The following is a 72,089-nucleotide window of genomic DNA, read 5'->3' on the forward strand; positions in this document are numbered from 1 at the left end:
AATCCTGGAGTTCAAAAGTACAGTAAAAGGAATGGAAATTTTACCAGAGGAATTCAAAGGCAGATGTGAGCCTGTAGAAGATTCAGTAAACCTGAAGATAGTTTAAATTAAAATTATTAAGTCTAAGGAGCAGAAAGGGAAAAAAGGGTTAAAGACAAGTGGAAAGAGTCCAAAGGAACTGTGAAAAATCATCAAGCTGACAAATGTACACATTGTGGTACTTGTAACAAAGATAGATAGAAAGATTATTCAAAGAACAATGGCCAAATATTTTTAATTTTGATGAAGAACATGAATATCTAAAAAGCTCACTGAAACCCAAGTGAGATGAACTCAAAGAGACACACACTGAGACACATTATAATCAAACTATTGAAAGACAAAGGCAAAGTGAGAATCTTAAAGGAAACAAGAGAGAATCAACTCATCACATACAAGGAATCTTCAATAACATTATCATCATATTTCTTAACAGAAACTTTGGAGGTTGTAAGTCAGTGGGCTGATATAGTCAAAGTGGTGAAAGAAAGAAACTCTCAACCTAGAATCTTATATTCAACAAAAGTATCCTTCAAAGTGAGGGAGGAATTGAGATATTTTCAGATAGACAAAAGTTTGTAATTATTGGACTGGCCCCACAAGAAATACTAAAGGGAATTGTGAAGGTTTAAATGAAAGAACACTGTGCTGCAACACTAAGCCCTATGAAGAACATAGTCTCAGCAAAAGTAAATACATGGATAATTACATAAGCTACTGTCATTGTAGCCTCAGTTTCTAACTCCACATTTTGTTTCCTGCATGATTTAAGAAACATACATTTACCAACACGGTTGTTCAAATAAAAGTTACTATTGTATCTTTGGTTTGTAACTTAACATTTGTTTTCTACATAATTCAAGAGTCTAATCCATTAAAAACAATTATTAGTTTTTGCCTTAGGGCACACATATATAAAAATTTAATTTTGTGACATTAATACCTGAATGTGCATGGGGACAAAGTTATTTAGAAGCAGAGTTTTTGTATTTTGTTGAATTTAAGATACGATAAATTCAAATTAGAATATTATTACTTCAGGATGTTAAATGTAATCCACATGGTAAATGCAAAGAGAATAGCTATAACGTAGACACACACACACACACACACACACACACAACCACACACATGAGAGAGAGAATGAAATTGAATTTAGATGTTTTCATGCAAAAAGTCAACTCAACACAAAAAAGACAATAATGCAGGAAATAAGGGACAAAAAGCTATGACATGGAGAAAACAAATAACAAAATGACAGAAGTAAGTATTCTTATCTTTAATCATTTTAAATTTGTCTTATCAGTAAATCATTTAAATGTAAATAGACTAAAATCTCCAGTCAAAATACAGAGATTGGCAGAGTAAATAATTTATAAATATTAGCCAACTATATATTGTGTACATATAGACTCACTTTAAATCTGAAGACCCAAATAGATTAAAAATGAAATAATAAAGAAATATATTTTATGTAAATGGTAACTGAAGAACAATGGATGTCTAAACTAATATCAGACCAAATTGGCATTCAATCAAAAAAGATTACAATAATAAAGGACATTACATATAATAAAATATAATATTCAATTCAATGATAAGATATACAATTATAGATACTTACACATATCCTAACAGACCATTACATATGAAACAGAAACCAACAATATTGAAGGGAGAAATAGCTCTATAATAATAGTTTGAGACTTTAATATGTCATTCCCAGTAATAAGTAGAACAACCAAATTGAAGATAAGTAAGAATTTAGAGAATTTGAACAATACAATGAGCCAACTAGATTTTACAGAAATATGCAGAATAGTTTACCCAACAAGAACAGCATATACATTCTTCTTAAGTGCACATATGAGGCATTCTCTGAGATATGTCACATGTCAGGACACAAGTGAAGTATCAAGATATTTTAAAATATAAATATTATAGAAAGTATCTTCTTCAAATATAGTGAGAACAAGTTAGAAATCCATAACAAAAAGATAACTTGCAAATTTTTGTAAATTAAGTGAATTATTATTAAACAAACAATGAATCAAAAAGAAATCACAAGAGAAATTAAAAAATACTTGAGCAGAAATAAAAACAAAACACAACACACCAAAACATAGGGGAGATAGTAGAAATGGTACTAATGGAGAAATTTATATAAATTCATTATAAAATAAAAAATCTCTAATCAACAACTATATTTTATAACTTAAAGAATAAGAAAAACAAAAAGGAACGAAACCCCAAGTTAGCCGAAAATAAATAATAAAAAATAGAGTAGAGATAAATGAATTAAAGAATTAAAAATACAGAAAAACATTTAAATCATAAGTTAGTCAATTTGTTATGTAGATCAACCAAGAAAATGAAGAGAGAACATTAAAATTATTAAACTCAGAAATAAAAGTGGGGATGTTACTACTAAAATTTAAAGAGATACTACAAGAATACTATGAACAATTATACACAAACTCATTGAGTAACCTAGATGAAATGAACAAATTTCTAGAGACACTAACTTTACCAAGACTGAATCACAAAGAGAAAATAAACCTGAATAGGATGCTAACTAGTAAGGTGATCGAATCAGTAATCCAAAATTTACCAAAAAAGAAAATCATACACTTGATGAGTTCATATACTGGTAAATTTTAACGAAACACTTAAAGAACTAACACCAATCTTTCTCAAAGTTTTCAAAAAAATTAAAGAGAAAGGAATACTTTGCAACTTGTCCTATGAGGCCAGCTTCGCCCTGATACCAAAGTTGACAAGGCACTGAAAGAAAAGGTAACTAAAGACCTATATCCCTTATGAACATTGATGTAAAAATTTCAACAAAATACTGGTGAACTTAATTCAGCAACATACCAAATATATTATGCACAATGACCAAGTGGGTTTTATTACTGGAATATAAGAATGGTTCAACATATGAAAACAAATCAATGTAATATGCCACATTAACAGAATGAAGGACATAAAGCGTGATCATCTCAGTTGATTCAGAAAAAAAAGTTTGACAAAATTCAACACTCTTTCATGATAAAAATATTCGGTAAGCTAGGAATCCAGAGAAACTACTTCAACATAATACAATCCATTGTATTAGTCCATTCTCACACTTCTATGAAGAAATACCTGAGACTGGGTAATTTATAAAGGAAAGCGATTTAATTGACTCCCAGTTCTGCATTGCTAGGGAGGCCTCAGGAAACTTACAATCATGGCTGAAGCCAAAGAAGAAGCAGGCACCTTCTTCACAGGGCAGCAGGAAAGAGAAGTGTCACTTTAACAAGGAAGAGTCCCTTGTAAAACCATCAGATCTGATGAGAACTCACACTATCATGAGAACAGCATGGGGGAAACCACCCCCATAATCCAATTACCTCCACCTAATCCCACCCTTGACACTTGGGGATTACGGGGATTAAAACTCAAGATGAGATTTTGGATGGGGACACAGCCAAACCGTATTAGCCATGTATTAAAAACCCACACCAACTATCTTACTCAGTGGTGAAAGATTGAAAACTTTTCCCATAAGATCAGAAACAAGGCAAATGTTTTTGGATGCCTTTTATTATTTTTTATCTCTGTTTGCAGATGACATGATCTTATATAGAAAACCCTAAAGATTTTACAAAAATTAAAAACAAAAAATTGTTTGAAGTAATAAATTCATCAGCATAGCAAGATACAAAATCAACACACCCAAATCAGTTGCATTTCTATTCACTAACAATAAACAATCTGAAAAGGAAATTAAGAAAATAATTTTATCTGTGATAGCATCAAAAGAATAAAACATGTGGAAATTAACGTAACCAAAGAGATAAAATACATTTACAATAAAAGATTATAAAATATTGCTGAAGAAGACATAAATACATGTAAAGAAATCATATGTTTATCAATTGGAAGACTTAACATTGTTAAGATATCAATATTACCCAAAGCAATCTACAAATTCCACAAAATCTCTAGCAAAATTTCAATGACCTTTTTGCAGAAATAGAAAAATTCATCATAAAATTTATATAGAGCTTCAAGGGACCCTTAATAGTTAAAACAATCTTGAAAAAGAAAAACAAAGCTGGAGGACTCCAACTTAATGATTTTAAAACTTACCACAAAGCTACAGTAATCAAAACAGTATGTTATTGGCATATTTCCAAACACATAGTCTAAAGAAGCATCATAGATAACCCAGAAATAAGCTCTTCCATATATGGTAAATTGAGTTTTGACAGGGGTGCCAACATAAGCAATGAGGGAAGGATAGTCTTTTAAACAAACGGCTCTGGGAAAACTGGATATCTACAGGTAAACGAATGGATTTAGAGACTTACCTAACACCATGTACAATAGTTAGTACAATATTTATCCAAGACCTACACATAGGTGCATAAAAACTATAAAACTCTATGAAACAAATAGAGCAAAATTTCATCACATTGGTTTCCTGGATATGGTTCCAAAGACACAGGCAACTAAAGAAAGAAAGACAGATTGTACTTCCTGAAAAATAAAATATCTTCTTGTATCAAAAGACAGTACCAACAAATTAAAAAAAAAAACCATAGAATGGGAGAATATATTTACAAATCATATATCTAATAAGGAAATAGTGTCTGGAAATATGTATAAAATTCTGGTAACTCTGTAACAACAACAAAAACAACAACATAAACTCAGATTTAAAAATGGACAAAGTTCTTGAATAGACATTTCTCCAAAAAACATATGCATAGATAATAAGCACATGAAAAGATGCTCAATATAACTAATAATTATAAAAATGTAAATCAAAACCGCAGTGAGATACCACCACATACCCATTAAGATGACTATTCTAAAGTCACAAAACAGGAAAATAACTACTCATGATGAGAACACAGAGAAATGGGAACCCTGTGTACTGCTTGTAGGAATGTAAAATGATGCAGTCAGTATGGAAAATATATGTTGGTTTTTCAAAAAATTAAATATAAAATTATCATATGATATACTTTTTGATATGTGCCCAAAAGAACTGAAAGCAAGATATTAAAAATATATTTGCATAACCATGGTGTTCACAGGAGTATTATTTACGTTGTTTAAAGCATGGAAGTAACCAATGTGTCCATTGACCTTACAATGTGGTATATACATAAGATGGAATATTATTCAGTCTTAGAAATGAAGAGAATTCTGATATATGCTACATTGATAAACTCTGGGGGATTATACTAAGTGGAATAAGCCACTCATAAAAAGACAAGCACGTAATTTCATGTATCTGAGGTACCTGAAATAGTCAAATTTATAAACACAGAAAATAGAATGAAGGTTGTTCAGAAATAAGGTGGAAGGAGGAATGCAGACTTATTGTTTAATGGACATAGAATTTCAGTGTATTTTACCACAATTTAATAGTATGCTTTGTTAGAAAGAAGTAGGTTTTAGGTTGGGCACAGTGGTTCACACCTGTAATCCTAGCTCTTTGGGAGGCCGAGGTGGGCAGATCACGGGGTCAGGAGATTGAGACCACAGTGAAACCCCGTCTCTACTAAAAATACAAAAAATTAGCCGGGAGCGGTGGTGGGGTCCTGTACTCCCAGCTACTCGGGAGGCTGAGGTACCAGAATGGCATGAACCCAGGAACCCGAGAACCCGGGAGGCGGAGCTTGCAGTTAACCGAGATCGCGCCACTGCACTCCAGCCTGGACGACACAGCAAGACTGGCTCTCAAAAAACAAAAACAAAACAAAAAAAGAAGTAGGTTTCCTAGACTCATAATATTGTGTCACTTTTGTTTTTGTTGTTACTAAGCACTTTTAATATTTCTTTTTTAGATGTACCCCATGTCTTTTGCAGTAAGCCATTTCAAAAATAGAGTCAATTTTCAGAAAGAAGGAATTAAACTTTTATCCTTAACCATCGTAAAAGTCTATGAAAAGACGTGATTTTATTGCAGTGCAAAATAATTTTGAGCTTGTAGTGACAAAGAAGGATTCTATTAATTTTGCTTGTTCAATCATGAGTTCTTTTGGAACCATGGATTGATCTAAAGGACTACTATTTATGGTTATTCCTTTATAAAGGTCTTTCAAATATTCAAATTTCTATGTGAAAAGCGTGAGTGAATAAGTAAAAAAATGAAGTGCCTGGAGGTGTGTTCGCCTCTGGGCAGACACAATGTATTTAAGAAGAAAAAATGGTACACATTCTTACTCAAAATTACCACATTTCTTACTCAAAATAGTCTACAATTTTTGTCCTAATGCATTTTTTGTACCAATTCAACTTTTGAAAATGGTCTCAAATGTTACACATTAATAAGTTCTTGCACATGAAAATATTGGCAGAGTTTATTTTATATGGATAGAAAATTATTTGACTTTGTTAAAATACTCAAAATTGAGAAATTGAGGTAAAATGTGATGTAATTAAGTTAAAATTTTCTGTGTATAAATCCAACTGACTTGTATTCTTCCTTCTTCCTTAAAATAATTAGTTTTTATATAGATGTATTTGAAAGAAGTGTTTTTACTTTTTAATGATAATTAAATAGATTCTTTAAAGAAAAATCTACAATGTTTGTTCTAAAATACTACACAATGAAGGTGACACATGTTCAAGCCATGATTAAGGCTTTGTTCATATTATGTCTCTATTTTTTGGCACTGTCCAAGAGTGACATGATTGTGGAGGACAGCTTAAATAAAAGTGAAAGTAATAACATTTTTAAAAGCACTGCAATTTTACTCCCAGTGGGAACTGCCACAATGGCTATATAATTTTCATCTTTTGAAAATAACAGGATTCAAAGCAATAGCTGATTAAAGTTATATAAGCAACCCATTTTATTATAGACTTTTGATGAATTAGTTTTATTAACAATGGACACAGTTAATGCAGATACCTTAGCAAAGAGTTTTATCAGGGTTTAAAATTACTATCATTTATCTAAAAAGTAAAGCATGCAAAATAATTTTCATTCTGTATGTGGCAACACTTGCAAGGAAGCTCAGAACTATTATAAATCATATGGGAAAAACAACCTTTACTTTTTGAGTAATTAAATAATTACTCAATTTTTAATTAATGGGTGCATTTTATCTATTTAGATTATAATGGCAAACTATTTAAGATTATTTTGGTTGCAAATTATAAAAAAAGTCAATCAAACTGGCTTAGGTCAAAGAATACAATTTATCGGTTTATGTCATTGTAAGGTCCAGAGGTGAACAGCATTCAGGTAAAGTTTGATCAAATGACCAAAATGACTTTTCTCAAGGCTTAAGGTCTTCTCATTTCTGTCTCTTTGTTGACTTCATTCACTCTGTTGAGTAAAACTGGCTAGAGCAAACATTTTTGTACTTCTCCTTACATTAGAGTAAAATAGCTTTCACTTGGTGGCATCAATGGTCTAGGCCTGAGTCATTTTTATGGCCAGCCGCCCCTGAAGAAAGAGGTATGATTCTTCCTCTAGAGCAGTGGTTCTAGACTGGGGACAATTTTGGCAACGTCTCCTACACATGTGATATTTGTCACAACTGAGACTCGAAGAAGCTACTTGAATGAGTAGTTTATTCAAATCCTCTGCTCATTTTAAACATTGGATTATTTGTCTGTTAATTGGATTGTTCGTGTTGAGTTGCAGGTATCCTTTACTAGGATATTTTGGATACAGGAACTTTATATGATTTGCAAATATTTTATCACATTTTATGGGTTATCTTTTGATACAGAAATTTTTAAATTTTGATAAATAACTTACCTATTTGTTCTTACTTAATCTAAGGTCACGAGGATTTACAGCTATGCTTCCTCCTAAGTGTTTTATAATTCTAGAGGATCCATTTAGATTATCAACCCGTTTTGAGTTAGTTTTTGATGGATACACTACAAGCCCTGATTTCACTACCACACAATATGTAACAAAATTTACCTGTATTCTACAAATTTATACAAATGAAGTTTAAAGGGTATGACATAAAAAATGTGGAGAAGGAATACAAATTTATGCTTTGGCATATGAATATTCAATAGTCTAATTACCATTTGCTGACATGACTAATTCCCTTTTTAATTTTCTTAATTCTCCTGTTGAGCTAAAGATTCATGGGTTTATATGACTGTACTCTCCACTCTATTCATTAATCTATATATCTAGCTTTATGTCAGTACCACACTGCTTTAATTACTGTACCTTTGTAGTATTATGTTTTGTAATTAAAAATTGTGAGTCGGCTTTGTTCTTTTGTTTGGAATGTTTGGACTTCTTGCATTTATATAGGAATTTTAAGATCATTGTATCTATCTCTGCAAACAGGTAGTTAGAATGTTGATACTGATTAAATTCATTAAATAAATTTAGGGAATACCGATATTTTAATAATACTAAATCTTCTAATCGATAAATATAGAAATCTTTCCATTTATTAATCCTTCTTAAATTCTATTAGCACTACCTGATAGTTTTCAGCATACCATGCTTGCACTTCCTTGGTTAAATTTATTACTAAATATTGTATTCTTTTTGCTACTACTGTAAATGAAATCTTTTTGTTAATTTCAACTTTGGCTTGTTCATTTTTAGTGTATAGCTATAGAATGGATTTTGATGTGTTGACCTTGTATCTCACAACTCTGCTGATTTATTTTTTTAACATGTGGATTTGTTAGAATTTTCTATGTGTATAATTATGTTAGTTACAAATAGAGATGGATTTATTTCTTCCTTTCCAATTTAGATTCCTTTTCTCATTTTCCTGATTTAATTACTTCTGGTTACAATTTCTGATACAATGTTGAATAGAAGTTGCTGGAGCAAACATTCTTGTACTGTTCCTGATCTTAGCAGGGAAGCTTTGAGTCTTTCACAATTAAGTATGATGGAGTCTTTTACAATTAGGTATCATACCATTATCAAGTTGAGGAAATTTCCTGCTATTCATAGTGTGTTGAGTGTATTTATCATGAAAAGGTATCAAAATCATTTATTTCTGCATTTATTGAGTTGATCATGTATATGTGTGTGTTTCCTTTATTCTAGTGATATGGAATATTACAGTGATCAATTTTCCAATTTTGAATTTCTGTGAAAAATTTCACTTGGCCATGGTGTATAATCCTTTCATATATTGCTGAATTAGGTATTCTATTGAAGATTCTGTTCTATTCTATTAGGGATCATTGCATCTATATTTATATGGGATATCAGATTGTATTTTTCTTTTCTTGTGATGTCTTTGCCTGGCTTTGGTATCAGAATGATGTGGATCTCACAGATTGAGTTAGCAAGTATGCCCTTCTCTTACATCTTATTTTTTGACGAGTTTGTACATGATTGGTGTGAGTTTCTCCTTAACATTTGGTGGAATTGACCACTGAAACCTTTTGCTTCTAGGCATTGTTTTGTTATTGTTTTTGTTAAAAGTTTTTGGAATACTGACTCATTCTTTTGCTTGTTATAAATCTATTCTGATTTTCTGTTTTTCAGTCAGTTTCAGATGAGTGTGTGTTTATAGGAATTTTTCCTGTACTGGAACTAATGAGGTTGGCTGTTACTTTTAAGACTACCACTGAGCTGGGGAGTGAGGAGTGGGACAATGGAAAATTGAAACACCATAAAGTTTATTATTTTTTCTGTATTTCAGTAATTTGTATTAAGGGTTTTCCATTTGCTTTTACTAAATTCCAGAGTTTCAAAGAGTCAATTCTGATGGCTTTGCCAGAATTTTAGTTGCTGTTTTGTAAGGGTAGATTTTGAAATTCCATACCTCAAAATATTTACTGATGGCACTCTGTAATATTTTATTAAATCTATACTTTATTTCATTTGATTTATATGTTTTATTTTTAATTTTTTTGAGACAGGGTCTCATTCTGTCAACTAGGCTGGTATGCCGTGGTGTAATCTCTGCTCACTGCAACCTCGACCTCCTGGGCTCAAGCAATCCTCCAACTTCAGCTTCCCAAGTAGCTGGGACTACAGGCACACACCACCACATCTGGCTAATTTTTATAGTTTTTGTAGAGACAGGATTTTCCATGTTGCCCAGGCCGGTCTTGAACTGAGATCCAGCAATCCTCCCACCTCGGCCTCCCAACATGCTGTGGTTACAGGTGTGAGTCACTGCATTTCATCTCAATGACCTTTAAAACATGCCAAATCTCCTTTTTTATCAGCCAAAATTACTTTTTACTTCTTCCACAAATTTCTTTTAACATATTTATGGCATACCTTTAAAATTGGCCCTATTTTAATTATATCTACAATATAAACTGAGTAATTAAGGTAAGTTTAATCTCACTTTGAGTTACAGAAAGGAAAATAACAGAAACCATGACAGAGATAAAAAGAGAGTTTTTGGAAATATTTTAAATTTGTGGACATGAGAGACCTGATTTAATCAATGGAAAAAGCCACAAAACCACAGTGTAGATTTGCTTGCAATTTTTTTGCATGTATGTTTCAATAGCTATGTGACTTAAATTAAAATCTGGTTTTATCCTAAGATTTATTTTATATAATTGCTTTTTTCCCACATCATCCACAACGACTTACGGAGTACTTTGTGTATCATTTCACTTCTTTTATCCTTCTGGACGTTCTTACCAAATGTAAATGAAACATAGTAGGAACTAAGAGGTAGGTGTATATTAGAAAATTGTAAGATTTACTTCTCCTTTCTTTTGGAATAACAATTCTAAACTGTGTTTTATTGGGAGGTGAGGGAGAGGATGGTTAATCACAAATTGAAACAGTATAGGTATTTCTCATTCATTTTAAATAATTTGATAGGATATAATTTTTTGAATGTATTAGAGTGTATGCAACAATCTCGTGTGGATGAATATTTGCGTTATTTCCAATATTTCACTTTTACAAATAACTTTGTATATGGGTTGTTCATATTTTTGGCATCATATTTTCATGATAAAGTCCTAGAACTGGGAGTTTCATTTGCCATTCCCACTAGCAATTTTGAGAACACCCATTTTTCTAGCATTTCTTTAAAGAGCATGCTGACAAGCTTTTAGATTTGGCCAATCTTAAATGTAAAGAATCATATCTCTGTAAAGATTGAATTGCATCTCAACATATTTTCATATCTTTTAGTGTACTTTTAACATTGTCAGTCTCTGAATATTTTATTGTTTTGGACAATATTCTTCCAAGGGCCTTTTTAAATTTTAACTGTTGTTAGTTATTTATCTAAGATAAAAGTTACAGATCTCTTCTTCCAGTTTGTTATTGTCTTTTGATTTTTGCCTCTGATGTTTCTGTCATGTAAAACATTTTTCTTTTGCTTTTATGTAGCCACATTATCAGTATTTTATTTTATTTTTTAAATTTTTTGAGACAAATTTAGAAAACCTGGCCCCAGTGCCAGGTAACAAATAAATTTACTCACGTTTACTTCTCATGCTTGTGCAATTTTAGTTGTACGTTTACATTACTGAAAGAATTGGGGATTATTCTGTTACATGATATACATTATATATTCAATTTTTCTTTTTCTAAGTGACTGTACAGTTACCCAATACCATTTATTAAAAGGTTTATATATTTTGAAGGATTTTGAAGTGCAAATCTTACCAGATATTAAGTTTTAAACTATTCTTTAATTTTTTTCTGAGTGTTTTACTCCATTTCATTGGTTTGGTCATGTGGTTCTGTACTCCTTCAATTTTAGAGGATTTACGGAGTGTATAAATATCTGGTAAAACTAATCTCCCCATCATTACTTTATTTTTCATGACCTGTCTGCCAAATACTAATCTTTGAATTACAGCAGGTAGTAAAAATAGCAAAATTTCTGTGATTTGAAATTTACCACAATAAGCATTTACTACAGAGTTTACACATGACTTTATTGTTCTGCCACTGGAACTACCACACACATAGCGAATTACTAATTATTATCACAGCACATTGGTTAAGACCACAGCATCCATAGTCACATTCCCTGTCGTATCCAAGCTCCAACTATTACCAGCAGTGAAATTATGGGTAGGTTACACTATCTTAGCCTCAGTTCCACTTCTGTTAAAAGAGAAAAACAGTAAAACTACAACCTAATGCTGGAGTGAATGTTAAAATAGAAAATGTATGGTAATAGTTAGTAGAGTCACTGGTAAATTAAAAACTCTCAATAAAATTAATAACTTGTGGACTTGGCATGTAACATTTTTCTCTTTAAAATGCTGTGAGAATATAATTTACTTTTATAATAGTTTATTTGTATACACCAAATCTCCAAAAATTATTGACAAAATTCTCCAAAATTAAGGACTCTCAAATCATCTTATCTAATAATATATTTACAGAAAAGAAAACTGAAGTCTGGAGAGATGTGTGATTTGCCAAGCTCCTACAGAAAAGTAACGACAGCATCAGAGAGAAAATCTAGTTTTTTTTCAGTTTTCTCTTCTTCCTTTCATAAGTTGTGAGAAGGACCAGATGGTACATAAATTATTTTTTCAATGCCATAATTTAATTAAAATGCAGCTATGTTTGTCTTCTCATAAAGAAACTGACCTTTGTAATACTTCAGTTTTTAAACTCTTATTTTCACATTCCCCTATGGTGGTTTTTTTCCCACTTTATTCTACTTCATGATTAATATGAAGCTGGAGGGTTTAGCTAAAATGGATAGAATTTATCCACTCAAACTGTATCACCAATAATGAAACCTGGATCCTTTCCTAGCATTTATTGAAGTTTCAGCTTTACACTAACAGTTTAAACACTCTTCAGCCGAACACCTGCTAGTTCAATACAGTTTATCTTGATGTTGGCTGATGAAGTATAAAAAATTTCATTACATCACATATTCTAGCCTATCTTTGTTCTGTCCAGAACATCTGGAGTGATAAACTTTGAACACCAAAAGCCAGATTAGCTTAATAAAATGAGCTGTGTCATTGTTCCTGCAATAGACACTGGTCCATGTAAAGGTGGATATATACCATGACACATTTCATAGTACATGGAGTGTGTGGTTTTACATACAATAAGTGTTTACCTCTAAATACAAATCAGTGTCTCCCTGGACAGTTAAGAATCATCAGTGGAGGATTCCTTTCTCATTGACATTTTGTATAGATTCTCAAGTAGTGAAAGTAGAAGGGAAACCTGAAATTGGTACCCAACCTCAAGTCTCTTTCATCATGAGTATAAAAATCAATTGTTAAAGGGGTTTCTGTATTAGACTGTTCTTGCATTGCTATAAAAAATGCCTGAGTCTAGGTTATTTATAAAGAAAAGAAGTTTAATTGGCTCACAGTTCTGAAGGCTATACAATCTGCATAGAAACTTCTGCTTCTGGAGAGGCCTCAGAAGACTTACAGTCATGGTATAAGGTGAAGGGGAAACAAACACATCTTACATGGCTGAAGTGGGAGGAAGGGTTGTTGTGCAGGGAGGTGTTACACACTTTTAAACAACTAGATCTTGTGAGAACTCTGTTGCAAAACAGCACCAAAGGGATGCTGCTAAACCATGTATGAAGGATCCACCCTCATGATCCAATCACCTCCTACCAGGCCCCATCTCCAACAATGGTGATTGCAATTGAACATGAGATTTGAGCGGGGACACAAATCCCAACGATATCAGATTCTTAGCCCATTTTCTGTTGCTTATAGCAGAATAACTGACACTGGGCAATTTATAAAGAAACAAAATTTGTTTCATACAGAATGAGACTGGAAAGTCCAAGGTTGAGGGTTGCATGTCTAGTGAGAGCCTTCTTGCTCATAGGGACCCTCTGTAGTGTCCAGAGGCAGCACAGGGCATGACATGGTGAGGAGGCTGATGTGAGCCAGGTCTTGCTTCTCACACAGCCACAAATCCCATTCCTATAATAACTCATTAATACATTAACCCATTAATCCATTCATGAGGGCAGAGCCCGCATGATTCAATCATCTCTTAAAGCACCTTCTGTCAATACTGCCACATTGGGGATTGAAATTCACCACGAGGTTTTGAAGAAGGCAAATATTCAAATCATAGCAAAATGTGAGTCACTGGAAGATAAAATTAGAAGGTAAATAGTATTTGGGAGGTTTTTCATATTAAACATCCATCCTTCAGTAACACCTTACCTTGATTGTGACATACAGATTAGATCAGATAAAATGCATGGCTAAGACATTGCTAGTGATTTCACTGAAAAAGAGAAGGATAAGCAGCTGTACTTGCTTAAAATACAGATTCCCAGGCTCTCTCTAATCATTTTTAATTATTAGGTTGTGGAAGTATCTTGGGAATTCAAATTTTTATAACCACTGTTAAGTGAATCTAACACATTTGGTCCAAGCAGCGCACTCTCGGTGGGCGGGTCAGTGGGTGGCATTTTATAAACATCATGGTGGTGAAAGACTGGATACAGTATATGGCCACAGAACTATGCAGCGACTTCATGGTTTGCTCAGGATCCACCAAGAATTATTTTAGCAGGGAAGTGACACCCTTCCTATAAGGCTGTGATTACCAACCCCAACTGAATATGAAAATGATCTATAAGAATTAATATAAAACAATCATTTTTTAGCACTGTTAGAAAACAAAATCCTACTAGGGTGCACCCCTGGAGATTCTGTTGTAGTGGGCTCTGATGAACATCTACACTTGAAAAGGGACCAAAGGTCAGAACAATTCTGGGACTTTCTGTTTCCTTTTAAAAACATAAATTACTTTAAGTCTCCATCCAATTTAATATATGGAAAAATATAATCGAATGAAACAACTATTAGTCAAAGTGATCTTCTTGACAAATATAATACTAAAGTCCTTATTACTGGTTTGGATTTAGGACAAATCAGAAGAGAAAAAATTTTACTGTAAAATTTACTTTATTTGAATATTGGGTAGTGGTAATAATGTCAATGTTATAATAACTCTCAATGGAGATTTAATGATATGGGTTATCTCATTTTTCTAGTACAGTTACTCTCTTGTTGTACAGTTACAACAAAATCTGTGTTGCTGGAAGCAGCTTAATGGCAAGAAGCCTTTTTTATTTTATTTTATTTTATATTATTTTATTTCTTGGAGATAGAGTCTGTCACCCAGGCTGGAGTGCAGTGACACAATCTCTGCTCACCGCAACCTCCGCCTCCCGGGTTCAACCATTCTCCTGCCTCAGCCTCCCGAGTAGCTGGGATTACAGGCACCCGCCACCATGCCTGGCTAATTTTTGTATTTTTAGAGAGACGAGGTTTCACCATGTTGGCCAGACTGGTCTCGAACTCCTGACCTCAGGTGATCCACCTGCGTTGGCCACCCAAAGTGCTGGGATTATAGGCATAAGCCACTGTGCCCAGCCCATGACAAGAAGCCTTTCAATTCACTGTTTAGCCATAAAGTCAGTGCTAAACAATGTGTGAGGCTTTTACTCTAAGTAGCACATGGAAGAAAATTTGATATTGGCAATTTTTTGTATATATCCTATCTTGTATATAACCTATATTATCATATATTTTCAAAATCCTTTAACATACATTGATCATACCATTTCTTTACAGAGCTAGGTCTGACTTTACCAAAAAAATTGTTTAAAGCTTAATCATGAGAAGATGTAAATAGAAAAAACAGTGACAGAAAACAGTCTTATAATGTATGCAATGCTTCCTATCAAGTGAGATAAGTGAATTTTAGTTGAAACTTTGTTTTTCTCCTTTCATCTTTGTATTATTTCTGTGTTGTTTCATAACACATGACCATAAAATGCAAGGGCTTAAGATAAAAACAATTTATGATTTTTCATGACTTGATTGGTCTTTTTCATGGCTGACTGGCCTCAGCTGGGCAATTCTTATGTTGATCTCTCTTGTGTTCACTTGTGCAGTTGCAGATGGGAGCAGCTGGCCTTGATGATTTCATGATGACCTTATTTATATCCCTACATGCCTGGCATTGATGCTGTCTATCGGCTGGGGCTTCTTAATTTCTTTCTTGTAGCTTGTCATCCTCCAGGGGTCTAGACAAACATTCTGACAGATGCAATCTGGGTTCCAAGTGAGGAAAAGTAAGGCCACCCATTCTCTTAAGACCTGGTTTATGGAACTCACACTTCATTGCTTCTGCCATATTCTGATGGTCAAAGCAAATTATAAAGCCAGTTCAGATTCAACTGGAGAGAAAATAATATCCAAGTTTTGATTGAAGAATAGGCAAACAAGTACAAAAATGAAAAGAATTTTTCTTTCTAGTTATGGTATATATATTTACTACCCATTCAAGAACTCTAAAAAATAAGTAATTTTAGCTTTAACATAATTAGTGGGAACAACAATAACAGCACAACATTCAAACTCTCTAAATTAATATCCACCTATCTATCCATCTATTTTTGTTTCTATCCACGGTGGTGATTCTCTGAAGAGAATTACACAAACACAAGATGTATATCATCTTTACCTACACTTTTCCCATTTCTTTTTACTTTGCTGTGTTATTTGTGGGAAAGTAGTAAACACTGTATTCTGGAAAGTGCTTTTTTCGATATAATATTTGCATTCAGGGAATGTAAAGAACTCCTGTACTCGGAATAGAAGCTAACGTGATGGCTGGGTTGGAGCTTCCTTGCTGCTTTCAACTCCTGTGCACAACAAAGAAGTCTCTGCTTGAATAACTTTAAACTACTTAGCATGAGCTAATAGCAACCCTTGCAAGTGATATTAATGGCATAACATGGAATAAAGTAACTCAAAGGGGAATATGTTCTTGGAATACAGAATTACATAGAAAATGTCAAAGGAAGAAAAAACAAAATTAGTTTTGTAATATGGCTTAGGTTATCCTTTTAAAATCTTTTTGAAAATAATTCCTTTTGTGTTTAACAATTCCTAGTATTGTTAAAAATCATCACAAAGAGAACATCTATATCTTCTTTCATGATTAAAGACAAACATTCTGACCTCAGGTATGTATTTTTAGTAGGTGTTCAGTGACTATCAGTTTAATCAGCCTTGATTGTGCTCAATGACTTTCAAGATTTATCTGTTAAAAGTAAACATTTCTTTAATATTTGCTGAAAAGATCTATGTGCTAGATACTATGCAAAATTCTGCACATTCAATAATGGCATATTTAAAGTTAAGAAACTTAGAATCAAGTTTCCCAGGAGAAAAGTTAATTGATCATTATAATTGAGTGCATAATTACATTATATAATAGAAGAAAGCAAGCTAGAAAAAAAATCCTAAGATGTAGTAGTAGGGCCAACTACTTAACTTTGTTGTAATTATAGCAAATGTATTAGTGAAATGAATTGTACCATTCTCATAATGAGTAGAAGGGAGGAATTAAGAATACTCATTATAAAGCTTTGTACTACGTAACTACATGTGGAGTGGTATAGTATTATTTTGAGGTAGATTTAGTTTAAAAAAAATACATATATATATTTATGGCATGTTTTAGGAAAAGCACTATTTTATAATTTTATGTGAAAAAACCATGAAATTCAATCATATAAAATTTAAACTAGAGAATGCAGAAAAGAGGGTAGGGTAACAAATGCAATAAATAGAAAAGAGCTACATACTTAGGAGATATTTATCTAACTATATCAATAATCACTTCAAATATGAAATGTCTAAGTAAAACAAAAGACATTTTTCAGAGAGAACAATATAAAAAACAAAAATTGCCTAGAGGCTGCCTATAAGAAATCAACTTTAAATATAAAGATTCAGATAAGTTAAAAATAAAAGATGGAGAAGTATGTGTGATGATAATACCAATCAAAATAAATCTGAATTTTTGATATTAATTTCAGAGAAATCTGACTTCAGACCAAGAAAAATTATTAGGGATAAAAAGGAATATTAGTGAAGTCAGCTCAAACATCACTATCAAACAAATTCATCTAATTGACTATTACAAAATATTCCATTAAACAACAGCGGAGAAAATATTCTTCTCTAGTTCATATGGAACATTCTTTAAAGTAAATCACATTCTGGGCCATTAACGAATCTTAGAAAATTTAAGGAAAGCAAAATATCAATAAGCTAAGTTTCCACCATAAGAAACTAAAGAAAGAGGAGCAATTGAAAAAGCCTAAAGAAAAGTGAAGAAGAGAAATAATTTTAAAAATTAGGTGGAATCAGTTATATAGAGAAAATCAACAAAAGCAAAAGTGGGTTCTTTGAAAACATCAATAAACCTGAGAAGCAACTGGGTTAAAATAAAAAGACAGAAGACACAAATAGCCAATATTAGAAATGAAATCAAGGTTATCATTAGTGATCTATTGTACATTAAAAGTATAATAAACAAATACTGTGAATAACTTTATGCCCAACGTTTTGATAGCTCCAATAAGATAGCTTAATTTCTTTTAAGATACCAACTGTCTAAACAAAAGGCAATAAATATTTAAGAAAGAAATGATGCCAGTTCTCCACCATCTTTTCTAGGAAATGGAAGCAGAGAGAACGCTTTCTAACACATACTAGAAATTTAATCATTATCCTCATACCAAAACCACATAAAAACTTGAGAAAACTATAGATCAATAGATCTCATAAATATAGACACAAAAACTCTCCAAAATATTAGCAAATCAAGCTCAAACAATGTAAAAAAAACCAAAAGACTCATGTGGCCAAGTGGCGTTATTCCAAGTATGCAAGTTTAAGTTAACATTTGAAAATCAATGTAATCTACCATATCAACTGCCTAAGAAGAAAAGTATATACTTATATCAATTGATGCAGAAAAGGCATTTGTAAAGATACAGTACTCCTTCCTGATAAAAAGCTCTCAGGAAAGTAGGAAGAGAGAAAAACTTCCAAATATCATAATGTTCCCACATTTATGCACCATCAAAAAAGGTGGATTCATGGAAATAGAGTAAAATGGTGGTTACCAGAGGCTGGGGGTACTGAGGGTGGAGTGGAAAGAGAGAGAGTCACTCAAAGGACACAAAGTTTCAGTTAGACAGGAGGAATAAGTTTAAAAGATCTATTGTACATCATGGTCACTATACTGAATACAATATATTGTATACTTCAAAATTGCTAAGAGGCGATTTTAGGCGTTCTCAACACAAAAACAGTAAGTATGTGAAATAATGTATGTTGATTTACCTATTGCACAATGTTTACATATATCAAAATGTCATGTTGTATGATATAAATACATACAATTTTTACTTGTTAATTAAAAAATAAAAGTCACAAAAATTGTAACTGTGCCTAACATCATACACAATGTTGAGAGACTGGATGTTTTACCTCTAAGATTGAGAACGTGGCAAAAATAACCTTTTTAACACTTTTATTTAACATCATATTGGAAGGTCTAGCTGGTACAATAAGACAAGAAAACAAAAGATATACAGATTGAAAAGGAAGAAATAAAATGTTTTTGATCACTGAATATATGGCAGTCTATGAAAAAATTCCAAAAATTCAACATAAAAATCTCTGCAAATAATAGCTAAGTATGACAATATAGGAGAATGCAAATTTAATATACAAAAGTAAATTACTTTCCTATATATAAGAAATTGGAATTTGAAATTTTAAAAAGAAATACATTAAGAACAATAAAAGATAATATACCTAGGTATAAATCTAAAGAGTTATTTAAAGAGTTTGTATGCAGAAAAGTACAAAACTGTGATGAAAGAAATCAAAGAAGATCCAAATAAATGGAGAGATATTCTGTATTCATAAATTGGAAAAGTTAATATTGTGAAGATGTTAACTCTTCCAGTTTGATCTAAAGATTCAGTGCACTTCCTGTCAGAATCCCAGCAAGCTACTTTGTAGATATCCACAAAGAGATAAAGTTTATACGGAAATACAAAACAAAAACAAAAACAAAACAAAACCAAAAATGAAAAAGCCAACATGATATTGAATACATACAACAAAGTGAGAAGACCTTACTGAACTATAAGATTTACTATATTTCAATTTGTCGGTGGAACAGAACAGAAATCCCAGAAGTAGACCCCCACACAAATATTATGAACTGATCTTTGATCTTTGACAAAGAAGCAAGCCAAATGGTGCTGGAAAAATTGGATATCTGTAAGAAAAAAAAATCCATAAGAAAAAAAAAAGAATCTAGACACAGCTTTCATATTTCACAAAAATGAACTCAAAAGAAACCAGAGGAAAAAATGTAAAATGCAAAACTGTAACATTTCTAGAAGATAATATAGGGGAAAATCTAGGCAATTCTGAGTTTGGCAATGAATTTTTTATATATAGCATGAAAAGCATAATCTATGAAAGAAATATTGACATATTGGATTTCATTATAATTAAAAGTTTTACTATGTGAAAGCCTGTTACCAAATGTAAAGCAAAGGACAAAATAGGACAAAATTTGCAAAATACATGTCTAATAAATGCTTAGTATTCAAAATATGCAAACAGCTCCTAAATGTCATCAATGAGAGAAAAAACAATGTAATTTTAAGGAAAATGATCTGAACACTCAGTTCACCAAAGAATATTATACTAATGAAAAAAGTGATAGAAGAAAAGATGATCAATACATGATTTCATTATGGAGTATCAAATCAAAACAGCAATGAAATAGCATGACTAGAATACATTAAAAACAAACAAACAAACAAACAAAAAAAAACACTGACGTTAACAATTTCTGACAAAGATGAAGAACAGGAACATTTATTAATTTCTCGTAAAAATACAAAATTACACACTGATTTTGGAAGACCATAGCAGTCTCTAACAAAGGTAAATACAGTCTTACCATATGATCCAACAATTGGATTCCTAAGTATTTACCAACTAATTTAGAAATTTATGTTCACACGAAAACTTACATATGAATGTTTATAACAACTTCATTCATTCATAATCACCCAAAATAGAAGCAACTAAGTCGTGCTTCCTTAAGTGATTGCATAATCAACTGGTATTTTTACACAACAGAATATTATTCAGCTATTTTTAAAAGTGAACTATTAAGTCACAAAAAGACATGGATGAATCTTAAATTCATATTGTTTTGGGTAAGAAGTCATATTGAAAAGTTTGCATAATATATGGTTCCAATTATAAGACATTCTGGAAGAGACATACTATATCTATAGTCAGAATATCAGTGGTTGCCAGAGGTTCCTGGTGATAGAGTAGTATTTAATGAATAAAGCACAAGGGATTTTTTTCAGGATGGTGAAACTATTAAATATGATACTGTAGTTGTAGATATATAACACTATACATTTATCAAAATGCATAGAATTTTACAACACATGGAGTAAACTTAAATCTGTGTAATTAAAAAAAAATCATTTAGGAGGTTGGCAGAGTGTCCTGGGATAGAATACAGAATGTGATAAAACAGTCTACAAATGTATACAGTTAACAAATGTATAAAACAAATTAACTGACAGTTGTGGGTGGTTCAAAATTTGCTGACTTAAGTAATTCTGAAAATGATTAGAACTAGAAATAAAAGTAAAGGCAAAAGAGATTGCTCATAAAGATTACATTCTAGTTCATAAAATTAGTTCCCATGAGTATTGATTGAGTTAACAATTCTGACGTTGTTATGCACATATACCAAAAATTAACAAGTAAGTAAATGCATGGTAGATGGTGGGAACCAGGTTTCTTGCTGCTGTATTGGAAGGTTACAGACAAGCAAGAGAAGGAGACTAGAATGATCTATGTGATAATGCATTACAGTTGGAAGCATCAGTATAGACTCATGTTTAGCTTAATATATACACAGATATTTACACAGAGACAAATTTATAAATATGTGCATATACACAGGTTAGCATACACATATTTTTTCTTACTCTCAGATGAGAAGGCCTAGAAACAAGGATATCCAAGTAACAATAAGCTCATTTAGAATGTAGATGTTGGTTTTTGATACCATTAGCCTTAAAAGAAACAAATTCTCTCATTCTTCTCTAGAAGAGATGACTAATTCTGGGACAGGAGAGTAAATATACAAGATGAGCCTGTAGCATCTTGTAGTGCCATAGGTAAGAAAGTCCTAGAAACTCACATGTACAGGAATAGAATTAGATGATCGAATAAAGAAAGAAATGGAGAAAAGACAACTCTTTCGTGCAAAAGAATTCGAAATAACTTGTGTAGACACTTTGCCCTCAAGAAAAGTGAGCGTAACTCTTTACTCCTTAAATATGTGTCACACATAGTGACTTCCTTCCAATGAGGACAATATGGAAAGGATGATGAAAGTCATTCTTTCATCGTCCTTTCCATATTGTCCTCATTGGAAGGAAGTCACTACCTCTTTCAGATGATCAAATTCAACATTAACAGCTAAAAATCCATGTTAATAGTATGTACCCTTTGCCTGATGTGATAAAATGGCGTTTGAGTTTTGTGTTCTTCCTCCCCAAAATCCATATCCACAGTCTAATTATGGGCAAACATCAGGTGTATCTCACTGGAGAACTATTCTGTAAAACTCCTGACCAGTACTCCTGAAAACCGTCAAGGTTTTAAAACACGAGGATTGTCTAAGAGACTGTCATGGCCAAAAGGAACCGAAGGAGACATGTCGATTAAATGAAATGTGGTTTCCTAAGTGAGATCTTGGAATAGAAAAAGGACATGAGGTAAAAATGAAATAAATCTGAATAAAGTATAAGCTTAATGACAATATGTCAATGTTGGTTTACTATATGTGACAAATGAGCCATACTAACATAAAATGTTAATAGGAGAAACTGGGTTCAAAGTACATGGGAACACTCTACCTTCTTTACAATTTCTATCAATCTAGAAACTGTTTAAAACAATAAATCTTATTAGAAACTACAGGAGGCTTAAGGGAAAATATTAAGAGTACAACATTAAAAAACTTTGACAGTAACACCAAAATAATAGGAAATGAATAAGAATTAAAGTACAATTCAGCATATGTTAGTGACTAAGAAATGTCTAAATATATTAGATGACTCCTTAACTAAGAAAAAACCTAAAGTTTCCTTGTGGAAATGGATACCCATGGTCTTGTGGTCTCTTTGCCTGACTGCCTTTTCTGCTACACCATGAGAAGAAAGAAACAAAAGCGAAATAGAAATAGAGTGAGAAAAAGAGCTGGGCATGGTGACTCACGCCTTTAATTCTAGCACTTTGGGAGGATGAGGAGGGAGGATCACTTGAAGTTGGGAGTTCGAGACCAGCCTGGCCAACATGGTATAACCCCTTCTCTAAAAAAAATACAAAAATTAGCTGGGTGTGGTGGCGGGCACCTGGAATCCCAGTTACTTCGGAAGCTAAGGTGGGAGAATTGCTTCCCCCTGGCAGGTGGAGATTGCAGTGAGACAAGATTGTGCCACTGTACTCCAGCCTGGGTGACAGAGTGAGACTCTGACCGAAGAAAAAGAAAGAGAAAGAAAAGGAAAGAAGGAAGGAAGGAAGGAAGGAAGGAAGGAAGGAAGGAAGGAAGGAAGGAAGGAAGGAGAGAAAGAGAAAGGAAAAAAGAAAAGAGAGAAAGAAAGAATAGAAAAGAGAAAGGGAAAAATCAGTGAAAAGAGATTTAAAAATCTAGGCTGAGAAAATAGCAGGGAAAATTAAAGAGCAGGGAGGGCATGAGGTTTTGTCTGATGCATTGTATGTTGTGCCTTATCATACTTAGTGGAAAGTGGGTTCTCTGAAAATAAATTCAGAGATCTAACACCAAAAGCAGAACTGAAGTAGCTGGTATTGTCCGACGTGAAGCAGGTATGTGTGTGCACACTAGGCTACGTGCATGCACATTTTATGTATTGCTACTGAGCTGAGTTCAGTTGGATGCAATGTTCTGCATTTTCTGAGTTTTTCTTGTAGATAAAATTGTGCATGAGCAAATGTGAAATTCACTTTATGCATAAATTGTTTCCTAATATATTAAACATATTGGGACAAATTTACATTTACAAAACGAGTATCGTAGCACAACTGACTGTACAAGCAAATATGAATATAACTGTTCATCCTAATCCTCCTCATTCTTACAGAAAAGTAACTTATTTGCTAAATATAATCTGCTTCTTGTGTATTCCATATGAGTGTCAAAGTTATCTGAGAATGACCAAGGTTAAAACCTGATATTTCAGTGATAAAATATCTATATTAGATTTGATGCTGTACCATCTAGACATCTTTGCCAAACCTTAACTGTAAGTCAGATATTTACAAGCCTTACTTCACCTCTGAAATACTTGTGTGGATTTTAAATAAAAAGATCTCCAAACCTTACTCTAAACCAGTGTTCCTTAAACTTTACTGGCATAAAAAAATATCGAAATCGTTATTAAAATGGTACATTATCAGGTCTTTCCCCAGAGCTGGTGAATAAGAATCATGGAAGGTGTAGGTAAGATCTTAAGCCTATGCATTTAATAAATAATCCAATTGATTTTTATGCAAAGTAACTTTTAGAAACATTGTTTTAGACACACTGAATCAGAATCTGTGTTGCAGGGACTCTGAAATCTGCATATTTAAAAACCACGACTGGTGATTACCATGAACATCCAAATTTGAGAACTATTTCTTTGCATAGTGAATTTAGCTTGGGGCATTCTTACAGCCCAGAAGCTCATAACCATGATTTCTCTAGTCAACTGTTTTACACAGATTGCCATTTAGTGGAATATTGCTTACAATTCCCACAGGAGCTGGAGTGACTTAGAACAACAGGGTAGACGTGTATTTTAAAACTATGAAGCATAAATGACCTTCCTAAAATTGGTGAAATCAGGGTAGAAAAAAAATACAATTTTTTTTTTGTTGTTGTTTTGTTTTTTTGTGATGAGGTTTCCTCTGTTGTCTGGGTTGGCATGAAGTGGCATGATCATGGCTCACTGCAGCCTTGAACTCTTGGGCTCAAGCAACTGGAAAAAAAAAATGTAAATTATAGAATCTCTGGAGAGTAAAATGGATTGTGTCACTATCTTCTTTGCCTCATCTGGAAGCTTATTCTTTCTCAACCTGGATTGCTTGGCTGTCTCTAAGTGTGATTCTGTTCCATTCATTGTTGGCTGGGATCTGCTAAATGGTTTGCTGATACTGAACTCATACCAGATGCTCAGATTTCCTTGTCATCTTTTTAATGCTTTTCTGTCTTTCTCTTTTCCTCTGTATTTCTATTTCCCTCTCTCTTTCACTCTTTTTTCCCCTTCTTTTTGTAAGTCAGCCACCTATAAAGAATGTGAGCTCCCATCTGCTCAGACCAAGCAGAGGCTAGACCAGATGTGACCTGCAATTTGCTGAATGGGAAACAAACACGAGGAATGCAGCCCGTCTGCCATCTGTTGATGCAGAAAGCAGCAGGGCATGCCTGGCATTTCAACAGGGCTCCCCCACTGGGAAATTGAAAGAGAAAAAGCATTTGTTTCGTTTTTCCCCTTTTCTGACCTGACAGCTCCTTTGAGCAAGCTGGGGAGGAGAGGAGGACATCTTGCCATGAAGAAATGACAGCTGACATGGAAACATTTGAATCGAATAAATAAACTCTATTTTTGCATCAAAAGCTCTGCCCTTGCCACAGGTGCTTCTTCTAAGTGGTATTGAGCATCTAATCTCTATAGTCATCAGGAATGCAGCAGAGTGACAGAGTCCCCTCTTCCAAAATTCGAATCAGATTTTCTCTGAATGCCACATAGAATGCTCTTGGGAAGGTTGAAGGTAATAAGGCATGTGAAACAAAAGACACAGATTTCTCCTGGATGCCGAGTGCTGGCATTACATGGTTAAGGAACACCTGGTTTACATTTTCAGAAAGGGATGAATATAATAGAACAAGTGGCCTGGGTGACATAGACATGTTAACTTGAACCTCTCTCACCCTGATTGTGTGAATAGCGTCGTTCCATCAATTTCCTTCCTAGATGCATACTCTTAGGAAAGACCTCTCTTAGTCCTTGGGGTGAATCATGATCAATAAACTACAGTGTCTGTTTGCATGAGGTCCCATTATCTAGTAAAGTGTGTAATTTTTTTAAAAAATATACTTTAAAGAAAATAAACTTAGTTTTGACAATGTTCTTATTTACTAATGTAGGTAACCCTGGATTTTAATAAGTGTTTTCTTCAAAGAAGGACAGATAGGTCTTCCTGATTTTTGCAAGCTCTTTATTTCTAAATAAAATGTTAGATGACTTCAAAAATTGCCCCTTTCATACACAAAATTATCATTTGAATGATTACCAAATAAATGCAAAATTGTTACTAACATCTACAACTTGTAAAAATACTAACTCCTATTTTAAATGTAGATGCTGTTCTAAATAAACAAATTCTGCACATGGTAACTCTAGAACTTATGAGTTCTCCTCACAATACCATACTATGCAATAAGTTTTTGTAGTAGAAAACAGCTATTTTTTTCTTTTTCTTTTTTTCCCCAAACAGCCTATACATTTCAAATAAAAACCTACTAAGTCCCAACTTCCATAAAATGTATTTGATATGCAGAAATGTGACTAGCTATCTTCCTCTAACAAATCCATAGTCTGTTCATATTACAGATATGAAATTTACAGAAATTTCATATCTGTAAATACAGTAAGAGCACAAATTCTATACAAAGGGTCAGGACATTCTCAAAAAGTAAAAGAATGATAATTGGAAGTAACATCATAAGATAAATCTTGGGGAATGATTTATTTGCTTTAGTACTTTTGTTAAGCTAAAGAATAAACTATTCAGATAAAGAAAGGCTGTAAAGCAATTCTTTGTAAAATAAATATTCTTTGGTTATGGAATATAATTCTAAAACAAATTTTTACAAAAGGCTCTCTTTCTTAAATAATGACCTAAATATATGTTGCTAAGAAAGAAAAGGGGTGATTTTCCAATGAATCCAGGCAATTGGAAAATTAACTGGACTTTAATGGGAATGACACCCCCAAAGGTAGAGTGTCAGCCTGTTTGCAGCATTCCTGCCTTTGGGGAGATGTTCCTATCAGAAGAACAAGTGAAAACATCGCCTGTGTTCTCAACTAAGGTCTTTAGAATTACTTAAAAGATTATTTTATTGAGATTATATAATATGTAAACCACTAACAAGCCCAACTACCCATGTCTACAAAATAAGAACATGCCCACTGCTTGTTCCTAGACTCCGGAATGGCCCCCTATAGACAGTATTGTTGAAGACTATCTACCCCTCAAAACGTCTCTCCAGTTGTTTCTGAGACTTCCAAAATAGAGTTTCCCAGGTGCTAACATCAGTGTTAAACTAAGTAGCTAGACAGACATGAACGGGGCAGGAGAGGGCCTCCCCACTCCAGGAATGTCAGTTGACCATAACGTCATATTGTTGTTAAACTGTCTTTCTAAAATAGTAATTGGTCACAGTTGGCACCAGGGAAAGGCAGTCTCTCAATAGAGAGAAAACACCCGAAGCTGGTGATCAGTAGCTTCCTGGTAAGATCTTAGGAGTTGGTCAAGTGGGCTCAAACATGCACACTAAAGGGCAAAATGGTAAAGCTTAAGTGGTATATGACCTTCCTCTAGGAACACTCAACCAGTAAGGGAAAAATGCCTTAAATGAGCATGTGCACAGCTTCAGTAAACACACTGCACATGCAGTCCGTCCTAAGTACTGGCCAGCCTCTATGCATGCAGACAACTCACCCCAAGAGAAGAATCAGAGAAGAAGACACACAAACCCTAGAATCATTCCAGTGTATAAAACCCCAAGTCAAGGACTAAATGGCTCACTTGAATCTCTTAAGTTGCCCACTTAGCCGTCTGCCAAGTGTAGTTTACTTCCTTTCATTCCTGCTCTAAAACTTTTTAATAAACTTCACTCCTGCTCTAAAACTTGCCTCAGTCTCTCCTTCTGCCTTATGCCCCTTGGACAAATCCTTTCCTTTGAGGAGGCAAGAATCAAGTTGCTGCAGGCCCATGCCGATTCACCACTGATAACAGCAGCTTGTCTTTTGCGGGCCACACACACTATTTTCTCATTTTTTTCTTTCTTGCTGAGTCATATTCTCTGCTTTTAAATGTAAATCATAAAAGTTCATTATGATCCCTGACAATCAAAAATGTTATTTTCAAAGCAGTGCTGGTTCTTAGAATTGCTAGATAAATTGGGTCTAAAGAAGAGTTAAGAAAGGGCCTTCTCAAATATGTGTCAAATGTTGACACTTGGATTCTGTAATACCTTGAGTCTGTTGTACTTAGAGTTTAACAATTAAATTGAAAAATTCTGTTTTTCTTTTCTCTTTCTATGAGACTCAAAATCAGGACAGGGATTGGGTGAAAGGAAAACAATACTTCTATTTATGCATTCAACCATTCAATGACACTTATTGAGTATCTACTGTGAACCAAGCACTATTCTCGATAGGACTGGGGATCAGGGAGCAAGATACAGAGGCAAACAAAAGAGATGCCTTCTCTTCTGAAATTTAGATGTTAATGTATGAGACATGAAAAACAACCTAAAAATAAAAAAGTAATAAAACTTATAATATATTAGATCAGGATGGGAGTATGAATACTATGGAGACACATCAGGAACTGTGCTATTACTATCAGTAGTCTACTTTTACATAAGGTATAGTGGAAATATTTATTAGCAAGTGCGGTTGGCATAAAGTCTTGGAGACCATTAGGATATAACTGATCTAACTATTTAGGGGAAGAGTATTTCAGGCAAAGAGGGCAGCAAGTGCAATGGCCTTGAGGCTATGACATACCTGGCATGTTCAAAGAAGAATGCACTTAGTAGTGCATGAGTCAGAGAAGAACAGAGGTCAAGCCCTGGGAGGCTTTATGTTTCATTAAAAGGACTTCAGTTTTCTCTTTGGATAAGATGGAGAGCAATTGGAAGGTGTTCAGGAGAGAGGCAATGGGATCTGACCTAGTCTTAATAGGACAAATCTAGCTACAATGTTGAGGCCAGACTAAAACCACTCAAAGGTGAAAGCACAATCATCAATTTGGAACCTATTATAGAAATTTGAGCAAAAGAACATTGTTCATTGGGACAGGGTAATAGTCTTGGAGATAGTAAACAATGGTAGGATTTTTGATATGCGGTGTTTAGAGTGTAAATCCCACAGGATATGTTAATTGATTCAAAGCAGAGTATAAAATAAAATAAAGCATGGAAGGATTCTTGCCTTTTTTTTTTCTTTACCTTGGCAACTGGAAGAAAGGATTTGCCACTAACTAAGACAGTAGAGATTATGGAAGTAACATATTTAGGGGGAAGGAGTAGATATGGGCTTTTTATTGATAAAAATTGAGATCATTAGATAGGTGAAGATAAGCAACCTGTAAAAGCTGAGTATTGAACTTGAGTTCAAGGTAAGACAGAACTTTGAGTATATATTTGTTAGTTATCAGCATATAGATAGTATCTAAACCAAAGTTTAGAAGAGATTGCTAGGATAATTTATGGAGTTAGAAAGGTATAAAAGTTTGAAAACTGATCCCTGGCACGTGTGAATTATAGAAGTTTAAGAAACTGAGGAGAAACTAAGTAAATAATTTTCTTTCCAGCAATGTTACCCTAAAACAAAGGAGAAAATTGAGCAGTAGCTAAAGAAAAAGATGAATTTAAGGGATTTTTAAAGAGGAGAGAAATATAAGCAAATGTTATGTTGATGGGAACATTTAGATTAAAGGGAAAAAAATTGATAATGCAAGTGAAAAGAAAAAAAAAAAACGCTTGTGTATAAAAGGGGAAAGTATCTAGTGCACAAGTAGTAGGGTTAAACTTTGCTAGAAGCACAGACATGTCTTTTCTAGAAACCAGGGAGAAGGAGCAGCGTTTGGAAATGAATGCATCTAAATGGATAAATGTGATTTGGAAGCTTGTTTAGATTGTTTTCCATCTGTTCTTATCTCGTCAGTGAAATAGAAAACAAAATAGCCAACTAAGAGTGAGAATGTGGGAAAGCTATTAAAATAATTTAAAGAGGTTTACATGTGAGGAAAATTTATAAAATAATTATTAAGGAGACTTACAAGTTGAAGAGGTCACAGAAATATAGTGCCAAGAGGCACCAATAGGACTCCTTTACAGTGAGTGATTATGGACTTAGAGTGAGCGCACCGAGCACAGTTGTGTTGGTTTTCAGTCTGCTTGCTTGCTACTAACACAAGGATGATATAGGAGAACATTTGAGTTTAACCAGGTTTTGTGGCTTTGGCAAAAGGGCATAAAAATTAAAAGAGGACAAGGAATTTGAAGATGTCAAATAAAAGTGTTTAGTATAATTGACTGTTGAATTTATGTTGAGTAACAAGTGAAGAGGCCCATGATGAGAACCAGGGACAGTAAAATACCAGCAGGATAAATGAAGAGATGTTATAGAAAGGCTAGTTGTTGCAAAGATTGTTGGACTGAAGGAAGTCGATGGACTAAGCTAGAAATTGTTGATTGGAGAGTGGGGCTTTTGAAATTTAGTTTAAGGAGAGCTGAAGTTATGAGTAGAGATAAAGTCTACCAGGGTATCACCGTAAGATTGAGTAGTTTTGATGAGATGAAAGATAAGATCACTAAACTGAGAGGCCAGTTTGCTAGAATCCTCATCCATGTGCATGTTAAAATCACCAAGTATTCTGGAAGAAACAGTGTGTATAAATGGAACAGTAAGCTAGGAGATAAAATATACAAGACAGACGGAGAAGAATGCCCTGGTGAATGACTGCTATAAATAAGGGTGGCGTATGTTACAGTCTAATGCCACTAAAATAAAATACTCTGTCTTTTTATGGGAGAGGAAGTGAATGGTCACAAGAAGTAAGAAAGGATGCTATTTCTTCTTCAGGCTGATTAGCAAGAGTAAAGAAGAAAGTTATCTTTTTAGAGGGGAAGATGTACCTCATAGGAGAACCAATTTTCCATTGAGAAAGAAGATAAAGCAAACTTTCACATGAATTTTCTAGTATGTAAAGGATTTTGCAGATGGCTGAAAATGACTTCCAGAGAGCACACAGGAATTAATTCAGAATTAGTCATAGGTGGAAGATGGAATGTCAAAAGTTATAGAGTCTAGTGGTTGACATCATTTTTAGAATGCCCCTGTTTTTTTTTATGGTGGCTGATTTAACCATGGATAAAAGAAAGAAATCATTGTCTTGATGATCCTCAGGCAGTGAGTGATGATGACTCTGAAGCTGCAGTATGAAATTTGTGCTGTCAGGGAGCCACAGTTCAGTGGTCCCCCAGCTGATAGAGATATAGCAGCTGCGGGTGGCAGTGCTTCTCAGAGTGCAAAGACTCCCCTCTTATTGTCTTCCTACATAGGCTCACAGGGCAGCAGGAGAGTAATCATATTTCAAACCAGAGTGTTCTTGTATATTCCCTTTATCTCCCCATCACACCTGCCAGTAATGTTCTCAATCAAATAATGGACTAAAACTTAATAGAAAAGGGTAAGTGTATGTTATATTTATACTAGCAAAATATATTTGGGCACCATAGACATCTTTCCTGAACCACTGTCTGGTATCTTTCCCAAGAAAACAAATACTGTACTGTGTTATTAAGAAGTGTTTATATATCCACCCAAGTGTGTTTAAAATTAGCCCCAGAAAAAAATATCAAAGTTTCCTTCTGTAACTCATGTTTTGGATTACAGAATCTAGGATATTTTATTATTTTCCTTTTCTAGAAAAGCTTGCAATTGCTAACAAGAATTACTATCAAGAACTTAAGATTGTACATACTCTTGGATAGACATCTGTGTTCCTTACTTTAAGAATTTATCAAAATGAATTTTAAAAGAGTTTCATTTATTAGAAAATATTAAACAAACATGAGCTACATGACACCATATGGTGAATGAAAACACCATAATAAATATCACTAAACATATCATTCAGAGTCCCACTGCAAATGGGTCAAGTCAATATCTTGTACACCAGCTTATGATGTTGTTCATCCTTTCCTTCATTAGGTACTCAGTTTCTGAATCTCTGGCTTGGAACCATCTCTTGGTTCATTTATACATCTATGCTCAAGATGATAAATTGTTTGTAAGAAGTTATTTTTTATCTTTTGTTGTATATTATTTTCTTTGTCTTTGCTCAATCGAAGCTCTTTCTGAAGATACAATTTGTGTTACTAGGGAACTCTCTTTTTTCCTCTAATACTGCAGCATTTTGTGAAATATTACTCTTTAAATCTCATTTATAACTGATTCACCCCATCCCTCTATCAATCTCTTTTTCATGGAACACTACTACTAGAAAGCACGAATTATGGTAGAGGTCTATGAGCAGTAAAAACTCTTATCTCATATTTATCTTTCCACTAGTACATTTTATTACCTGAATTGGAGAGAAATTAGGACAGTCAATAGGAATGGGGTACCCTTTAATGAGAAGGAGGGCTTGTGTTAGCTCTGATCAGATTCCTACTGATCCCAGTGTGAAATCCTGGGTTTGAAAGACGTAGCACGATGATGGATTTTCCTGACACACATTAAAATGTCAACTGTCAGGAGGTGGAAAACAGAACTTAACAGGATGCCTTTATCATGGAGAGAATGCCAGTTCTGAAGCTGAGCCAAATGCCATTCTCCCCATCATCCTCTGCCTTCACTGAAATGTCTGTAGAATCTCAGGATATTGGCAAAGTCAATCATTTTTGACTTGCTATTTTTAGAGAGTAGTATGGTACGGCAGTTGGAGATACCCCAACACACTTTGTTATTTCATTAGGAATTTACTGAAAAATAAATCTTGCTGCTTATGCCCTATTTCTGCAATGAGAAGGAGTGATCAGTCATCAGTGAATGTGCTGCCAAAAAGTTTTGTAAAGTCAGGAGCTATTCCAAATGGGAATTAATGGGGAGCAAAAATGATCTTTTCATATTCTCAGCTTTCATAATGTATGGCAATCTGTCTAGGTGGGGCTGCAAATAAATTAAGCATGAATGATGTATATGGTGCAGAATGTGACCTTAACAAGTTGTCTTGTCTGTGACTTGATGTTTCCATCTGGTTTGTGCAAGGAATGTTCAGATAATACAGTAAAGAGAAAGATTATGATTTCAAGGGGAACAGTCATAATGGGTCACTATCTTCCTGAGCCTGATAAGTTTAATCCAAGTTGCCTGGGAGGAAAGAACTCATAAAATACTTTATCTGAAGTAAGTGCGAAAATACTCATAAACTCAAAGGTTAATCACTGCACCAGAAGGGCAGATGAAGGAGACAGGACAATTTTATGTTTCTTTACTCTGCTGCCCTTATTAATCATGTTGTGGGTTACTTTAAAATATGTTCTTGCTCTTTATTTTTAAAGCCTAATGGATAGACAGACAGACACTGAAAATGAAGTTGGAATGATGATAATAGGATCTGTTCAATTTTTTCTCCACCAGCCAGTATTTGCAGGAGTTATAATCAAGGTTAAGAAACACATTTATTTTTATTTTTAATCTATTTTCTTTACATGCCACATTTTCTTATTATTATGTGTTTTACTTGATTTAAAATTCAAAACTTTTATTTATGCCGAGCTGTAGAATGAATAATGAAGAAAACTTCATTCATCTTTCTATACAAATAGTTTTATTTTATAATGACAAGGTAGATAGCAAGATCGTCTGTGCAATGATGCCTTCAGATTTCACTAAACAATATGTAAGTGGATTGGAGAATTGTGTTAATAGTTACTGTTGAGAAATCCTCATACAGACTCATTTTCTGCTGCTAGATTCATGCAGAACATCTTTGGACAAGTGACAGCATAAAGGATTTCTGCAGGCATAAGATAAAGTACAAAGGAAGTTTTGTATATATTGTGTATATGGACATGTTAGGATCTATACATAATTAAACAACCTTAGTGTAAATTGTACTTTTATCTTGATTCTTGAAAGGACAAGATAATTAAATATTTTCAGCTTGCAGGTCACGTGGTCGGTGCCATTTTACGGTGATAGCAATCATTGATAACATGCACATGAATGTGCATCTATGTGTTTCAATACAATTGTATTTTTAAAAACAGGTGGCAGGCAGAATTTGTCCCTTGGGTCATATGATTTGTTGATCCCTGATTTAGACTATAAGAATAAAATAAATAAAGAAGATGCTTTAAAAATATGCCTTTAAGTTAGTTTACCATGTAGAGGTTGCATTTAAAAGGTTTCTGTTCTTTTTTCCATTCAGTCTCTCTGGGGTTATAAACCCAGGTACTCACAGTAGCCTGAAAGTAAATTAAATATATAAAGCTAAAGTGTTATAATATAGTAAAGCATGGTGTGGGCTTTGATTAATTAGAGAGGATATACTCCATTTCTTAAAAATGAGTGAGAGAGAGAGAGAGAGAAAGAGAAGAAACTACAGAAAGGTTTGGCCCAAGGACCACCAGTTTGTAACTTCTACTCTATGCGGCAGATTGAATTGAATTGAATATTCTCTTCTTGGTATTCCCATATGGTGGTTGCATGAAAAGTATCTGCTCAGCCTTTCAAGCATCTATCTAATTATTGCCTTTCTTAGGGAACTTCCATTGCTATTGGTATATACAATTCATTGTTACTTTATAGGTGCTCTCAAAATGTAAACTTTTTTACATTTCTTTATGATATAGTTGTTTTTTTCCCAATAGACTGTAATCCTTAATTATTAAATGCAATCACATAGTGCCCGTTTCAATGAAAATCCCATTTTTTCCCTAAAGACATCTCTTTCTTCATGAAAAGTCTTATGTCTAATTTAGATTCAGATATTCCTTCTCACCCAAAATTTTGTTATTTAAAATCTCACTATTTGAACCCAGGATTCAATAGATTTAGGTATGTATCCACATAAAGGAAATCACTACTTGCTCTTTCAAGCTCAGGGAAAACTTTTTAAAAATTTGAATAATATCCTACACCTCTTTATTCAAATTTACTATCTACATTTGTGCTGTCTAAATTCAGGAAGTAGGTAGATGTGAGTAGCAAGGAATACTTAAAGTGGATTGTAGCTCAAGTCATACAACAACATTTGTTTTTACAGTCCATTAATATCATCTCTAACTGATAACCATCAGGAGCCTTTTCATAGTAATGAACTCTCCTGTGATACCTTTGAAAAACAAAATCTAAATTTGTCATGACTTGCAATGCAACATATGAAATAGGCTTTGCACTCCAACTTGACTTTTGTCATAACTCCCATGGATGATTCTGTTCAAGCTACCTAAGCCCTTTAGTTTTGCTAACATCCTTCAGACCATTGGAGGCATCTTAGCAAAAAAACTTCTATCTGCTTTTGCTCAAACATTGTCTCCCATTTTTCTCAAACATTCTTTCCCATTCTTCAGATGGTGGACTTTTCCTCGTTATTCTCAGAAAGGATATCTATTGCCCCTCTAGAAAAATAAAAATATGTCATGTATCTATTCACCCATCCATTCAATTCCCACATTTTAACGGTGTGTTACTAAGGACCAGATATGTTACAAGGCACTACAATGTGATAGTATACCAGAGAGACAGAGCCTTTACATTCATGGGCTTTACATTCCAATAAAATGTAAATTTTACTGGGATTATTCTCTACCACTACATGCAGGCTTGCTTTTCCTTGAGCAGTTATGGAAATTTGTAGTTTTTAATTAGCTTATTGTCTGCAACCAAACTACAATGGTGTATACTATAAAGAACTCCAGGAACCACGTCTGTCCCATGCAACACAGAATCTCTGGCATCGAGCACTGGGCCTGGCATGCAGCAAGCATTTTTACTTAGGGATGTAATGAATGAGTGCAATAAAAAGTCTAATTGTGCTTTCATAAGCTTTAATTTGATTCAAATTTTCAGTGGGACTTTTCTCAGAGGTAATGCACTCAGGTGGGTAAACAAAAATTAAGCTATATTATTGCAAACACATATACTAGGGTATATGGTAAATATTCACAAAATTAAAGTGATTTTCTATTTCCCAACTCTATACCCAAATGAATATACAACCACTGGGAAGAGGAAAAAATCAGCTAGTATGTTTTTATTCTTTTGTCCTGGTTTTCATCGACACAATAGGTAATTATTATATGGAAGTAGATCATATTCAACTTGAATATAAATATGTTGAGATGAATTTTCTTTCAATGGTTATGATAACTTTGGACTGAACATGGGGTAGCCGTTTGGATATTTCATTTATAAACTCATATCAGTTACTTGAAGACCTTGATAAACACCTTATTGGACAATTTACATGCATCCTACTGTTCATAAAAGTAAGAAAATAAATGTTAAGATAGACACAAAAAAGTTTTCAAAAGTCAACTCAAAATCTGATTTGAATCATAAGCATCTTTGTACTGCATTTTCTGTTACATAAAAATGTTTTGAACTTTAAACCTTTTCTCCCATAGCATGCAGATAATTCAGCACTGTAATATATTTGTACTATGAGCAAAATGATAACTTTTTAGGTTAGATGAAAGGAATTTAGCACCATCTGCAGATAAAGTATGATCCAATTATTCTTATTTTGCTGATATAAGAAGGTCTACAAGGCATAGATCTCATTTATATTAGTGACTTGAGGTAAAGTTTGAGTTACAATGGCTAATAAATAATTCCATTTATATTTTATATCACCATATTGAATGTCTCTAATATGTTCTCCTAGGCAAAATGAGAATGATACTAAGTGTATTGCCAAATTTTTAAACAGATTAATGTTATAGCCCAATCCTCTATCAAATTTAGACTCTATAATCAAACCTGTCCATGATGGTTTCAAGGAAGTGCTCCTTCTCGGTTTTTCAAAAAACTCAAAGACATGTTGAACAAAATGCACGTTGGTAATAATTTTCTCAGGAAGTGAAATTCAAAAGTAGAATTGTATAAAATGGAAACAAAGAAAACCCTTCAGCCCCCATCACTTACTTCAGTTAATCTCTCTGGTTGTGCACAACTTTGATACAATGATTTCAGCAAAACATACAAAATATTCAGAGGCTGCAAAATATTAAACATATATGGGTATGAATGAAGGCAGCATTCCCTCAAATGCTGGAACAATAGGTGACCTCAGTACCTGATGAAGCAGGGGCGCCGGAGCAACGGCCTCTCTCTTTGGCCCGCCTTGCCTCATGCGCAGAGTGGACCAGCAACTTGGATAAGCCTAAATTTGGAGCGATTTTTCAGGAACTAACAGTACAAAGAGAAATTTAAGTTTAGACATGGGGAAATCATTGTTACTTGATTCATTTTCCTAGTTCTCTACATAGCTGTACGGATAGCAACCAACGGATGGTCAAAAAATGCAAAAGTTTGTGTCACTGGAAACTCTATCCCGTTTTGATGGACAAAGAACACAGTTTTAGAACCTTGGTTATGTAGGGCAAGAAAAAGGAAATGTTTACAGTCTTTCCAAAAACCATCAAATTTCAGGAATTTGGTGCCATCTCTATCAAAGACCATAATGATGGCTGTACCTACTACGTATCTTGTCAGGCAACTGTGATACTTAGCAAAGCATTCAATCTGCCTTTCAGGATGGAGAGAGAGGTGGCCTCAGTACCTGATAAAGCAGCAGCATTGGAACAAAGGGCTTCTTGTTGGTTCCGCTGTGTTTTTTATTTAGTGTGCAGAGTGAGCCAGCACTTCATGAAGGCAACAACGTTGGAGTTAAGCAGCAGCTGCTCCACTGATGAAGCACTTGACATCCAGTTTACAACATTCCTATCATAGTCTATTCAGGCTTCTATCAAAAACATACCTAGCCTGGATAATTTCTGAACAACAGACATTTACTGCTTATAGTTTTGAATGCCGGGAAGTGTAAGATCAAGGCACCAGCAGATTGTATGTCTGGTGAGGGCTTACTCTCTCCTTCGGGGATGAGTCTTCTATATCTTTACAAGGAGAAAGGGTGAACAAGCTCCCTGGGCCCCTTTTAATCAGGGCAGAACCCTCATAACCCAATTGCCTCCCAAAGACCCAGCTCTTTTTTTTTTTTTTTTTTTTTTTTGAGATGGAGTCTCACTCTGTCGCCAAGCTGGAGTGCAGTGGGGCGATCTTGGCTTACCACAACCTCTGCCTCACTGGTTCAAGCGATTCTACTGCCTCAGCCTCCTAGTAACTGGGACTACAGGCACGCACCACCACGCACAGCTAATTTTTGTATTTTTAGTAGAGACGGGCTTTCACCATGTTGGCCAGGATGGTCTCGATCTCTTGACCTCATGATCTGCCTGCTTCAGCCTCCAGAAGTGCTGGGATTACAGGCATGAGCCACCATGCCTGGCCTGGCCCTACCTCTTAACACCATTTTAGAGATTAGAGATCAACAAATAGATTTGAGGGAATACAAACAATCAAATTTAGCAATCCCCTTTCCTCAAATCTTCAATATATTTCCACTCATTTGTTTGCTGTCCCTTTATGTATCCTCACTGCACATAATTTTGTGGTTCCTAAATTTTATCTTTATTGATTTATTGTCCAAATATGTAAATGTTCACTTAAACTTGCATATTTTTCCATTTTTTCTCTATAACTTTTGTTTCTTCTATTTTCACTCTTTTGTTTCTGGATAAAAATAAATTATTTCTGACTTTTTTGATAACAAGTTTATATTACCTTTATTATAACAGGCAGTTTATGTATTTCAACAGTTGTAATCAAAAGTACATTTTAGGCTGGATGTGGTGCATCCTGTATGTAATCCTAACACTTTGGGAGGCCAAGGAGGGTGGATCACTTTCGGCCAAGAGTTTGAGACCAGCCTGGCCTGCATGGTGAAACTCCTTCCCTACTAAAAATACAAAAAACTAGCAGGGTGTGGTGGCATATACCTGTAATCCCAGTTATTCAGGAGGTTGAGGCATGAGAATCACTTGAATCTGGGAGTCAGAGGTTGCAGTGAGCTGAGATCCTGCCACTACACTACAGCCTGGGCAATAGAGTGAGACTGTCTCAGAAAAGAAAAAAGAAAGAAAGAAAGAAAGAGAGAGAAAGACAGAAAGGAAAGAAAGAAAGAAAGAAAGAAAGAAAGAAAGAAAGAAAGAAAGAAAGAAAGAAAGAAAGAAAGAAAGAAAGAAAGAAAGAAAGAAGGAAGGAAGGAAGGAAGGAAGGAAGGAAGGAAGAAAGAAAGAAAGAAAGAAAGAAAGAAAGAAAGAAAGAAGAAAGGAAGGAAGGAAGGAAGAGAACGAGAAAGAAAGAAAAAGAAAGAAAGAGAAAGAAAGAAAGAAAGAAAGAAAGAAAGAAAGAAAGAAAGAAAGAAAGAAAAGAAAAGAAAGAGAGATTGCATTTTAATATCAACATGCTTATTTAGTATGATGTTCTTATTTTTCACTACAAAGCTTTGGAATACTCATTGGTACATCTCAAAATTTTTGATTTCACAGAATTTAGGAAACCTGATAACAATCTTTTGACTCTCTCTAAGACTATTTTGTTTGGGTTTTCATTCATTTATAGTTACTAAATCTTATTTATAAATCAAATTGGTTCATCCTTCTTAGGTTTTTTGTCATTTTGTATATACTGAAAACAATTGCTTGAAACACGATACAATTAGAGCACACAATTAAGTTATATAAAGTTGAATTTCAATGATTTGTTTCTGTCCATAGGAAAATAAATGAAAACTCTACCAATTGTACATTTTATGAACAGACACATGCCTACATGCCCATCCCTGAAAAATATTTGTTCTGAATTCACTTGCTTAGTAATACAAAGGCAATAAGTAATGTCTAAAAATTTATTCGTGGCTTTCAATTGCATTTATTTTATTTGATATTAACTCTAAAGTTTGAAAGAAAAATGCTGGATACTGACAGTTGTTAAAAATCTGGTATGAAATAGTACTACCCATTCTCTAAGGGTTAGTACTTATCCTTAGATCGTTGCATATTTGAGTAGATGCTGTGATAATCTGTTTTGACTTAGGTATTGAATATATGCCTAATGTCTCCATTAAAGTGGTTTTTAATGTCTTATACCTATAATCTCAGTGAACAAAGATGAGAACACAGGAAACTCCTCAGGGAGTTTCAAATGAACTATTGTTTATAGATTGCAGATTGTTCTGATTTTGTTTTCAAGGAAGATTTAACTGGGGAATAGAGTGTCAGTTTAAAGAATGTGCAAAGCAACACGATAGTAGAATTTATGCAAATTAAACTGTGCAATATAATGAGTAAAGTCACTTTAGGTGATTTTAAAAATTAAAAGCCAGGCAGACAGTCCTAAATTAGGCACTATGCTATATTATAAAAGTAGTCGTATAATTATTTTTATAACTGAAAATGGCAGAGAAATGGAAAATACACTAACAAATTTCTGATGAAGCAGAACTGATCATGCAGGATGATGGTAAGTGATTCTTGGCTATTACATTAAGAAAAATATATGCTTTAATTTATGAAATGCTGTCCACCTATAATTCTGAACTAGCTTTAATCAGTCAAATAAGACAAGGCATTGAAAGGAAAATTTCCAAGATCTATCCTCAAATGATTACAAATTGGGAGATTTGATATTTTCTCCAGGGAATGCATCAATTAATGCTGCTTTAGTGACTGAAACAGCCCTTTTTCAATTTATTTCATTTTTGCTTTATGACCAGATTTATTGCTATGTAGTTCATCACATGGCTCTTAAAATCAGTCTAATTTACTTAATACAATGATTTATGCAACAGTTTATCTTATCTGGATGTTTTTGAATTATATGTTTATTCTCTTGCTCCTTCTCTCTAAGTTTTTATACAAAGTTGATAAAATATTTCTATAATATATATATGTATTTTTCTGGTGTTTTTTGCATTTGGAAACATCAAGGGTTATGTTTGCATATATATTTTATTAATAAGTAAGCTTAAATACATGACTTTAATTCAAAATTATGGGTTTTTATTTCATAGATTATGAATGTTTTAATATTTTACCAGTGGCTTTCCAGTTGTAAAGTCACAGTCTGTTACTTTAAATCATGCCAAGTATTAAAAGAAACTAACCATAGAGAGTAAGAAATACCAATCTTCCAGCTCAAAAACTCTACCAGTTCATGGAATTGCTGTTGTCTCACAGCTAGTGCATGGTAGTGTTAACACTTAAACACAGGTCTCTCACTCTCACATCAATGCTCTGTATCCCCCACTAAAGAAGCATTCTGTGTAAGTTGCCCAAGTATTTCTCCTTTAATATTACTATATGTGGGATACGGAGCCACATTGCCTTGTGATTTTTATTTTGAATGTCCTTATTCTATTGAACTTTATAATTTCAAATAAAAATATTTCACCATATTATCTCAATTTGAAAGTTAATCTTTACCTAATTCACTTTTTTAAAGTTGAGCCATTCTTAGGGTTTTTTGCTACGTTAAGGAATCACTTCCACGTCACTAAGATCTTCCACCTGCCCCAAGCTCTAGTCATCTCTGCCGGTAAGACTAATGATCAGAAGCTCTCTTTTAGGAGTTATTTAAAATTTATATTTATTTCCTAGAAAAACATATAATAAATGTAAGTTATGGGAATCATACTTCTGAAAACTCCTACCCCATGTAAATATAAGAAAAAGGACATAGTATCTCTCATAAAGCTCTATGTGTGAACCTCCCAACTGCATCTCTTCCTCCATCCTTCATTGATAACTGTGATCCTGAATTTGGTTTTATTTTAATCTTCAGTTTTCTTGTAGTTTTACAACATGCCTGTATCCATAAATGTTATTTTGGTTTGGCATAGACTTTCTTAAGTTATGCAAAAATAATCACAAAGTATATTTTCTTCTGTCTATAACTTTTTTGTTCAGTATTATAGTACCAAAAGTTATCTATGTTACTATACACAGTTGTAATTGTTTTTGGCCATTGCAATACACAGTTTCATAGTATGAGTACAAAATATTTTTATACATTAAATTGTTGATTAATATTTACATTGCTTTCAAATATTTTCTATTTTCAAAAATGTTTCTTTTTGTATTCTTAAATATTCATATTTTATACTGGTTTTTGCCATAACTTTTTCAGTTTTCTACTAAGATATCTTCCTTGGAGTAGAATTACTGAAACATAAGTATACACATCTCTAAAAATAATGCCGTTTTTTTCCCCCACAGGATGATTGTGGCACTTGCCATGTTTAAAACATTCAGATGACAATATCCTCAATAATTTTAGACTTAAAAAATTTTCCATGCCCGTGGTTTTTAAATAATATTTCAATATTATTTATAATTGTTATAATGACAGCATCTTCATATTAATATATGCTTATTAGCTCTTCAGGTTTCCTCTTCTGTGAAGTGCTTATTCAAATTACCAAAATCAGAAATGATAGAAAATACATAATTACCAATTCTATAGGTATAAAAAAGATAAGAAAAACTTAATGTTAATGCATTTGACTACTAAGAAAATAAAAAAAAATACTTGACAAACACAACTTATCAAAACTTTTGAACTGAAATACAAGTAAATTACCTTTTCACAAAGAATATGTCATACAGTTAAAATAGGACAGAGAAAAATTTAAGAATTCAAAATATATATTAGAAGGGCGGAAGTCCAGCAACTTAGTGGAGTAAATATTTATTTTAAGCAAATAGAAGTTTAATACCAAATAAGCCTCAAGAAATTTAAAAATAATCAGAAATTGCAACCACTAGAACAGAAGCTAACAAGATGAACTTTATAGTTCATCTTCTTAAAAAAAAATAGAAAAAAATAAAGAAAGATAGAAATTCCCCCCAAAACATTGGTTCTTCCAAATGATTGATAACTGGTAATTTTTGATGACACTAATTAGGAACACAGAGAGAAATTGCATGCACACTTAAAAAACACATCAAGAATTAAAGGGGACATCACTCTTCAGATACTGAAGTTATAAAAAAGGTAAGATTATAAACAACTTTACAAATATTTTGAAATGTGTTAAAGTGGACAAAATCTTATCATTATAGAATTACTGAAAATACGTAAAAATAGAACTGCAAAGTAAGCATTCGAGTCAATAATTTAAAATTTTTTCACAGAGAATTCGAGTTCCAGATAGCTTCCACATAGGTTCTATCAAACACATAAGGAATAAATAATTGTAATCTTGTGTCAGCTCTTCCAGGTAATAAAGCAAACATGTTCACTAACTCATTTTACCAGGTTCTCATCAGTTTAATAACAAACCTCAATAATGACAATAAAAGAGATTATTGACCAATAAAAATTATAGTCCAAGTTCTATTGTAAAAATGCATAAAAATATTCTTATAACGTGTAAGTAAACTCAATCCAGCATCATGTTAAAAGTATAGAGCATTATGGCCAAGTGAACTTTAGAAAGTGAATAAATACATCTAACACATTAAAGAAGAAAAATCTAACACTTCATCAGATGCAGAAATGTTGAAAACTTCAACATTTATCTGTGAATAAAATGTTTTTCACAAAAAATACAATAACAAACATTATACTTGATGAAATACCATCATCATTATCTTTGAAATCAAGAATGAAGCATTCATGCATGCAATAATCATCACTCAAATTAAACAGCAACACAGCAAGTTTGGTAAAGCAGAAAAAGAAAGCAAAAATTATTAGTAAAAGTTAAAAAATACCCACTTTTCCTTGTTTAGCTAGTATTGTTATACATGAAGAAAAACTCCAAAAATAAAGAGAAATAGTTATATTCTCAAAAGAGTTTATGAGTATTTCTGAATATACAAGCTATTATCCTGTATACATTAAACAAAAAGGAAATAATAGTAAAAATACTCAACATATAATAACATAGTCCCTGTTTTTCCCCTACATTAAACAAGACAATCAAAAGACAGAATTCCCCAATAATTACTTAGTGGCTAGCAATTCTCATGTTGGATGTTACTCATTGCAAGGAGAATTTTAATACTATATACAAGGTTATGCAAAGTCACTTAATTTTCTGGCCTAATTATAATTAATCTTCATAAAATATAACGTGTCTTAGTTTGAACTGCTATAGCAAAATATATATATGCTATCTATATACCACAGAGTGTGTGACTTAAACAACAAAAATTTATTTATTGCATTTCTAGATTCCAGGAAGTCCAAAATCAAGGTGCTGGCCAATTCAGTTCTTTCAGGCTCCCCTGTGGTTAGGTTCCTCTTCCTGATTTGCAGGTGGACACTTTCTTGCTGTATCTTCACATGGAAGGGAGAGAGGGAGAGACAGAGATAGAGAAAGTAAGCTTTCTACCGTCTCTTCTTATAAGAGTACTAATCCCAGAACAAAGGCTCCATACTCATGACTTAATTATCTCTCAAAGTTCCTGCCTCCAAATATTATCACATTGAGATTAGGATGTCAACATACGCATTTTGAAAAGAAACAAACATCCAGTCTATATTATTTTGCTTTTGCCTCCCAAAATTCATATTCTCCTCATATACCAGATGCATCCATTTTACCACAACAGCCACCAAAATCTTAACTCATTTTCAGCATGAACCTTAAAATCTAACATCAATACTTTCATTTAACCATCATCTAAATCAGGTACATGTGAGACTTGAGTTACGACTCATCCTGAGGCAAAAATTTATCTCCAGCTGTTCATCTGTTCCATCACTATATTTTGGAAGCACAGAATTATGTGACAAGTTATGTGCTTCTAAAATAAAAGGGTTACAAAGGGTAGTAGAAACATTTTCATTCTGAAAGGAAAGAAAGAATGAGCGGTGGGTCTCAACCAAGTACAAAACCTCACAATATAAACTGCATGAGATCCAGGACCTTGAGAATAATCTTCATTGGCTCAATGCTTTACTTTCCATGCACACTGGAGTGGCAATGTCACCCCCATGGCTCTGCAGTGGCTGCACCCATGCTGTGGCAGCAGGTAGGATTTTTCCCTATGGCTCTGGACAGACCCATCCCCTTGATTTGTGTTGAATGCAGTTCTCTGAATCACCTTTGGGGCCATTATTTCCCTGTCTCATAGAACAGTGACAATAGCAGCCAAGTAATTCTGTGGTCACATCTTGTAAAACCCAAGAAGTCTAAGAACCTTTATTTACTCTGCCTTATCTCCATTCCCTGTAGTTCAAATACAGCTTTCACTTTGGGGTATCTGACTAAATCAACAGTCCGCACTTGCTATGGTCTGAATGTGTCCTTCAAAGCTCATATATTATATACTTAATCTGCAATAAAACAGTGTTGGGATGTGAACCAATGGGAGGTGTTTAGGTCAAGAGGGCTCTGCCTTCTTGAATAAATTAATGCTGCTATGAAAAAGCCCTGCAAGAGTAAGTTCTCTCCCTTCTGCTCTTCTGCCATGTGAGGACCCAGCTTTTGTCTCCTCTTGCCCTTCCACCTCCTACCATGTGGGACACAGCAGTCCTCCCGTCTGAAGGATGCAGCCCTCACTTGACACCAAATGCCAGTGCCTTGATGAATTTCTAGGTTCCAGAACTGTGAGAAATATATTTTTGTTCTTTATAAATTATGCATCTGTGGTATTTTGTTATAGGAGCACAAACAGAATAAGACAATAGTTACATAATTTTATAAGCCACATGTTCAGTGCTTTCTTTGAAGTAAACTTTCTCATGTTTTACGGCGTGAATAGGCTGAGAATTTTCCAAAATTAAAGTTCTGGTTTATTATTGCTTTACAATTTCTTCTTCAATCATTTCTCTTTTCTCATATTGTATTATAAGTAGTTGTGAGGAACCAAGCAGCTAATTCAATGCCTTGCTTAGAGACCTACTCAGCTATATATACAATTTCATTGCTTATCATTTCTGCCTTCCACAAAACACTAGAATATAAACACAATTCAGCCAAGTTTATTGCCACTTTATAACAAGGGTTACCTTTTTCTCTGTTGTCTGATAACATGTTCCTTCTTTCAGTCTAAAAAATCAACAGAACAGGTTTTACTGTCTATAGTTCTAGCAACATTCTATGCATACTTATTTATGTATTATCTGAAAAGATGAAGGTTTTCTCTTCAGCTGTCATCTTCTTTCTGAGCCTTCATAAAAATCTCCTTTAAAAGTCGTTTTATGGCAGCATTTGCTTTTTGTAGCACACATCCTCAAAACTCTTGAAGGCTCTATCCATTATCCAGTGGCAAAGTTGTTTCCATATTTTCAAGTGTTTTTTAGAGCAGCAATACACCTCTAAGTAAAAGTTTTTTATTAAATTATTTCCCCAAAACTTTAAAAGTCTCAATTAAAAGGTACATTCATTTATCTGGATTTTCTGATAACTTTCACATAGACGAATTGGTTAACTTTTATGGAAGCAAGAGAAAGTAATAAAGGCTTCACATTTTGATTTCAATTTCTCTGCTAATAGGAAAAATACATTTTCTTTGCTTTTTACATATGTTTTGTTTATTTTCATGTATGTTTGTGGTTTTTTGTAGATTTTTAAAATTATTTTTCCTCAGGATTTCTAGTGAACTATATTCTAGTTCATTAATCCTGTGGTCTGCTATGACTAATCTGCTTCTAACTCAATTTATTTTATTCATATTATTTCAGTTATAAACTTGATCTTTTTTATTAATTTAATTTCACTGGGAAACAAATATATAGTTTCTCAATTTTCAGAAGATATTAATCACATATATTGCAAAGTCCTAGTTTTATAACTCTAATATCTGAATTAACTGCAAATATTTACATTGCCTATTATCTTCTGGATTTTCCAGTTTGCTCTTACTATTAGGGTGTAATTTTTCCTAGGTTTACCTGAAAACCTGAGTTGTTTATAGAGTTGCTTTTTTTTTTCTCAACAAACTCTAAGTTCCATTAAAGAAACCCAAAAATCTCCAACAACAGAAAACAGAAAATACCCCACTTACTGACTCCTCTTGAATACTACCTCCTGGTTCTCTTCCAAATTTCTTGCCGTTTTGTCCTCTCACAGCTTAAGAACCAGCAAATTGTTCTAGAGAAAAAGCAGCATAAATTATTGGATTTATCTGCATCGTTCTTTCTCTTAATGTCTTAGGCTTAGTGTCCTAAAGTCATCCTTCCTTTATATTTCTGAAACGTAGTTCTTTCACCATACCAATTAGATTTCTGTCTACGTATTGCCTAATACCACTTACTATTATCAGTCAGTACCATAAAGGGAAAGGAATAAAAAATACTGGACTCTCATCATTGCATTTTCTTTGCTCAAAAATGTTAGCTAATAAACTTCTGACAACGTTGGTTACTCTCTGATGCCTTCACTGTTGGTGAAGGTGAGGGTAGTTATACTGGTGATGATTTATGCATTTTCTCTAATGGCTCTTATAGTAGAATCAATCTGATGCAAGTTAAGCCATCAAGGTCCAAAGTGAAAGTGTCTGTACTATTCTGTTCTCACACTGCTATGAAGAACTATCTGAGACTAGGTAATTTATAAGGAAAAGAGGTTTAATCAACTCACAGTTCCATAGGTTGTACAGGAAGCATGGCCAGGAACCCTCAGGAAACTTACAATCAAGGCATAAGGGAAAGGGAAGCAAGCACATCTTACCAGCGTAGAGTAGGAGAGAGCGTGAGAAGGGGGAAGTGCTACACGATTTTAAACAAGCCGATCTCATGAGAATTCCATCATGGGGACATCACTAGGAGGATGGTGCTAAACCATTAGAAAGGATCCCTATGATCCAATAACCTCCCACCACGCTTGGCCTCCAACACTTGGGATCACAATTCAATATGACATTTGGGTGGGGACACAGAGTCAAAACATAACGCTCCTGGCCCACCCAAGTATCATGTCCTCACATTTCAAAACACAATAATGCCCTTTCAACAGTCCTCCAAAGTCATAATTCATTCCAGCATTAACTTAAATACCAAGTCCAAAGTCTCATCTGAAAGATAGAAAATTCCTTCCACACGTGAGCCTGTAAAATCAAAAACAAGTTTGTTACTTCCAAGATACAATGTAAGTACCAGAATTGGGTAAATGCTCCCATTCCAAATGGAAGAAATAGGCCAAAACAAAGGCACTACAGGCACCATGAAAGTCTGAAACCCAGCAGGACAGTCATTAAATCCTAAAGCTACAAAATAATCTCCATTGACTCCATGTCTCACATCCATGGCCCACTGATGCAAGTGATGAATTCCCAAGGCCTTCTGCAGCTCTGCCTCTGTGACTTTGCAGGTACAGCCCCCACTGCTGCTTTCACGGTATGGCATTCAGTGCCTGCAGCTTTTCTAGGCTCACAGTTCAAGCTGTTGTTGGATCAGCCATTCTGGGGTCTGGAGGATGGCAGCTCCTTTCTCACAACTCCACTAAGCAGTGCACCAGTGAAGACTCTATGTGGGGACTCCAATCCCACATTTCCCCTCTGTACTGGAGGGTCTTCTAGAGGGCTCTACTAGAGGGTCTTCATGAGGGCTCTGCTCCTGCAGCTGACTTCTGCCTGGACATCCAGGTGTTTGCATACATTGTCTGAAATTTAGGCAGAGGTTTCCAAACCTCAGCCTCCATCTTCTGTACACCCACAGGCCCAACACCACTTGAAAACCAACAATGTTTGGGGCTTGCACCCTCTGAAGCCACAGTCCAAGCTCTATCTAAGTCCCTTTTAGCCACAGCTGTAGCTTGAGTGGCTGGAATGCAAAGAGCAATGTACCAAGGTTGCACAGAGCAGCAGGGCCCTGGACTTGGCAGATGAAACCATTTTTCTTTTTTCTTTTTTCTTTTTTTTTTTAAGATGGAATCTTGTCCTGTCACCAGGCTGGAGTGCAATGGCGTGATCTTGACTCACTGCAACCTCCACCTCCTGGATTCAAGTGATTCTCCTGCCTCAGTCTCTCCAGTAGCTGGGACTACGTGTGCATGCCACCGAGCTAATTTTTGTATTTTTAGTAGAGATGGGGTTTTATCATGTTGACGAGGATGGTCTCCATCTCTTGATCTCATGATTTGCCCACCTCTGCCTCCCAAAGTGCTGGGATTACAGGTGTGAGCCACCGAGCCTGGCACCATTTTTCCCTTCTAGGGCTCCAGGTCTGTGATTGGAGGGGCTGTTATGAAGGTTGCCGAAATGTCCTGGAAACATTTCCCCAATTATCTTGGCTATTAATGTTTGACTTCTCTTTACTTTTGCAAATTACTGCAGCTGGCAGATTGAATTTCCTCCCAGAACATGGCCTTTTCTTTTCTACCACATGGCCAAACTGCAAATTTTACAAACTTTTATGACTGTTTCCCTTTTAATTATAAGTTCCATTTTCTGATAATTTCTCTGTTTATGCATATAAGCATACACTTTTAGAACTATCCAGGTCACCTTTTAGATTCTTTACTGTTTAAAAATGTCTTCTGTCAAATACCCTAAATAATCTCTCTCAAGTCCAAAGCTCTACAGACCTCTAGGGCAGGGGCAAAATGCTGTCAGTCTCTTTGCTAAAGCACAAAGCAAGTAACCTTCACTCCAGTTCCCAATAAGTTCCTAATTTTCATCTGAGACCACCTTATTGTAGACTTCATAGTCCATATCACTATCAGCATTTTGGTCAAAACCATTCAACAAATCTCTAGGAAGTTCAAAACTTTCCCTCATCTTCCTGTCTTTTTCTGAACCCTCCAAAATTTTCAACCTCTGCCCATTACCCTATTCCAAAGTCGTTTCCACATTTTCAGATATTTTTATAACAATACCGCACTTCTGGTACCAATTTTCTCTGTTAGTCCCTTCTCACACTGCTAAACAGAACTACTTAAAACCGAGTAATTTATGAAGAAAAGAGATTTAATTGACTCATAATTCCACAGGCTTATCAGGAAGCATGATTGGGAGGCCCCAGTAAACTAATGATCATGGCAGAAGGTGAAGAGGATTTAAGCACCTTCTTCACATGGTTGCAGGAGAGAAACAGTAAGGTGGGAAGTGTCACTCACTTTTAAACCATCGGATCTCATTGGAACTCAATGACTATCATGAGAACAGCATAGGGAAATCCATCTCCATAATCCAATCGCCTCCCACCCGGTTCCTCCCCCAACATTGGGAATTACAATTCAACATGAAATTTTGGTGGGAACACAGAGCCAAGCCATATCAGTGTCTCCAAGTGACTTTTGGTAGATTGCAATCTAAGTGGAAAGAAAGGGATCAGGGTATTTGTGGTTCTAGCCTACCAATATTGGGCACTAAATTTTGTTCTTGAAATATACATTGTTGTTTATTTATTTTTCAGGATTTTAAGAGTGAGAATCTCTTAAGCAGATATTAAATGAAGAAGAGTTGCTTCTTTTTTTGAAATAAAACTTTTATTTAAAGATTTAAAGAGCAATTCATGCACCAATTAAAAATGTGACTAGGTATTAAATGTCAAATTAAATTTGCAGATAATACTTGTGTCATGATTTTAGCAAATGTTAAAATATTATGTCTTCACTGAGGTATAGAGGATAGAAAAATCCTGAAGATTTCATTTACCAGAAAGTTCATAATTTCATTATGATTGTGTGTTCATGTGTAAGCTGAAGAAATATTTAAGTAAATAGTCCAGAATTTAATTTGACACTGAACTTTCTGAAATTATAAGAGATCACAGTTTTTTTTAAAGAGGAATTTTTTTTGAATGTAGAAGGAAGAAAATAGTGTTCTATAAAACATGACAACCAAGGAATCCCAGAATATATTTTTGTTATCCATGTTATGTCTATGTATTAACAAACTGCTTATACTGAAAACGATGGCATAGAAGGGAGGAAAGAGAGGGATATATGGCAACCTATAGCTGTTTTTTTTTTTTTTAAACTTCCTTACTCAATCAGTAAGCCAATGGTAGAGAGTGTTAATAGAAATAGAATGCACATACATAAATAAATCAAATAAAAAGTTAAGTCAGTTTGATGCGGTGTTTTCACTGTTCTGGTATATGTATGTATGAGCTGTGATATGTGAATTATGCAATTTCAGCAATTCTGCATACAATTTAAACACTTTTATATTTGCATTTATTTTTATTTATTTATTTTTTATTTCTTTATTATACTTTAAGTTCTAGGGTACGTGTACGTAGCGTGCAGGTTTGTTACATATGTACACTTGTGCCATGTTGGTGTGCTGCACCCATCAACTCGTCAGCACCCATCAATTCGTCATTTACATCAGGTATAACTCCCAATGCAATCCCTCTCCCCTCCCCCCTCCCCATGATAGGCCCCTGTGTGTGATGTTCCCCTTCCCGAGTCCAAGTGATCTCATTGTTCAGTTCCCACCTATGAGTGAGAGCATGCGGTGCTTGGTTTTTTGTTCTTGTGATAGTTTGCTAAGAATGATGGTTTCCAGCTGCATCCATGTCCCTACAAAGGACACAAACTCATCCTTTTTTATGGCTGCATAGTATTCCATGGTGTATATGTGCCACATTTTCTTAATCCAGTCTGTCACTGATGGACATTTGGGTTGATTCCAAGTCTTTGCTATTGTGAATAGTGCCGCAATAAACATACGTGTGCATGTGTCTTTATAGCAGCATGATTTATAATCCTTTGGGTATATCCCCAGTAATGGGATGGCTGGGTCATATGGTACATCTAGTTCTAGATCCTTGAGGAATCGCCATACTAAACCACAATGAGATACCATCTCACACCAGTTAGAATGGTGATCATTAAAAAGTCAGGAAACAACAGGTGCTGGAGAGGATTTGGAGAAATAGGAACTCTTTTACACTGTTGGTGGGATTGTAAACTAGTTCAACCATTATGGAAAACAGTATATTTGCATTTAAAACAAACATCATGCAATATCAAAATTAACAGTAAAAGTACATATGTCCTGTGGAATATTAGGCACCCATAAAAAAGAACAAAATCATGTGTTTTGTGGGAACATAGATGGAGTTGGAGGTTATCATCCTTAGCAAACTAACACAGGAACAGAAAACAAAATACCACATATTCTCTCTTATATGTGGGAGCTAAATGATAAGAACTTATGAACCCAAAGAAGGAAACAACAGACTGGGGTCTAGTTGAGGAGGGAGGATGGGAGAAGGGAGATGAGCAGAAGAGGTAACTATTGGGTAGTGGGCTTAATACCTGGATGATGTATTTATATGTACAACAAATCCCCATGGCACATGTTTATCTATGTAACAAAACTTCACATGTAACCTCAAACCTAAAATAAAATTGAAAAAGTATACAATTTTTTAAATAAAAATGATATTAAATAGTAAACACAAAACACTATGTCAAGTTGACATACAGAGACCATAGAAGAATAAAAAAAGCATTATATTCTGTTGTCTTTAATGACACTCCTTTCTATCATTTAACTAGGACCATTTACTCTTTGTACTGGGTTCCATAGATCCAACCTTGGTTTAGTGTGCTTATAAAATCAGTCCTACTGCATAAAATCTCCCAACTAAATTATCTGTCTGTACATTGCCTCACTAGGTCTCCAACATCTCATCATTACAAGAGATGAAATTGTGTTATGCAATAGAGAGACGCAATAGCATTGACTACTTTGGTGGACTTCTATCACACAATGTGAAGTTTAGTGACATGGTTTGGCTGTGTCGTCACCAAAATCTCTTCTTGAATTGTAGTTCCCATAATTTCCAATGTCATTGGAGGGACCTGGTGGGAAGCAATCGAATTAAGAGGGTCATTACCCCCATACTGCTGTTCTCGTGATGGTGAGTGAGTTCTCACAAAACCTGGTAGTTTCATAAGGTGCTTTTCCCTCTTTTGTGTGGGAATTCTGCTTGCTGCCACCATGTTAAGAAGGACATTTTTGTTTCCCTTTCCATCATGATTCCAAGTTTCCTGGGACCTCCCCAGCCCTGTGGAACTGTCAGTCAATTAAACCTCTTTCATTTGTAAATACCCAGCCTCAAGTATGCCCTTATAGCAAAATGAGAATGGACTAATACAGCAAATTCATACCAGAAGTAGTGGAATGCTTCCGTAAATATACCCAAAAATGTGGAAGTGACTTTGAACCTGGGTAACAAGCAGAGACTGGAACAGTTGAGATGGCTCAGAAGGAGACAGAAAAATGTGAGAAAGTTTGGAGATTTCTAGAGACTTGGAGGGCTCAGAAGACAGGAAGATGTGGGAAAGTTTGGAGCTTCCAGGAGACTTGTTGAATAGCTTTGACCAAAATGCTGATAGTGATATGGACAATGAAGTCCAGGCTGAGGTGGTTTCAGATGGAGATGAGGAACTTGGTAGAAACTGGAGGAAAGGCAACTCTTGTTATGCTTTAGCAAGAGACTGGTGGCATTTTGCCTCTGCCCTACAGATTGGTGGAACTTTGAACTTGAGAGAGATAATTTAGAGTATCTGGTGAAGGAAATTTCTAAGTGGCAAAGAATTCAAGAGGAAGCAGAGCATAAATTTGGAAAATTTGCAGCTTGAAAATGTTATAGAAAAGAAAAACCCATCTTCTGAGGAGAAATTCAGGCTGGCTGCAGAAATTTGCATAAGTAATGAGGAGCCAAATGCTAATTGTTAAGACAATGGGGAAAATGTCTCCAGGGCATATCAGAGACCTTCAAGGCAGCCCCTGTCATAACAAGCTCCTAGGCTTAGGAGGGAAATATGGTTTCCTAGGCCCAGGGCCCACCTGCTGTGTGCGACCTAGGGACTTGGAACCCTGCATTTCAGCTGTGGCTAAAAGGGGCCAAGGTACAGCTCTGGCCATGGCTTCAGAGAGTACAAGCTTCAAGCCTTGGCAGGTTCCATGTGGTATTGAGCCTGAGGGTGCAAAGAATTTAAGAATTGAGATTTGGGAACCTCTGCCTAGATTTCAAAGCATGTATTGAATGCCTGAATGTCCAGGCAGAAGTTTGCTGCAGGGGAATAGCCCTCATGGAGAACCTCTGCTAGGGCAGTGTGGAAGGGAAATGTAGAGTTGGAGCCCTCACACTGAGCCCCTACTGGGGCACTGACTAGTGGAGCTGTGAGAAGAAGGCCACCATCCTCCAGATCCCAGAATGGTAGATCCACTGACAGCTTGCACTGCACACCTGGAAAAGCTGCAAACACTCAACACCAGCCTGTGTGAAAAGCTGGGAGGGGTGCTACAGCCTGCAAAGCCGCAGAGGCACAGCTGTCCAGGGCTGTGGGAGCCCACCTCTTGCATCAGCATGACATAAATGTGAGACAAGGAGTCAAAGGAGATCAGTTCAGAGCTTTACGATTTGACTGACCCTCTGGATTTTGGACTTGCATGTAACCTGGAGCCCCTTCGTCTTGGCCAGTTTCTCCAATTTAGAATAGGTGTATTTACCCAACTCCTGTACTCCCATTGTGTCTAGGAAGTAATTACCTTGCTATCAGTTTTACAGGCTTATAAGCAATAGGGACTTGTCTCAGATGAGGCTTTGGACTTGGAATTTTGAGTTAATGCTGGTATGGTTAAGACTTTAGGGGACTATTGAAAAGGCATGATTGCATTTTGAAATGTGAGAACATGAGATTTGGGAGGGGCAGGTGGTTGAATGATACAGTTTGTCTGTGTCCCCACCAAAATCACATCTTGAATTGTGGTTCCAATTATCCCCATGTGTTATGGGATGGACCCGTGGGGAGGTAGTTGAATTATTGAGGTGGTTACCGCATGCTGCTCTTCTCTTGATAGTGAGGGAGTTCTCATAAGATCTGATGGTTTTATAAGCGGCTTTCCTCCTTTGCTTGGCACTTCTCCTTGCTGCCACCATGTGAAGAGGAATGTGTTTGTTTAACCTTCTACCATGATTGTAAATTTCCTGACGCCTCCCCAGCCCTGAGTAAGTTTGAGTCAATTAGACCTCTTTTCTTTATAAATTACCCAGTCTTGCATATGTCCTTTTGCAGCATGAGAATGGACTAATAAATTTAGTAAGTTAGAAAGTTAGTTTATCATTTAAATAGAAATAATTAGTAATGAAATATTTGAGACTTGTTAGTTAAGCAATATCTTGACTAAATGAATTAAATACTATTGAAGTAGATTATAGAAGGATGGTTCTGAGTCTGAAAGAAATTTACGTTTCACCTCTTTCTACTTTTTTTTTTTTTTTTAGGTATAATACAAAGGGTTTAGTTTTAAGAGTGCAGAATGGGTTACAGAGATTCTGTTGGAATGTTAATTTCTTTCCTTATTAGGTGAAGTTTGACTTAACTGCTTCAATCCCCATTTTCATCTTTTTTTTTTTTTTTTTTTTTTTTTGAGACAGAGTCTCACTTTGTCACCCAGGCTGGAGTGCAGTGGCACTATCTCGGCTCACTGCAAGCTCCGCCTCCTGGGTTCACGCCATTCTCCTGCCTCAGCCTCCGAGTAGCTGGGACTACAGGCGCGCACCACCACGCCCGGCTAATTTTTTTTTTTGTATTTTTAGTAGAGACGGGGTTTCACCGTGTTAGCCAGGATGGTCTCGATCTCCTGACCTCGTGATCCGCCCGCCTCGGCCTCCCAAAGTGCTGGGATTACAGGCGTGAGCCACCGCGCCCGGCCCCATTTTCATCTTTAAAATAATAATATTAATTGTTTGAAGTTCTTTCAGAAATCTCCAAACTGCTTTCTATAGTGGCTTAACTAATTTCCATTCCCACCAACTCTGTATAAGCATTCTCTTTTCTCCACAGCCTCACAAGCATCTTTTTTCTTTTAAATTTTTAAAAAATGTTTTAATAACATCTCTTCTGACCCAAAGGAATACAGATCATTATGCCAAAAAACATACGTACTTGTATGTTCATTCCTGCACTATTCACAATAAGTAGAGACATGCAATCAACCTAGGTGACCATCAATAGTTAACTGGAAAAAGAAAATATAATACATATATACTATGGAATACTATGCAACACTAAAAAAGAATTAAATCATATCCTTTGCAGCAACATGAATGGAGCTGGCAGCCATAATCCTAAGTGAAATAATACAGGAGTAGAAAATCACATACTGCATGTTCTCACTTATAAGTGGGAGCTAAGCATTGGGCACACATGGACATAAATGTGGGAACAATACACATTGGACTACTAGAGGACAGAGGGACAGAGGAGGGAATGGGTTGCAAAACTACATATTGGGTATTATGTTCACTACCTAGGATTGTTACATGAATTGTACAGCTATAGTTAGTATGTTAGATCCTGTATAGATACACACATACCTTTCGCACACATATAGAATGCATTCACTCTCACTATGAAACTCCCTTTTCTGCTCTTCCCATTAAAACCTGCATCTTGATTCCCCTTTCCTGACTATTTTCTCTGATATGAATTATAGCACATATCCCAGTCAAAATGCATGTGGATACTTATACAAGACAAGATAATTTAATGCCTTGAAAAGCTAATTGTGATAGAGAAAAATGAAAAGGTAGCAGAGTAGGAAGCACTAGCAGTCTGTTTCTTCAGCTGGACAAGAATTACACTGATATAATCTATCTGATTGCTTGAGAACCGTCTATACCAAAGCTTGCTACTTCCAGAGAAAGAATGGGATATCAAATTGCAGTAAGTTTTGGTCAAATTTAGCTTTTAGCACAGAAGCAGCTACCTATCCTTCATCCCCAGCACTGTCGGAGACAGTCCCAAGCAGTCTTTGAGCAACTTTCATGCAGCTTGCAGGAGCCAGCATGTGTAAAAGAAACACTATTTTCCAAATATTGAGAATTTGTGCTCTGATCTCTGATTGCTAATTCTAATCAGACAGTTACAGAAAAATGAATGGGTGGCCATTGTGGTCGCACCTCACTCTGTTGTAGCAAATTATTCACATTGCTGATATAACTTCCAGGGACTTAAAGGACTGAGAATCTATTTTTCCTTTCCTCATTTTTTTCTGTTTCTTCTTTTGGGAGCCAAATATTAAAGATTAAGAAATTTAAACTCAATAACATATATGACAGACAGTAGGAAGTTACCAAGCATGACAGAGGAAGCAGCAGACTCGGAAAATACCTAAAAACACTTTAAATGTATAGCTCAGTCTGGCCCTTGTCACAGAAATAGCCTACAACAATTTAAAGAAACAAAACAAAACAAAACAAAAAAAACCCACTCAAACAAACAAACAAAAATAAACAAAGAGCAACAAACCCTAAGAAAACGGGGAAATTAGGTATCCAGAATTACTGTATTATTAGATACAAGTGTTGTGTACAGTTTTCAAGAAAAAAATAACAAGGCATAAATGAAATAGGAATGTATAGCCCATTTGAAAGGAAAAATATGAACAGAAACTGTTTCTAAAACAATCGATAACGAATCTACTAGACAAGACTTTGAAGCAACTTTCATAAAGATACTCGGAGAACTAAAAGAAGATGTTCAAAAAGTCAAGAAAGTGATGCATAAGCAAAATGGAAATATCAATAGAGATAGAAAACCTAAAAAGAAACAAACAAAAAAATTCGAAGCTAAAAATTAAATAATAAATTCAAAATTTACTGGCTAGATTCAAAGCAGATTTAAACAGGCAGAAGAATCAGCAAATGTGAGGATAGACAAGGCAATGGAAATTATTCAGTATGTAGAACAAAAAAGAAAAGATTGAAGAAAAGCTAACAGAGTAACTGTGAGACACCATAAAGTCTATCAACACACTCATTGTGTGAGTCCCAGAGGCAGAATAGAGCAAGTAAGAGAATATTTGAAGTAATAATGGCTGAAAACTTCCCAAATTTGCTTAAAAATGTATAAATATTCAAGAAATTCAATGAATTCCCAGAAGGAGTATGTCAAAGAATCAGTTGAGACATATTATAATCAAACTGTCACAAGCCAAAGACAGAGAGAATCCTGAAAGCATCAAGACAGAAGCAACTCATCACATACATGGGATCCTCAGTAAGATAATCGCTGATTTATCATCAGAAATTCTGAAATCCAAATTGCAGTAAGGTAATGCATTCAAAATACTAAAAGAAAAAGAAAACTGTCAACAAAAAATCTTATGGCCGGCATAACTGTCCTTCAAAAGTGAAGGAGAAATGACAACATTCCCACATAAGCAAAAGCTGAGGGAGTTATTTACCACTAGACTTTCCCAGAAAGAAATTCTATGAAATCCTGCAGGTTAAAATGGAGGGATACTGGTCTGTAACATGAAGCCATAAAAAGAAATAAAGATCTCCGTAAAGATAAATACATGAGTAATCATAAAAGCTACTATTAATTGAACTTTAGTTTTTATCTCCAAATTTATGTTATACATAATTTGAGAAATGAATGCATTTAAAAGAATTATCCATTTATGTTTGTAAGCATAAAGAGTATAAAATGTTTTCATGTGACATGAAAAACTGAAAAGGTAAGGGACAAAACTGTAAAAGAGCAGGGGCTTTGTATGTTTAAATTAAAGTTAAGCTGGCATAAATTCAAATTAGAATGTTATAATGTTAAAATGTTAAATATAATCCCCATGGTAAATACAAAGAAAATAGTTATAGAATATACAAAAAAGGGTATGAGAAAGAAACTTAAATGTTTCACTACAAAAATTCAACTAAACACAAAAGAAGATAGCAATGAAGAAAATGAGGAAAAAAATTTTGTAAGGTATATAAAAAACTAACATCTAAATGACCTAAGTAAGTTCCTACTCAACAGTAGTTACTTTAAATGTGAGTAAATTAAACTGTCACATCACAAGACAAAGATTGGCTGAATTAATATAAAAATATGATCCAATTATACAGTATTTACTAGAGACTCACTTTAGATCCAAAGGCACAAATAGGCTGAAATGGAGAAGATGGTAATATGGTCTGGCTGTGTTCCTACCCAAAATCTCATCTTGAATTGTAATCTCCATAACGCCCACGTGTCAAGAGCAAGATCAGATGGAGGCAATCAGATCACAGGGGTGGGTTCCCCCATGCTGTTCCTGTGATAGTGATTCAGTCTAATGAGATCTGATGGTTTTATAAGTGTCTGGCATTTCCCCTGCTTGCACTCACTCCATCCTGCCACCTGTCAGGAAGGTGCTTTACTTCCCCTTCGTCTTCTGCCATGATTGTAAGTTTCCTGTGGACTGCCCAGCAATATGGAAGTGTGAGCCAATTAAACCCCTTTCCTTTATAAATTACCCAGTCTTGGGTATTTCTTCATAGCAGCATGAGAACAGACTAATACAGAGAGAAAAATACATTCCATGCCAATAGTAACCAAAAGAGGACAGGAAAGGCTGTACGAATATCAGACAAAACAACTTTATGTTAAAAAAAAGAATAAATAAAGAAAAAATATTACACTAAGTGAAGTAAGTCAGTCACAAAAAAATAAATATTACACGATTTCACTTGGACAAGGTACTTAAAGTAGTCAACTTGATAGAGACAATGCAGAATGGTGGTTATCAGGGTCTGGAGAGCGAAGGAGATGGGGAGTTATTGTTTTAAAGAACTTGTTATTAAAGTATAATAAACAAACATAGAACATCACATGTCCTAAATAAATATATGGCTTAATTATCACCAAATAAACACATCCCACATAACTAGTACCCTTGTCAAGAAACAACGTTAACAGAGCTGGCACAGCCCTCAGGCTGCCCCTTCCATTCACTTCCCAGTCTCCCTCCCACAGAGCAATCCATTATCTTGACTTCTAACACCTAGACTAATGTTGCTGATTTTTGACCTTTATATATATGAAATTATAGAATATGTATGATTTTGTGTTTGGCTTCTTTCACTGGAGATTCTGTGTGTAAGATTCATCTATGTTGTATATAGTTGCCCTTTATTCATTCTCAGTGTTGCGTATTCCACACTGTGCATGCAGCACACTTTACCTTTCCTCCTGATCATTGTAGTCTTCAGTTTGGGCTCTTACGGATAGTGCTGCTGTGAATATAATTTTAATTTCATTTTTTATTTGTTGCTGCACACCTAAGTTTACTAAAATATATGTAGTAGAATGTACCATAAGGTCTAGTCAGTAAAGTTGTTAAGTCAAGAAAAAAAAGAGACTCATAAGGATCTGAAAGGAAAAAAAAAACTGACACAATTTACAAAAGGCATAAGGATGTACATAGAAAAGAAGGAATTACAATTAATAAGATAATTCAGCAAGACCACTGGATTTATGGTCAATATACAAAAACAAATTGCTTTTTAAGGTATCAGCAACAAATAGAGATGGGGAATTATTTAATGGGCATACAGTTATAGCTTTGCAAGTGTAAAAGTGCTTTTGACATAGATGAAAATGATGGCTGTGCAACAATATGAATGTACTTCATATCACTGAAATGTTCTCTTAAAAGTGGTTATAATAGTAAATTTTAGGCTATGTATATTTTGCCATATCATAAAATTATATATATATATATATGTATATATGCTGATGTTAAGTATATTTGTAATATGTAATATTTGGGGATGATTCATTGACTTCCTCTCAGATTACCTTTGGAACAGCATACGATTTTACTAATCACTCTGAAACTTGAGAAAACCAACTCAAGTAAGAATCTTAAATATTTTATTAAAATAACACTTCCCATCTCTAGAATTATACTACATGTTCACCTCAACTATTCAGAAAGCAGATGAGCATCAGAAACTAAGCAGACAAATAAATGAAATTTAAATAAAGAAATGACTTCTAAGAAACTTTCTTTTTTATATAGTATAGTGAAAAAGATAATTAGAAAAAAGAACTCCTGGTATATACAGCATATTTAACCTTTTTAAGTAGAAAAAAGAATAGTAAAGTGTTTTATCACATAACTAGGCTGAAGAGAAAGGAGAAACATTCTTCAGAGAGAAAAAATTAGCAAATTTGTCTTCAGAGAATACATAAAATAGTGTTGGAGCTTTCCTTAGGGCATCTGGAAAAGTTAGGACCTGTGTTATTTAAATGAATTTATTTTGAAACTTGTTAAGTTTGGTATAATGTTGATTTACAGATATATGTAAATTGTTAAATATAAAATATAGAAAACATATCTAATACTATGTAATTATACATGTATTTATTAATCTATAATGAAAAGACTATCAAAATTGACTATCATATAAAAAGTAAAATAGAACTATAAACATAAAACTAAAATAACTGAAATTTTAAATTCGATGCTAAAGAAAAAAGGAAATTCAATTAAACCAAGAACTAGCGAAGAGAGAGCTATAATTTCAGATATTTATAGTGAATGGAACCCAGAGTTGTAAGAGACAAGGGAAAACTGTGAAAGTCCACATGCCGTGGTAGACGTTTCATGAGACAATGGAAATGATGAAGGAGACATACTATTTAATAAAATATTTTACCAAGATGGTTAAAGAAATCAATATTTTCATAGAACCCAAATAAATACAGAGGAAAAGAAATTAAATGACATTCACACCAGACACTTAAAGTGAAATAGCAAAATTACAAAGACAAAGTGACTCAGTGACTGGCATAAAACTTTAATTAAATACTGATGTTGATATTTAAAAGTTAATCCATAAACAAGAAGAATAACGTGTATATCTGTCAAGCTATTTGCGGAAGAAGAAAAAAAAAACTTACGTAAGCAAAAAGTATTTCAATCCAATGGGTCCATTTAATCCAATCAATCCAACTCAAGAGAGGAACAAAGAAGTGTTATAGTAAAAGTAAGACAAATAAATAAATAAGATGAGGAAAGCAAATTCAAAATAATAAGAGCAATCAATATATATGAACCAACAAGTCAAATTAAAAGACAAAGCTTTTCATATTGGATGAGGAAAATAATTCTACATATGTGATTTTTACAAGACACACGCCCAAATGATCAGGACTCAGAAAGACTGAAATTAAAATTTTAGAAAATATAAATAATTAAGTACTAATCCGCAGGAAGATTATATAATTATTTTTGCATTAGACAAAGTATATTTTAAGGCAAATAGCGTTAACCAATGAAAATAAGTTTTTATATTTACTATCTCTAGGACACATTACAGCATGCCTATTACGGTAAATTGACTGAAATAATGAGAATAAAATAATTAGATAGTGCAAAACTATTTTTAAAGTGAAATGCATAGAACATTGCAACAAATAACATATGAATGAACACACATTCTTTCAGAGATATATGGAACATTTTCAAATGTAGAGCTTTTACTCAGCAAAAAAATATATGAAATCCAATTTCAATATTATAGAGCCCACATTCTCTGAACATGACACAATTAAGTTAGAAATATGCACTTAAAAAATTCAAAAATCTATATTTAAATATCTCATGAGACAAATAGAAAGAACAATGGAAGTGAAAAATGCTTAGATATAATTAAAATTGTAAACTATCTAAAAATGTAAGTATAGGTGAATATAAGGAGTATTTAGAGAAAAATATATATCCTTCAAGTATTGTCTTTTTAAAAAATATCTAAGAAAAGACCCAAACATTCAACTTAAAAATCAGATAAATAAATTAATAAGTAAACTCACTGAAAAAGTAAAGAAACAGTAAAGAAGAGAGTAGCAATTAAGAAAATTGCAAACAAAATGATAATGAAGTTTAGCAAAGACAAAAATTGATTGCTGGAACAGAGAAAAATAGCAAATTTTGACAAGATGAGTCAAGAAAGTAAAATAAAGTAAAAATATATGAATATTAAGGATTTAAAAATAGAACATAATTCAACAGAAATTAAAATAATGTGATATTATTTTTTAGTAAAAAGGATAACTTTGTAGTCGAACCATTTGAAAACCTAGCTGAACTCTATGTATTAACAATAACTATAAAAATCCCCAAAAGAACCAAACAATAAACTCACCAAAATTAAATCAAGAGAAAATAACAAACTTGCTGTATTGTCTGTAAAGTATATAAAATTGAATATATACTTAAAATATTCACCCAAAATAAACTGTAAGTCAAGATGATTTAAGAGGCTTGTTCTAAAAGTTATTGAAGAACTGGCTATCCACAATCTTACACAAATCCTTTTTTGAGAAAAAAAAAAGAAAAAGAAGATAGAATGTTCTCCAGGTTACTTATAAGGTTTTAACTTGACAATAAAATGAGAAAAGCAAAACACATAAGGTAATTTATATATATATATCTGTTTCCAGTAAAATGTTAAATAAAAATAGTTGTAATGAGAAACAAACTCCAGCATTCTGTAAGCAAAATAAAAGATCACAACCAAGATGGGTTTATTCTAACAATGTGAAGTTATTTCACCAATAGAATAATGGATTAAAGAACTGCATTCCTTAAGCAGAGTAAAGAAGAAAAATAGGAATGTGAAAACATTCAGAATAAAACATTCAGCACAAATTTTAAGAATTATGTAAGATAAAATCTGATAGTATAATGAGAGTAGAAGAGAATTTTCCTAAATTGGGAAAAACCCCGCAGACAACATCATGGTCAACATTGAAATCTTATGAGTACTTTTAAATTTACATCTATATGTGTGATAAACATCAAACAATAACCAAGACACTTATGAATAAATATAATCAGGTAAACAAATGCACCATTATACATCCTGAATTCTCCTATGGAGCTGGAGTGTTTCTCAAGTAGCAATTGTATTAATTACTGCTCTCTTCTTGGTTGGATCACAATATTATATCAGAATAATGGTTATGTCATTGGTAATGAATTTCAGTAGTGTTAAGAAAGAAATGGCAATTTTGAAAGAAGAAAAGTTTGTGGTTGCAATATTAAAGCAACTGATATTCTGATTTTCAAAAACTGATATGTTTATAAACTTTGTCTACAAAAGTCATATTGCAATGCCTTCTTAGCCTATCAGGATCCCATTTGAGGTATGGATGTCTGTGACATACACAGAAGAATTCAGTTCAGGGGGATTTGTGCCCATCTCTGATGCTTATAGTCATTCTAGAGCTCAGAGAACGGGAGAAGGGACTCTTGAATACTGAACTGATCCTTGAAGCTTTCCTTAGTCTCCTTTCCCCATTCAAGTCTTGGGGAAATACAATAAATTTAAGATATAGTCACCTATGTCAGATTATTACAGATAAATGTTACCTATTAACTTCTATAATTAGACGGTCTGCACCATGAACATCTAATGATATCTAGCCAAAGTTGATACAAATCATACGACAGACCTTACTCCCCATTAAATAATATTGAAAAAGTAACTAAACAGAAAATTACATCATTAGAAGTCATTTATTTTAGATTTATGGTGAGTCTGGCAGCAGGGATGAATAGAAAAGTTTGTACTCAAATATTATGCCTGACAGATCTTCCTCATTTAAAATTGTTATTAACTTGTGGTCCAAATAAAGAGAATGGAGCCAAGTGCAGTAGCTCATGCCCGTAATTCCAGTACTTTGAGGGGACAAGGTAGGAGGATTCCTTGAGCCCAGGAGTTTGAGCAACATAGAGAGACCCTGTCTCGATGGGAAAAAAAATTATCTGGTCATGGTGGCATGCACCTGTGGTCCTAGCTACTTGAGAGAGTGAGGCATGAGAATGTCTTGAGACCCAGAGGTTAAGATTGCAGTGAGCTGTGGTCACACCAATGCACTCCAGCCTGGGTAACTGAATGAAAGCCTGTCTGGGGGAAAAAATATATATATATATATATTTTATATATATATATATATGTATGTATATATTTCTGTCTCTCTGAATTAACACCTCACCTAGTTGACCCCTAAAAAGTAGTCACTTGTGTGTTTAGTAAAAAACAACATGGTTTTTAAACATCTAGATAAGAGACATAGCTGGAAAGAAATAATGACAACTTCTCAATCTTTTCTTCCAAATCAATAATGGGAGATTTCTAGTTGGGGTGAGATGTCTGAAGGAGTAGGAGAAAATTTTCTTTTCCAATAGCCACAAAATGCTGCTATTGCAAATGTCAGAGAAATATAAAAAAGGACTAATACTGTTTGCTAGCAAAAATTATATATTTTTACATATAATTTTTTTTACTGGTTTCTGGATATTGCAAAAAAAAAATAAAAGATTTTTGAAAAGTAAACACAGGGGAACCCTTTCTTCACCCTAGTAACATACACAAAAATTTGGTAGCAATCTTATTGGGTATGATGGGTGCTAACTCATCCTAAAAACTGTCTTGTTGCATAAATCTAAGAACCATGAAGGCAAAATGGTGGTTGTCCATTTATAAAACTTCCTCTGGAGGATGCAGACCTGTCTCTATGATAACGGTGTTTCTCAACAGTGATTAATGCTACAAAAGATTTTTTATTGGCATACATCCTAAGAAATATGGCTGATAAACTGGCAAGATCAGCAGATTGCAGCCCAAAATCTCCCTTTACTTTTTTGAAAGCTCTCTTTGCTCTTTTGAAATTCCTATCACTTTTGTTGTATGTAGACCAAAGTTTATGTTTCTCAACTAACTTCTGAAATCTTAACTTAATCTCATTCACTTCCTTGCATTGTGTTATAGACCACTTAGATGTACTTTTAGTTTTTGATCTTAGAGAGATTATATTTTCTAATTCCTTCTTTCAAAGATTGTTAAAGTTAGAAGGACCAACCCTCCAGATTAACTTATTAATCCAAAACCATAGTGTTTATAAATAAGTGCTTTGCCTAGGACCAAATTGCCAAATCTGAGCCCTAAACTGGAATTTCATACCATTGTGGCCTTGCTCTTTTTATTTCACAGTTTGACACATTTTATTTTGCCCAGTTAGCTTGTAAACCTATAGTGGAAACAGCTAAAATAATGAGCTCCTCAATTCTTCCTTATATCCAATGCTGGTCTAGTATGTGACACATAATGGGATTCTATGTATCTATCTATTTATTCAGCCGATATTTGTGAAACACTTACTATGATTTGGTCACGGAATAAATGCTAACGGTGCAAAAAGTTATTTCCCATCCATGCTGGCTTTAAAAGTTCTCATCCAGCTCCACAGTTTTAAGTACTGTTGATATGTCAATTGTTCCCAAATGCCTACCTCCAGTCCTGACTTCCTCGCTGACTTCAGATTCATAAATCTGTCTATTTAGCATATCCATATGGTTATCTAATAAAGATGTCAAATTTTACATTTGATTTCATTGGCTCCAAAACTTACTCTCTCAGTTGTCCTCATCTTAGTAAGTCTATCCAGTTACTGAAGCTAAAACTGTCAGGGTACTTTTGAGTCTTGTGTGACCTACAGCTTCTACTAATAATCCATCACCAAGTCTTGAAAGCTTTATAGTTAGAGAGAAAGTACATGTCATCTGGATTCAGGATGACTCAGTTGAAGTCTTGGCTCCACCACTTGTTAGCTGTATGATATTTTTCAGATAATTAACTTCTCTGCAATTCGTATTTTTCTACCTAAAATAGAATGGATGATAATAATATTGATGTCATATGCTTGTTACAAGATTTGGAGTAATACATGCAAAATATTTGGTATAGCTTTTGAATTATTTTCAGGAGGCAGTGATTTCTTTTTCTAAAGGACAATGTCAAAAAGAGTTGATTAGATATGAAGATAAGTGTAAAGACCTAGCCAAGAAATACATCTGCTTTGGTCAAGTATCTGCTTTGGATAAGTTAGAAATCGTTGGTCACCCATTTACCGAGTGAAGCATCATGAGAAGTAAGATATATCTGAGGATAATTATGTTGAGCTTAATATGGTACATGCTGAGTTGTTTGTGGTATATTTAGGTGGAGAAGTCCAATAATCAGTGGTGAATATTTGGGGCTACCATATTGCACAACCTCAGGAAGAACCACTTTCGGTGCAATCTATGTTAGTGGTGCTTCTATGCTCAGTTCCACAGTTTTAAGTACTGTTGATAGGTCAATGGTTCCCAAATGCCTACCTCCAGCCCTGACTTCCTCACTGACTTCAGATCCATAAATCTGTCTATGTAGCATATCCATATGGTTATCTAATAAATATGTCAAATTTTACATTTTAAAATTATAAATATGATACTGTCTGATAACAGAACTTTCATTTTTCACTTTTTAATATTTTTCTGCTAATTGAAGCATTGACAATACATTTGGTCACCTAGGGAACATGTATAATATAAGGTGATAGAGAGTTATAAATAAAATTCGAGGAGTTTCTCTATGGAAAAGACAAACTGAACCATTAAGCCATGAGAGAGATGAAGCAGCAGTTAAAGTGATAATATCACATGTGCTAACCAAACCAATAGGAGGACTGACTATATCAATACTACCTGTCAGTCTTAGAAAAATGGGAACCTATATTTCAATAGTCTAATAGTTAGTTACAATTTAGTGTTTATAGATGAAATAATATGCTTTCGAGGATCAAGTTACTTTGTGTTCAAATCTCAGATTATTTCATGTCCTTTAACCGAGGGAGACAGGGATGACCATGATGATAATAATGATGATCATAGTGAGTATGTAAACAGGCAGGCGTGAAAATACTTATCCTAAGTATGTCATGTGCATGTGCAGGTGTGATTTCTAGTTCCAAAGTTGAGAAATTGTGCTTAGAAAATTAAATGACTTTGTTAAGTACATACACCTACAAAGGAGGAAAAACCGAGATTTGACCCTGGCAAGTTGAATCTGGAGCCTCTTCTTTTTACCAGTGCTATTACTGGTTACAACTTAACCACCAGGCTTCCCTGTGTTCCCAGCTGAGAAACGAGATTACAAACACCTACTTCAAGTCATTGCTGTGATCATTAAATTTAATTTACTGAGGTGATATATGTGAATTCCTACCAAAATAGTTAGATGACACCCAACAGATACTAATTTGCTTTCTTCTGTTTCCAAATCTAGTTACACGGGATAGGATAAATTAATGACTTTTAAAATAGACTTTCAATTTTTTTCTGTATTTGGAATTGTGAAAAGACATTTTAAGATACATATAAAAGTTTATATCATATATTAAAAGATTAACTGCTTTATACATAATGCCATCTATAAAGATATTGACAAAAAGAAAAGCTTAAACTTCATCTTTAATCCATTTGGTAACACTTACTGTGAGTTTATTATCACTAGACATCTGAGTTTTGCTGCAGAAAAGTTTTGTATATTCCCTTTGATTCAGCAGCCAGGCATTCTAAGGACCATATCGACTTATTTACTTTCAGAATTATGACTACGTACAGAGTTAAAAAGGCAACAACAAGTGGTCAGTTTAACAAATGCTGAACTAGAGGTAACTAGAATATCACTAGTAGCAGATGATGAGATTGAGCATACAGCAAAGTCTAATAAATTTAAAATGTATCTTCCTTATTAAAATGTAAATTTGGCAATACAATTTTTTTGAGTTTTATGGAGGAAATGAATCTGTTGATTCATTCCTTGAGCTAGAACCTCCATCCTTAAGCACATGGTGGCATGTAAAGTTTAGCATTGCCACTGCTTCTTGAGTCTTCTCCTTTTCATAATGTACATTAAACATGCTTCAGATGATATGTTCATGAAGATCTCTTTGCCATTCTTGTCTCATTTGTAGTATGGAGAAGATGCTCTAGATGAATTAGAAGACTACATCAGAAATCTCATCATGGAGAACTCCTAGAACAAAGCCTGGACTACTGTAAATGCTTCATGATTATAGTCAGTTTAATTTCACTTAAATCCTACTTAAAGTATTATTTCTATTATTCTATCCAGATGCATCTACATTTTTAAAATACATTAGAAGTGAAAAATGTATTATTTACATCAATAGATAATTCTATATTTGCAACTGATTTTCAAGCTAATAGTGAGAGCCTAGCATGTCTTGAAAATGACTCTTCACTATTAAACTCTGGGCACAAAAGGTACTGGATAATATTTAATGCCAATGATCACATATTCATTCACTTATGTGAATTCATAGCCCTTACACTGTCCTCTTTTCACTCTACAACCACCTTTGAACTTCTCAGATGTGTAGTATAGTTCTTGCAATTGGAAATAATTGGAATGTGGGGTAGATAACTGCACATGTATCCGGAGAGTGAGAAATGGTCATGAGCAGTATAAAAATAGCACTTATCACTAATGGAACATAAAATTGTCATTCCCTGGGTAGTAACTTTGCTGCTAAAATTGCTCTGGGGAGGTAGAAGCAATTGCAATTTCCTCTGACCTCCAGGGTGGTCCAAATTTCTCTGTTTGAAATAATCCATTGCAAATGACTGATCATGAAATCTGAAAAAAATAACTTGTGTAGCAGTTAATATTCCTCCTCAATAGGATAAATTCATCAATTATAAATGTACATGTATTTCAGGAACTTACATGACAATGGCTCATGGGTTTTGATGTTAATTTTTTTATCCCCTCTGCAGTCTCAGGTGAAAGCCAGCGCACATCCTTGAAAAAAATATTTACATGATTTCTTTAGACTTTATTATACTGCATTTAATTTAACATCATCCTGAATTCCACTGATCGCTAGGTAATCTCTGGTTTGGACATTTTCTAAATTTTGTTTTTTTTCTTGCTAAGCAGTGAAGCAGTTTACACTGTCTTTGAATTCTCACATGGATCCATTTCCAGGAAGATGAATGAGAGTTAACAACAAGGAAACCTGCTTATTCAGAAAAAATGTACTCCATTCGTATTCATTGAATTTTACTTTGTAAGAGACAGGATTGGACCAGTAATCAAACATAATCATGATTCTAACTTTTTTTTTCTTATGGGAGTTGAAGATTCAAGTACCAAAAGTCCCTATCACATGAAACTGGGGGGACTCAGGCTCCTGTGAGGGGTGTTCTTTCTTTTCCATTATTCTCTGTGAGCCATATTGTTTCAGCAGATCACTGATGGCCTCAGATATATTTATTATTCTAATAAAATAGTTGAAGTTTTCTATAGCGTTATGTCAAATACTCCTTTTCAAACAGATTGGGGAAGACAGAAACTATTATTTTCGATTGAGATTACAAAAGCAAATTTTGGCTTTTGTTGAAAGTAGAAAATAGTAATTATTTTTTTTTGGAAAAAAAAAAAACAACTTCACTTTTATTGGCTCTGTCTAGCCTATCCTTGCTCAGCTCATCTTTTAATGCAATTTAAAATAATGAGAGTTTATTTATGAGTAAAGTAAATCTGACATGGCAAAACTCTACCTAACTGCAAATAAATTAAATCGACACTTACTCTTATCAAAGTTATCAGATTCTCAACTCCCGTAGATTTGTTTTAATATGTACTAGTTTTAGAGCAGTTTAGACTGAGGTACAGTAATGATGCCTGCATTACAGTCAACCTTTTTCCAAAGAGATTTACCAGTCAGGTTGGTTTTAAATGACCTTACTAGCTAATAGACACATTTATTCTTATCAACTCTCCAATACAGAAAAAAGAATTCACTTTTGACCTTCTATTTAGAAAAAGTATATATTATTTTAAAGAGGATTTGAACAAAATAAATATATAGTCCACATTTACAACAAAAGCAAACAGGGATGTGAAACTGTCAAGAAAATAGTCTTTTATCATCCTCTATTTTCTTGTTTTGTTTTTACTAGCAACATATCTCAGTTTTTAAAATTTATTCTCCACGAGATAATCCAAAATCCTATGCACAAAATGAATTCAAAGTGTACAAAAGCAAGCGACCTATTTTTCTACTCAGCTCAACTGAGCAAGATACTGCTTGATAGGACGTCAAGATATAACAGGGTTTCATGTACTGCCCAGAGTCAGACCACGAGATTCTATGATATACTCTAAGATTTAGCTATGACACAAACTTCCTATCATGTGGATAGTGGGAGCAGGGGTTTTAGTTTGAACCATCTTGAATATTTGTCACTAGCTAGAGTATTTAAGGGAAAGAGATCTTATGCTTTCCTGCAATTGGCCTTTTATAATGCCAGCAAAGAATGTGAATGTTGAGTCTATGATTACTTCTCAGTATGCCATCTGTTTTAAAAATAACCTGAATATCGCTGCCATGTTTCCAAAGTCTGTTATAGATCATTCACTGAAATGGTGGCAAGAGGAGAGGTACTTCTTGCTTTTTTCTAGATGCAGCTGGGTTTTCCAAAAGGATCACTCATATTATCCAGGAGTTCGCTAATTGCACCTGTCAGTTTCCCTTGCATTAACATCATTTAAAATTATTTAGCCTTGAATAATTACATTAAATATATATGTTGCACTATTTCCTAGTAAACAAACAAATTGGAGAGGTGGATACTCTTACTTGGATGTGTTTATCCTTTTTAGACCTGGTCTTTGCCACATCTTCAACAATGATTCACAAAGAGAGTTGTCCACTTATTTTTTTCCTGAAATAAACAATTGAAGAACTCAAAATTCTGTTCTCTTCCTCAATCAGATAAGGGAAACCTATCATCCCTGTTATTTATGTCAAAAATCTAAATGCTTCTTAGACAAGCACACAAACACCTACATACACAAACAAAACACTTACTTGCTGTTGAATTTGAATTGTATCACATGGTTGTGGAGTTAAGGCAAAAGGCAAGGGAAATTATAATGTACTTTCTGCTCTATTTATCCAGTTTTTCAAAATAATGAAGTTTTCATCTGTATCTAGGAGAGAGCTTGTTTTAAAAATTGCATAATGTACAATGATTATTTCTTAGGGGAATTGGAGACAAATTAAAGGTAAGACAATACTATTGAACTGGCTTTTCCTCAAGGAGTACTCTATAGAACTGGGTAATAATGTTGCACAAACTATGGATCTGAAACACATATGCTTTCATCATCACCATCTGTACTGAATTTATAAATGAGAGAAGAGAGTGTGTTAGAAAATTTAGATTAACAATATATTTGCCCTTTTATATACTAGCACTTTAAGTACAATTGTTTAAAAAGCTACTTTCTCACTAAAATATCGTATCAAGTCAATAGTAGCTTTTTATTCTATCCCAATGGAAAAGCTAAAACGCAGTGTAAGAGCAGTGAGGCTTAGTGAGGCTTTCAAAAACAGGATGGTTCAATTTTGTCGTCAGAGGACATGAGACAACACTGTGTCATAGGTTTAATAGATCACAAAAGTTATATACTATGTAATAAAAAATCCCAGAACACCTGCCAAGGTAAATTGTTGTGAAACAAATGATGGGAACAATATGACATTATTCTTTAGTATGCATGCACTTGTTAACAACACACAGAAGGAATTGTTAATGTGTTAATGTGTTAATGTTGTTAATGTGTTAACAACACACATTCAGGTATCTTGAAACTTTGGCAGCTTCCTGC

Source organism: Chlorocebus sabaeus, chromosome 24 (assembly GCF_047675955.1).
Source record: "Chlorocebus sabaeus isolate Y175 chromosome 24, mChlSab1.0.hap1, whole genome shotgun sequence".
NCBI classification, from domain to species: Eukaryota; Metazoa; Chordata; class Mammalia; order Primates; family Cercopithecidae; genus Chlorocebus; species Chlorocebus sabaeus.